This window comes from Rutidosis leptorrhynchoides, chromosome 1, assembly GCF_046630445.1.
Source record: "Rutidosis leptorrhynchoides isolate AG116_Rl617_1_P2 chromosome 1, CSIRO_AGI_Rlap_v1, whole genome shotgun sequence".
Classification (NCBI taxonomy): domain Eukaryota; kingdom Viridiplantae; phylum Streptophyta; class Magnoliopsida; order Asterales; family Asteraceae; genus Rutidosis; species Rutidosis leptorrhynchoides.
Window position 1 is genome coordinate 162,835,208 of NC_092333.1, and position 72,089 is coordinate 162,907,296.

A 72,089-nucleotide genomic window follows, 5' to 3' on the forward strand; every position below is an offset into this window, starting at 1 on the left:
GATCCTATGAATAAATTTTATGCAAACATACCTGCTTACGTAATTTGAGTCGTATATTAGATATACTTGAAAAGGAGAATGTTGAATTGCAACTTAAGTGTAAATCTTTAGAACAAATGCTTGCTTTGTGTGATAAATTACCTCTACTTCCTAAGAAAGAATGTACTTATGCTTTTAAGGAAGGAGAAGTGATAGTTTTTGCTGAGGAATTATGTCTTGAGATTAAAAGCTTAAAACAAAAGATAATTCAACTGAAACAGGCTAACACATTTAAGCAACCATCTGCCGTTGAAACCAATGTGTCTGAATGTGTTGGTGGGATTACTAAGAAGGGGAAAGGGTTAACAACATCTAAAGATGCTAAACCCATTACTATTCTTAAAAATCCTCTACGTTCTCAATTTGGTAACCGTATTTCAAAAGTTGTACCTTCAACGCAATTTTGTTGCTCAGAAAGTTCATTCTCATAATGGTTCTGTGTCAATCAAAAAGATTCCTATGATTCCAATGTCAATTAAATCAAAAGAGAGTCTTTTAAATAAATTAGTCAAGTCTAAACAACACACAAGTCCTAAACCTGGTTTGAGTGAGTATGATGCAAAGGAACGTAAAATCAAATTGGAAATTTTGCAAAATCAATCATCTCTTGTGTCAACTGAAAAGTTTGGACGTCTAACTAACAGAGGTGTTTTCCGTGTCACAGGTCATAATTCAAACTTGACTTACAAGTCTGTATGGGTTCCTAAGTCAACGACTAAGAAAGTAGTAAACAAACTAAAGAAATCTGCTAGTCGACCTAGGAAGTCATCACATGTATTTCAATTTTCTTCTGTGAACAAAACATCTGCATGGAATAAGTTGTGTGTTAAGACTTCTGATAATGATGTAAAACTTGATATTGCGTATGATGCTTCATGTAACGTGGTTTTAAATGATGTTTTATTGTCTAAATTGCATGATGATATACGTGATTATCTCATTGTTGATCTAAAGTTTATTGTTGGTACTAACCGTAGAGGACCCAAGAAACTTTGGGTACCTAAACTCTAGGAAATTAACGTTTACAGGGTTTCGACGTTTGTGTTTGGTATATCGATTCCGGTTGCTCTCGACACATGACGGGCGATAAATCCCTGCTTGTCAATTTCGTTGACAAATTCCTAGGAATGGTTACATTCGAAAACGATGAGATTGCAGCGATAACAGGATATGGAGATTATGTGAAAAATGGCATAACGATCAAACGGGTCTGATATGTTTAGGGTTTGGAGTGCAGTTTGTTTAGTGTCAGTCAATTTTGTGACGGAAATCTCAAAGTTCTATTTGAGCGTCATCAATGCTCGGTGCAATCCACCAATGGAAATGATCACCTTGTTGGTAAACGTTGTGCTTCACTATATACTATTGACCTCAATGATGCACCATCACATGGAAACATGTGTTTGGCTACCCGTTCGACAAAAGAAAATTCATGGTTATTGCATCACCGGATGTCACACCTGAATTACAAGGGTATTAATCAGCTGGTCTCCAAAGACTTAGTTGATGGTATTCCTAGCTTTCAGTATGATAAGCATCATGTGTGTCCATCATGTGCGATGGGTAAGCTGAAACGGACCAATCATCCACTTAAGCAAAACCCAAGTACTTCATCGTCTTTGCAATTATTGCATATGGACTTATGTGGACTGATGTTATGGGAGGTGTATATGAAATAGCTTTATTTTTACTAGGAAATACTATTAAATACGGTACAATTTTACACAAGATATTTATTTATTTATAGAATGGATATACCTAAACCTTGCTACAACACTTATAGGCAGTGTACCTAATTGTACAGTAGTGTAGTTTTTAGTAAGTCCGGTTCGTTCCACAGGGAATCTTTTAAACAAAGCTTCACGCTATATTAGTTTTAATTTATAAAAATACAAATATATATAAGTAATATTATTATTATAAAAGGGGGTTTTTACCGTTTAATGACCGGTTTGTCGATTTTAAAACTTTAGTCGCAGTTAAAACCTAATGTAAAAATATTAAATAAATAAAAGACTTAATTTAAAGCGTAAAATAAATAACGATAATGAAATTGCGATAAATAAAAGTGCGATAAAATAAACTTGCGATAATTAAAGAGTACGATAATTAAAAGTGCAATTAAATACAATGACAATAAATAAAAGTGCGATAATTAAAAGTGCAATTAAATATGAAAATAAAGAAATTATACTTATTTAAACTTCCGTAATCATGATGTTTGACGTGTTGATTTTAGTTTATTCCCATGGGTTAATTGTTCTTTGTCCCGGATTATTTAATATGTCCGTCTGGGTTTTGTCCATAACAGTCCATCAGTCATAAATATAAAGTGCGAGTGTCCTCGTCAAATTATCCTTATACCCGAAGTCAAATATTCCAACTAATTGGGGACTTAAACTGTAACAAGGTTTTAATACTTTGTTTAATAATTACACCAGGATATCGACTGCGTGTAACCCAAGGTTTTAATACTTTGTTAACAATTCCGCCAAGTGTCCTTGTACATAATTTCACCCTTGTTTTAATAAATCTATTAACTATTAATCCATTCCCGTGTCCGGTTAAATGAACAATTATTCATACATATAAATATCCCGCCCATCGTGTCCGATTGAGTGTATATGGTTATTTATAGGTACGTCCAATTATAAATCTTTATATTAAAATTAACAAACTATCATTTAGTTAAACAAATATAAAGCCCATTAATAGCCCATAGTCTAATTTCCACAAGTGTCGTTCTTTTGTCCAAACTCCAATTATGGTACAAAGCCCAATTACCCAATTTTAGTATTTAACCCAACATCATGATTACTTCGTTTTAAATAAGCATAATAATAACTTAGCTACGAGACATTAAATTAAAAAGGTTGAACATAACTTACAATGATTAAAAATAGCGTAGCGTTACACGGACAGAATTTCGACTTACACCCTTACAATATTCGCTAACATACTCTTATTATTAGAAATTAAAATTAAAATTAAAATTAAAATTAATATATATATATATATATATATATATATATATATATATATATATATATATATATATATATATATATATATATATATATATATATATCTTACGTATGAATGAAGAAGAAAAAGATGTGTAAAAATCGGCCGAATGTTCGGCCTTTTATAGGCCCACGTAATACTGTTTGACCTCCGCGAGTGCGGAGGTTTTTGTCTTCAAAGCTCCGCGACTGCGGAGCCCCTGATTCTGGCTAACATTAGTTTGGCTCCTAGCTTGCCGACGGATTTTATTATATAAATATAATATAAATATATAATTTATATAATTAATTATATATTATATTATATTTATATACATAATTAATTTGCAACTTTCGGTCCGTTGCGTCGTACGTTGAAAGTTGGTTCATGTCTCGGTTTTGGATTTTCGAACGTCCTTTAGTATAATTTAATATCTTGTACTTTGCGTTTTGCGGCTTGTACTCTTGTCATTTTTAGGCGTTCCTCATCAACAATTTGAACCTCTTTGCTTGTACATTGTACTTTTTAGCTTTTTGGTCGTTTGCGTCTTCAATTTGTCGAATCTGACTTTTGTCTTCACCTTTTAATATTTAAACGAATATTCCTTGTAAATAGGACAACTGCAACTAAAAGCTTGTCTTTCTTGAGGGATAATGCTATGAAATATATGTTCGTTTTTAGCATTATCAAATATTCCCACACTTGAGCGTTGCTTGTCCTCAAGCAATATAGTTTTGAAATATACTAGAATCACTTCTTTATTCTTCACACTTTGTACATCAGTGATTTCTATACGGCGGTATGAACAATGGTAGTAACATTATGGTTTACAGTCCCACATGACTATAAAAATTTAGATCCATAAGGAAATTGGATCTTTATGAAAACATTTGATCTTTTGAAAATTAAATCTAGCTTTTACCCTAGATAAGTTTTCCGGAATAACCCTTCACCGGTGTTTGCAAATTCTTTTTGTGGGTTTGGTGGGTTTCATATTTGAAATTTTTAGCTCAAAACTTGCGGTTTTGTGTCACCTGAAAGGACCCGTTCATATACATTATAAACGATTCACAATCGTTGATTACATTGCGAGGTATTTGACCTCTATATGATACATTTTACAAACATTGCATTCGTTTTTAAAAGACAAACTTTCTTTACATCAAAAATTGACAGGCATGCATACCATTTCATAATATCCACTATCCAACTATAAATTGATTTAATAATAATCTTTGATGAACTCAATGACTCGAATGCAACGTTCTTCGAAATATGCTATGAAAGACTCCAAGTAATATCTTTAAAATGAGCAAATGCACAGCGGAAGATTTCTTTAACACCTGAGAATAAACATGCTTTAAAGTGTCAACCAAAAGGTTGGTGAGTTCATTAGTTTATCATAATCATTTATTTCCATAATTTTAATAGACCACAAGAATTTCATTTCCAGTTCTCATAAATATACGTCCCATGCATAGAGACAAAAATAATCATTCATATGGTGAACACCTGGTAACCGACATTAACTAGATACATATAAGAATATCCCCTATCATTCCGGGATCCTCCTTCGGACATGATATAAATTTCGAAGTACTAAAGCATCCGGTACTTTGGATGGGGTTTGTTAGGCCCAATAGATCTATCTTTAGGATTCGCGTCAATTAGGGTGTCTGTTCCCTAATTCTTAGATTACCAGACTTTAATAAAAAGGGGCATATTCAATTTCGATCATTCAACCATACAATGTAGTTTCAATTACTTGTGTCTATTTCGTAAAACAGTTATAAAAACAGCGCATGTATTCTCAGTCCCAAAAATATATATTGCGAAAGCATTTAAAAAGGGATTAATGAAACTCACCATACTGTATTTCGTAGTAAAAATACATATAACGTCATTGAACAAGTGCAAGGTTGGCCTCGGATTCACGAATCTAAATTAATTATATATAATTATGTGTTGGTCAATATTTGTCTAACAAATTAGATCAAGTCATAGTGTACCACAATCCTAATGCTCGAGACTAATATGCAAAAGTCAACAAAAGTAAATTTGACTCAAAATAATTTCCAAAAATCTATACATGATTAATATATAGTTTAAATATCGTCATTTTATATTTTTAAATATTTTTAAAAGATTTATTAGAGTAATAATATAATTTATTTATTAATAAATAAAATTTTATATTTAATTTATGTAATAAAATATACTTTTATATATATTAAGTAATAAAATTTATTGGGTTCATTTAATATCATAAAGATAATATGATAGGTATTATTAAAGTAAGTTATTACACGTATCACATATTTATTTGATAAAATAATATCTATAATGATAGTAAGTAAAAGTTGTATTATTTTGTAATAATAATTATTATTATAAAAATTTCAATATTTATAATTACTAAGATGACATTATGATAAAACGATAATTCTAATTATGATAACTTTAATATTTACGATAATTTTTAATATTATCTTTAAAATAATAATTCTATTTAAAATAATAATAATAATGATATTTTATAGTAACAATGACATTTCTATTAAAATGATAATTTTAGTTAAAATGATAGTTTTAATACTAACGATACTTTTAATAATAATAGTAATGATAAAAATAATAAGAACGATAATTTTATCTAAATCAATATCTTATAATATTTTAATTTCATCATGATACTCTTACTCATTATTTCATAATCGTTTCGTTTAATAGCTTTTAATCGTCTTTTATATCGTGTTCATAATAATGATAATAATAGTAATAAAAATAATTAGGTGTTTCAAATATTTGATTTAATTACACTAATATTAATAATGATAGTTACTATAACATTATTAACGATAATACTAATAATTATCTTAATGATAATATAGTAATAATAATAATAACAATAACAATAACCATTTTTAAATAATGATATATATATATTAATAATGATAATAATAATAATAATACTACTAATAATAATAATAATAATAATAATAATAATAATAATAATAATAATAATAATAATAATAATAATAATAATTGGATAATAATAATAATACTAATTATAACTTTAACGATAATAACGATAATAATAATAAAAATATAACAATTTTTAATGATAAATCCATTTTATTGATAAAGATAATAATAATGATAATAATAAGATAAAACTAGAACGACGATAAAAACGACGATAATAATAATCATTTTTAATAAAAATATCGAAAATTCAATTGATTATAACTTCTAATCCGTTCATCGAAACCATTCGATATCTAAAGGAAAAGTTCTTAATTTTTCGCTAGCTTTCCAAGGACATGCATATCTTATACCTTATCTCAACCGCAAGTGTAACTAATTCAAGATTTAACCTAATCTGTCTAAGGGCAATATCAAAAGTACAAGCATGCATAATCCTAAATACTCGAGCACTAGTCAGGGATACACTATTAGTATGTAAAAGTTAAATTATGAGTACTCACGTATCAATATTGAGATTCAATATTGCAGGAAAGGTACGTAGACGCAACGGAAATGATAAACACTATATTGACCTCATGAGCATACCCATGAACCATACTCAATCACCTCCATAGCTATAACCCATAATTTCCTTAATCCTATCCTACTTGAAAAACAATTTCGAAATCACTCGGACAGCACTCCGTCGTAATATTTTATGTATACTAATAATATCTTGAAATAATACGGAGTAAATATATATATGTAAATCGATTGAGAGAGTTTAGAGAAAAATATTTTCAAGTTTCTATGAAATAATGAAACCTATTGAATTCTATTTATAATAGATTTTTGAATTATTAAAGTGAATTATTAAAGTATGAATTATTAAAGTGAATTATTAAAGTATGAATTATTAAAGTGAATTATTAAAGTGAATTATTAAAGTATGAATTATTAAAGTGAATTATTAAAGTATGAATTATTAAAGTGAATTATTAAAGTTAAAGTAAAGTAAAGGTAAAGTTAAAGTATAGTAAAAGTATATAACTATGTACGTATAATACGCGTACAAATATATATAATATTAATTTAAATCGTTATATATATTTAATAAAATAAAATATAAATATCGTTATCTTTATCATACTAGTTAAGTAATGAGTTTTCAAAAGTGGTTCTAGATATTTATAAAAGTTATATACGTTTTAATAATAAAGTTCTTTTTAAACTTAAAACGTTTTTGTACGTTTGAAACTAAATAGATCAATCGAGTCTTTATGAGATTCAATCTTCCACTATCCTTTGTCTAGTTCTCAATGATTGACAATTTGTTCTTATTTATAAATCACTTTACCATTTTCCGAATATTGTTAAAATGCAAAGATTTCTCAAATCAACGTGGGCCTTTCAACAGAGACTTGTAATCATAATTCAAAATATCTGATAATTCAATCATTTGATCTTATCTTCTAATTCCATTGATAAACATTTTGAAACAGATACAATCATATAAAGTATTTATTCTAATATTTTGTTTACGTTTTAAGTTATAATATATATACACATATACATATATAATCATATTCGTTTAATGGTTCGTGAATCGTTGGAACTTGGTCGAGGTTGAATGAATGTATGAACATAGTTTAAAATTCTTGAAATTTAACTTAACAAATATTGCTTATCATGTCGGAAACATATAAAGATTAAAGTTTAAATTTGGTTGGAAATTTCCGGGTTGTCACAGTACCTACCCGTTAAAGAAATTTCGTCCCGAAATTTGAGTGGAAGGGTCGTGAATGATAATAAGTATGTTTTCATGATGCATACGGGCTGAAAATTAGAGTTTTATCATCAGCGAATAATTTGGATAAACAATCCATTTATATGAAGAGTACGAATGAAGCTAACATAGAAGAGTGAAATGAGTAAGTGTAGATTCATCTTATCATTTGACGTAGATATGATTGATTCCCATATTTCAAGGGATTTGAAGAAAATCTTCTTAATAAGATTTGACTCTCCGGTAATCAAGGGAATTAGGATCCGCTTTAAATGCGATCGTCCATTTTAATTGTTTTGTCAGAGATTTTCTTATAAATTCACCTCCTTCGTTTCCTTACAACTCACACCTTCTGTTGATGCATTTTATGCAAGTCCCTAGACATCTACCCACGTCCATTGCAGGTACAACAGTTTACAGGCCATCATGATTGCTCTTTATTATCCTATCCGTGTTTGTATGTGGTTACAGGAACTGCAGGAACGAGATTTAGATGTTTGACTATGTTAGACTTAGTCAGACATACAAGTGAAGCCTCACTAGTACGGCTGACAGGCTCATACGCACGGTTGATACTGAGCTAAGTCACAATTACAACCTAAATGAGAAGACACGAGTGAGTGATCACCCGTACGGCTGATGAAGCCAACTCGTACGTGTGATGAATGAATCGTATGGGTGAGTCAACAGTAGGGGTATATAAAGTCTTATATTCTTCATTTTAGGTTAAGCCTCTCATTTGTTACACACACTCAGATCTAGTGAGCTCCTCCGATTCTCTCTCGGTCCAAATCACCCAGGTGGTGAATAATAGCTCTAGGTGTTGATCTAATCACACTTGATTTAGTTGTGGTTTAACTAAATTAATCAAAAAAAAACTTAACCTATTCACTAGAGGGTTTGATTCACTTATTCCGCCATTGTGTGAGTTAAATCTGTTGATTTCTAAGTTCCTAGTCATGTTTCATCACCTTCTATTCTTTCCCCCTCAACTCATATTTTAAAGTATTCATCAATATGCTCCATCCAGTTCTGATTCTCGATATACTTCTAACTTTCATATCGATCATTCTTCTTTTTCATCTACCGCCGGAAGAATCTATTTACTTCTACTATACTCTTGGGTTTATAGTATTTCTAGTTCTCCCGTGTCTTTATATTGCTATATGCATCGATATATATGGTTTATAATTTCTGGTTTGTCGTTGGGATTTATATGTTCCCTTATATTTCAAAGTCTCTGCTTCTGTCTTCTATAATCATTATCATTCACAGTTAATGCTCTCTTTTATTTGCTGCAATTTATACCCCAATTTCTATTTCGGAGTTCTGTCCTTTCGTTTCTTCTTCTTGCGATTAAGCACCGCTTGTAATGGTCCAGAATTCACAGATATGAATTTCGGAATGAACATTGTTAATATTCTAGGAAGGAAATTGTGATGGCACGATCTTGACTTGTCAAATTACTAGAATACCTTGGAAAAGGCCGAATCATCAAGAAATATTTTCTTCATATTTTAGAGGTTAAATAGAATACAAGAGTCGTATAACATGGCACATGATGATGTTATGATCTGTGAATCATCACGTTCCATTTAGAAACTCAGCATGACTTACTGTAATATAATCACATTGATCAAGTGTCATTATATTATACTAATTCATGCTTCAGTTCCCAACATTACTTCAAAATATTCCTATTTTAAACTTGAATGTTTCAGAATTTAGAAACTAAAATAGTTTCTTTTATGATGTAATACAGATAGCGCGAAGAGGTAAATGATTTCAAATAAGAAAAATTAAGAAAATATCTTCAGAAATATGGAGGATATTTATAATGAAAGATATGATGATATTTTAGAATTTCTAATATCAAAGGATGATGAAGAATATTGTCCGCAGGGGTTTAGAGTCGGGAGTAAGGTATTCGTTAATGACTTCAGCAGGTACTGAATCATTTGGATCCTTTGAAGTCAGGTTCAGTCTTTGTAATTTGTCCACGGCCTCCTTCCTATTTTGCTCAATCCGTTTTCCAGTTCCAAAACTTCTCTTTTTCTGCGCTTTGCCATCACACTTCATCATTATAATCCAGATTTTACCGTTTAAAGTCGTTTATAGTTTTTGCTGCTTCATCAGCATTTTTTTTTTTCCATTTTCGGAGAACCAATTCGTAGTTCGGAGTATTTTTCAGAAACTTCACATTCAAATTAAGTCCAGAAGATAGACGTTATATATACACATATAACTGTTGGCGTAGACATCCTGCGAGATTTCAAAATACTGATTGCTAATTCCCAATGATTCGTATGGCAATTCTCATTACAAGATGCGAATGAGTAAATGATGGGGTTTCAATGAATAATTATAATGACTTTTTAGAGAGGCTAAAGTCAAAGGGTAATGAAGTTGTTGGTACATCTGCTAATAATGTGGTGGAATGTAAAAGGTTCCCTAGTAACGATGGTGTATATCTCAAGGTTATAATAAGGTTAGTCTGACTGAAAAGTCGAAGTTGACTTGCTGGAGCTGTGACAAAACTGGCTACTTTGAATAGGAGTCGCAAAGTTATTTTTACTAATAAATGCCAAAGAATCTGACGCGGATACGTTGTTTAAACTTTTACTTTGGTTTCAAGAGTTTTTCGGGTACATAACTGTGGGTAACATGTGGTTGGATCATCATCTCGATTGCTCATCATTCGAATTGTCTTCAGAAATTTTCGAAGGGTTTGAACACAGATTGTAATCGTTAACATACATTTGATGTTTTAACACAGTTTTGAAGTTAAAATATAGCTTGTGAAAGATGTAAGGATCTAAGAGTGATGATTTTGGTCATATCTCAAGTTGAATTTTGAGATTTCAAAATCAGAATATGTAATTAAATTTTTGAATGAGTATGGTTGTTTTGATTTCTATAAAAGAATGTATATTGTTGTGAAAGTAGGGAGTATAATGGATGATTTGCTGAATCAGATTCGAAGAATGTAACATATTAATTGTGAATTTATATATCTCTCAGGTATTACCTACACGTTAAAAAAATTTCACAATTAATATTTTGTTTAAAAGAATTTTATTACAGTCTTTATGAAAATATATTTATGTATATTTTCTTCAGATGTAACATAGATTTAATGAGTTAATGTTAAATTAAACTCATTTGATTTACGGTTGAAACTAGAATTGAATAATCCCTAAAGGCTTTAAAAAGTACATAACTTTTACGCAGTATTTCTTTAATGACATTGAAATTATGAATCAATACTTCGTTATTTGTTGATGTATGATGTTCGGTTCGTGGAATTCTTGTGAATTTCGCAAAGTACGAATGATGTTATCTGAAAAGTTTCGGGTACATCGATGATGAAAGTGTAAAATCAAATATATACTTGATTTATTATGAATTGAAATTTGTTGAATTGCGACAGAGATTGTAGTTAACGCTGGTTAAGTTGCGGTCGAAGAACGTACATTATTGTATATTTGTAATATGAATTAACCGAGTAGTTAAGATTCACACACAATAGCTTAGCACGGAAAGATTTATTTCAAAATATATATATATATATATATATATATATATATATATATATATATATATATATATATATATATATATATATATATATATATATAATATACATATATATATATATATATATATAATATACATATAATTTCTTCAGAGGGAATGAGTTAATTCTTCATAACTCGTTGATACAATATACACGTTATTGATCCGTAATGATGTCCACAGTGATTCTTGAACTGACGGAGTTTGTGATGTTATCGGTGTTGTTGATTCGGATGTTGACTGTACTGACGATGCTGGTAACGCTGACGGTACTGTTGATGCTGTTGGTAAAGCAAGTTTAGCTTGTTAATCACACACCATTTTTGTCAGGGTTTCTACTCTTCCTTCTATCATTTTGGTTCGCTTAACTGATTTATGGTTAGGACTAGATTAGATAATCTCTAAGACTTTAGAGATTACATAATCGCCGCGAAATGTTTCTCAAATGAAGTTATGAATTAATACTTCATCAGTTATTGTTGTTGGTACTCCTTGGTATCTATGGTGCGTATGACGTTGATGCTCGTGGGACAGATTGTGAAGTTGAGGTTTACGACACGGTTGTGGTTGGAGGTGGTAATGGTACTGTTGGCATTGATGATGGTGGTACTGGTTATGCTGCTGCTGGTGTTTGTAATCTCTGCACCACATTCTCCAAAGCCACTACCCGAGCGCGAAGTTCGTTGACTTCTTCTATTATTCCAGGATGATTGTCGGTCGGAACGAGCGGATAAATAAAATATAGAATTTGATGTAGTATATAATCGTGACGAGATACCCTGGAAATGAGAGAGAAAATGGTGTCTCGAACAGGTTCGCCGGTAAGTGCTTCAGGTTCTTCGCCAAGAGGGCAATGTGGTGGATGGAAAGGATCGCCTTCTTCTTGTTTCCAATGATTGAGGAGGCTACGAACCCATCCCCAATTCATCCAGAATAGGTGATGACTGATTGGTTGATCCATTCCGGTCACACTGCTTTCGGAGCTTGAGTGAGATTCCATTTCGGAATCCGAGTGACTTGAACTGACGACAAATTCCATTTCGTACGATTGGATAAAGGATTTTCGATATAAAATGATTTTTCGGCTATCGGGTGGTATTCTATTTACATAGGATATCTATATATAGAGATCAAAAGATTTCATAGATTACGGATGAATTTGCGGGATATGTCAGGCAAAGTTTAAAGTAACAGATACGATAAGATATGATTTAGCAGATACGCTAAGATATGAATTTTGTCTATACACTACTCATGCAATTAATGTAGCAAGACGTGTCTAGACTAATAATGATAAGTAGGTAATTTCCTATGGATGATAAGCAGATAATTTCCGACTAGAAATGATAAGCAAAACTTTTGACATGCAGACACGGTCGAAGTCCAGACTCACTAATGCATCCTAACGACTTATCAGTTAGACACACTAATGCAGACCTGGTTCGCTAAGACCACCGCTCTGATACCAACTGAAAGGACCCGTTCATATACATTATAAACGATTCACAATCGTTGATTACATTGCGAGGTATTTGACCTCTATATGATACATTTTACAAACATTGCATTCGTTTTTAAAAGACAAACTTTCTTTACATCGAAAATTGACAGGCATGCATACCATTTCATAATATCCACTATCCAACTATAAATTGATTTAATAATAATCTTTGATGAACTCAATGACTCGAATGCAACGTTCTTCGAAATATGCTATGAAAGACTCCAAGTAATATCTTTAAAATGAGCAAATGCACAGCGGAAGATTTCTTTAACACCTGAGAATAAACATGCTTTAAAGTGTCAACCAAAAGGTTGGTGAGTTCATTAGTTTATCATAATCATTTATTTCCATCATTTTAATAGACCACAAGAATTTCATTTCCAGTTCTCATAAATATACGTCCCATGCATAGAGACAAAAATAATCATTCATATGGTGAACACCTGGTAACCGACATTAACTAGATACATATAATAATATCCCCTATCATTCCGGGATCCTCCTTCGGACATGATATAAATTTCGAAGTACTAAAGCATCCGGTACTTTGGATGGGGTTTGTTAGGCCCAATAGATCTATCTTTAGGATTCGCGTCAATTAGGGTGTCTGTTCCCTAATTCTTAGATTACCAGACTTTAATAAAAAGGGGCATATTCAATTTCGATCATTCAACCATACAATGTAGTTTCAATTACTTGTGTCTATTTCGTAAAACAGTTATAAAAACAGCGCATGTATTCTCAGTCCCAAAAATATATATTGCGAAAGCATTTAAAAAGGGATTAATGAAACTCACCATACTGTATTTCGTAGTAAAAATACATATAACGTCATTGAACAAGTGCAAGGTTGGCCTCGGATTCACGAATCTAAATTAATTATATATAATTATGTGTTGGTCAATATTTGTCTAACAAATTAGATCAAGTCATAGTGTACCACAATCCTAATGCTCGAGACTAATATGCAAAAGTCAACAAAAGTAAATTTGACTCAAAATAATTTCCAAAAATCTATACATGATTAATATATAGTTTAAATATCGTCATTTTATATTTTTAAATATTTTTAAAAGATTTATTAGAGTAATAATATAATTTATTTATTAATAAATAAAATTTTATATTTAATTTATGTAATAAAATATACTTTTATATATATTAAGTAATAAAATTTATAGGGTTCATTTAATATCATAAAGATAATATGATAGGTATTATTAAAGTAAGTTATTACACGTATCACATATTTATTTGATAAAATAATATCTATAATGATAGTAAGTAAAAGTTGTATTATTTTGTAATAATAATTATTATTATAAAAATTTCAATATTTATAATTACTAAGATGACATTATGATAAAACGATAATTCTAATTATGATAACTTTAATATTTACGATAATTTTTAATATTATCTTTAAAATAATAATTCTATTTAAAATAATAATAATAATGATATTTTATAGTAACAATGACATTTCTATTAAAATGATAATTTTAGTTAAAATGATAGTTTTAATACTAACGATACTTTTAATAATAATAGTAATGATAAAAATAATAAGAACGATAATTTTATCTAAATCAATATCTTATAATATTTTAATTTCATCATGATACTCTTACTCATTATTTCATAATCGTTTCGTTTAATAGCTTTTAATCGTCTTTTATATCGTGTTCATAATAATGATAATAATAGTAATAAAAATAATTAGGTGTTTCAAATATTTGTTTTAATTACACTAATATTAATAATGATAGTTACTATAACATTATTAACGATAATACTAATAATTATCTTAATGATAATATAGTAATAATAATAATAACAATAACAATAACCATTTTTAAATAATGATATATATATATTAATAATGATAATAATAATAATAATACTACTAATAATAATAATAATAATAATAATAATAATAATAATAATAATAATAATAATAATAATAATAATAATAATAATAATAATAATTGGATAATAATAATAATACTAATTATAACTTTAACGATAATAACGATAATAATAATAAAAAAAAGAACAATTTTTAATGATAAATCCATTTTATTGATAAAGATAATAATAATGATAATAATAAGATAAAACTATAACGACGATAAAAACGACGATAATAATAATCATTTTTAATAAAAATATCAAAAATTCAATTGATTATAACTTCTAATCCGTTCATCGAAACCATTCGATATCTAAAGGAAAAGTTCTTAATTTTTCGCTAGCTTTCCAAGGACATGCATATCTTATACCTTATCTCAACCGCAAGTGTAACTAATTCAAGATTTAACCTAATCTGTCTAAGGGCAATATCAAAAGTACAAGCATGCATAATCCTAAATACTCGAGCACTAGTCAGGGATACACTATTAGTATGTAAAAGTTAAATTATGAGTACTCACGTATCAATATTGAGATTCAATATTGCAGGAAAGGTACGTAGACGCAACGGAAATGATAAACACTATATTGACCTCATGAGCATACCCATGAACCATACTCAATCACCTCCATAGCTATAACCCATAATTTCCTTAATCCTATCCTACTTGAAAAACAATTTCGAAATCACTCGGACAGCACTCCGTCGTAATATTTTATGTATACTAATAATATCTTGAAATAATACGGAGTAAATATATATATGTAAATCGATTGAGAGAGTTTAGAGAAAAATATTTTCAAGTTTCTATGAAATAATGAAACCTATTGAATTCTATTTATAATAGATTTTTGAATTATTAAAGTGAATTATTAAAGTATGAATTATTAAAGTGAATTATTAAAGTATGAATTATTAAAGTGAATTATTAAAGTGAATTATTAAAGTATGAATTATTAAAGTGAATTATTAAAGTATGAATTATTAAAGTGAATTATTAAAGTTAAACTAAAGTAAAGGTAAAGTTAAAGTATAGTAAAAGTATAAAACTATGTACGTATAATACGCGTACAAATATATATAATATTAATTTAAATCGTTATATATATTTAATAAAATAAAATATAAATATCGTTATCTTTATCATACTAGTTAAGTAATGAGTTTTCAAAAGTGGTTCTAGATATTTATAAAAGTTATATACGTTTTAATAATAAAGTTCTTTTTAAACTGAAAATGTTTTTGTACGTTTGAAACTAAATAGATCAATCGAGTCTTTATGAGATTCAATCTTCCACTATCCTTTGTCTAGTTCTCAATGATTGACAATTTGTTCTTATTTATAAATCACTTTACCATTTTCCGAATATTGTTAAAATGCAAAGATTTCTCAAATCAACGTGGGCCTTTCAACAGAGACTTGTAATCATAATTCAAAATATCTGATAATTCAATCATTTGATCTTATCTTCTAATTCCATTGATAAGCATTTTGAAACAGATACAATCATATAAAGTATTTATTCTAATATTTTGTTTACGTTTTAAGTTATAATATATATACACATATACATATATAATCATATTCGTTTAATGGTTCGTGAATCGTTGGAACTTGGTCGAGGTTGAATGAATGTATGAACATAGTTTAAAATTCTTGAAATTTAACTTAACAAATATTGCTTATCATGTCGGAAACATATAAAGATTAAAGTTTAAATTTGGTTGGAAATTTCCGGGTTGTCACATCACCCACTTGCTAACCTTGTATTGGGAAAGCAACACATCTAGTATACTTGTTCCGTATATTACCTTTCGGTAAACTACCGTCCGGTTGTAAAGGAAAGCGTTCAACAAGCAACTGTTAAGGCAATGTCCCCTGACATGCTTTTAATTATGGTCTATAACGTATCGGATGCAATTACTATCCTTTGTAGGAGCAATAGTAAAGCTCACCCTTATAATTTTTCGGTCTGGCACAAGGTCCTGTCTTTGACCATGCTATGCAACCACCGTTCTTACGATTGACACCCGATTTGGTTCAGGTAACCTAATGAATTCCAGGTGAATTCTCAGGATTTTACGTTCAATGGTAATGAACGCATTGAATATGGGTTTTCAGAAAACAAATCGGTTTGTAATTTTGATCAAAATATTTTCTCGTTCAGCTCGAGTTTAGATATCATTGAATTCCATGAGTTTGAATTCTCAATCTTTAAGGTTAATCTCTAGGATTGAGTAATATCAGTCTTAAAAGCTGATTTTTGATCTTTAAGGAGATTATCCTTTCTGGGGATTTGATTCATTAGTCTTATCCAGCTAATTTGCACTGCGTCCTCCCCATTTTACAAGACAGATCCTCTCATGGTTAGGATAAGTCTGACCACTTGGCGACCCTGTTTGATGCTGAGGTCCGTGGATTTCCTGCTGATTTTAGAGATGACTTTTCTAGATTTTTTGTCAACCTACAGCTGGTCTGGATGACAACTTCATGACCTAAATCAAGAAGCGCGTTTCTTTTTCGGAAGACTTTACTTCCTTTTAACGATGGAATTGATTCATCGTGTAGATCCATCTTTCTTACAGTAATCGGGTAAAACTATTTAGTTTAGTCTAAAGCAAAAGTATCTTCAATTATTTGTTACAGAAATATGTGACATATGTTTAAAATAACTTGGTAAATTTTCTCACACTTGGCTTTTATTTTCTTTTATTTGCCTTTTTATTGTCCTCTATTCCATTTTAAATGAATTCTAACATTTTGGTTTGTTTCTCAATTTATGTCCTTTCCGAGGTAACAATAATTTCGGTGTTAACACCTAGTTTTATCGTTCATAAATATGTATAAACATGGTTTGAGTTCATTTAATTGAAAATTTTGAAAATTTTTACTAGAAGTGGGTAGTCAGTATATAAGACTAGGGTTGTTCTTTGTTATCAGAGAGCACTAGATTCTAATACAACTACTACGTTACTAGTATTTTTAATGATAACCAAGTGTTTAAGTTAAAAATTTTAACAATCCGAAAGAATTTAACCCCTTCCCACACTTAAGATCTTGCAATGCCCTCATTTGCAAGAAATCAGTAACAATTTAAATTATTGAGGGTGATTAGCGTAGAAAAATGATTAAATTTTACCAAAGTTTCCAAAATATTGGCATTTGTTTGCTGAATGATAAATGGTGCATATCATTTGTTCATTCCGTCTGTTGGTACATCACATTTGTTTTTCGTTTTGTCGTCAAAATTAATAGCTTTTGCTGAACTTAATGTCAGTCTTTGAAAATGCGCTGTTTTACCCTGTTTTGTACATGAGATAAAGTTAGAAAATTTTTTGAAGTTGGTTTTTCACACCACATTCAAAAATTATTAAAATCTAATAAAGTTAGAAAATTATAAAAGCTATTATAATAATAAAATAAGAAATAAGAAATAAGAAAATTAAGAATTAGTAACATTACAATAAAATAAACAAAAATAGAAAATTACAGATGAGGAGAATGGTTCCAGTATGGGTCCCAAGCGTATCCATAGATGCTGTAAAATGCTTGGGCCGGGTCATATGTAGGATATGGTGGTCGGCTCTCTAAAGTCCAAGGAGCAAATTCGGGCATAACGGTAGGAATGTAGTCTCTACCTACGTGTGTACAATGACTTATGATTTGGCTTTGATGATACTGCTAATCTTGAAATGCTTTTTGTCTAGCCATTTCATACTCGTGTCGAGCCATAAAAATTTGCATTTCCGTCATTGGATTACCCCCTCCCGGTTGACCTTGCTGTTGATCTCTCTCAACCTGTGGATGCCTGCCATCTTAACGTGCGGCCGCATTGTTTCGTTTCATTAAGACCTTAGCACCATGATAAACACGCAAATCTATTCTATCGCGGGTTTCTGGTTCTGCCATTAATATTCTCCCCCGACTTCTATCCACACCGAGATATTCAGCAATTAAAGTAATAAATATATCACCTCCTATTATTCTACTACGCCTCATACCCCTAACCATAGTCAATAAATAATAACCCACACAAAAAGGTATACTTACAGCGCTATGTGGGTCTCGAATACACATGTGGTAAAACAAATCCTGTTCATTTACCTTTTCCTTATTCTTACCTCGTTGTGTAATCGAATTGGCTAAAAACCTATGGATTACTCTTAATTCAGCTCTATCAATATCAAGATAAGAGTATAATCCTCCTGGAATCGGCGATGGCTAGTCATCCTACTCCATACGTCATTTGTATCAAAATTCTCATCCACCCTCCTACCATAAACTATTAACCTCTGGCAATCATAAGATGCTAGCTCCTCGGGCGTATATATACCTAAAGCCCGAGCCATGTCTAGTAAGGACATATGGCGCATCTTCCCTCCTAATAAAAATCTATGAAAACTACGATCGGTTAAAGTATCTACCCGATCATTTATTTCAATAGTACATAATAACTCTATACACCATTCTCTATACACAGGTCTACGCATGTTGAATAAACTTACCCAATCACTAAAAGTAGAATTACCATACCTTTGAGTAAGTAATTCCCTGATTGGCTTGGCCAATTCCACTACCTCTAATGGTGCCCAATCTATAACTCTGGGTACCTCAACATTATTAGACACAAGGTTGTGCAGGTTCTTTTGATATTTTGGATAGTCTATCCAATATCTATCAAATCTCAAATTCGGATGTAAATCTGCCTCATGAATGTTTGAATATGAAACAATTGGGTGAGGCATATCTTGTCGGTATTGGTTATTAATTTTCTGTTGATTTGCATCTTTCGGAGGAGCATTGCGAGCCTGGGATGAAGATTCACCCCTTTCAGTCTGCAAAATAAACACAATTTTTTTTTTGTGCATCCAAATATGCATTAGTTTTAGCAAAATCATAAATCTAAACAATTACAATGACATGTTTAATCCATATTAAACTCTATACACATTTTCAAAATATTAACAATTCTACATTTTTACAAATATACTTTTACAAAAATGTATACAAAGTTTCTTCGCATTTAACTTCTAAAACATGTCAAAAATAATCATTATAACAATTAAACAAGTTCCTCATGGCATTCATATCAATTAAATCAAGTTAATGCAAATTTGGTTCAAAAAGTCCACTTTAATCTTCATAAATCATGTTTAGGATCAAAGTTTTGATCATTTAGCAACCTAAACATGTTACACTACTCAATTTAGCATAAACTAACAACAAAATGCGGCCATAACCTGTTTATATCAAAAAGCCCAAATTTTGCTCAAGAACACAAACTCTAGATTATTCAAAAATTGAAGTTCAAAGCTTCTAATCATGTTAAATAGCATCAATCTAGGTTATACAAGCATAATACACAAACAATTGAAGCATTATTACATTAGAAAGCATTAAAATCGAATTAGGCATAAAATTGTTCAAGAACACTAAAAATTCAGATTAAATGGTATTTAGATGTAGAAATTTACCGATTTCCTTGAGTAATTCCTTGATAATAGTCTCCTCATTGTGATTTTATGAAAGATTTGATGAAAAATGGTGAAAAATCACGAATTTGGGCGATTTTTTTGTGTGTTTTTTCGCAGAAAAATGGGTGTGAGTGTGCAAACTGGTCTGTTCGACCAGTTATATTTTTTTCTGGATTTTTGATGCTCCGCGAGTGCGGTGGTGGGAACCCACAAAGCACCGCGAGTCGCGGCGATATTTTTTTTTTTTATATAAAACCTTATAACTTTATAAAACATAAAATTAATTTAAAAATTAAAATTTTTTTTCTTTTTAGGATGAGGGCGTTTCGGATCGATGTCCTAGTCCGTCCCTCGACAAAAATTTTAAAATTTGTCATTTTTAAGCGCGGTTTTAAAAGCAAAGATTTTTGGGTTTTTTTTAATGTTTTTGGCATACTTTAATTCAATAAGATTAAAAATAATGATAATAAAAGTTCTCGTCCCTCCCTCGGGTAAAGCAATTTCGGTTCAACGACCTAGTCTTCAACTTACGACGAATTTTAAAAATCATATTTTTAACTTAGCGAAATAAAGTAAATTTTTGTTTTTAAATTCACACCAAACTTAAATTTAAAATGCATAAAATTAAAAATTCACACCAAACTTAAATTATATTTTTGTTTTCATACAAATTTATATTAAAAATATTAATTTTTCAAATATTTACAATTTTAAATATATATTAATTTTTTAACAAGTTTACAATATTATTTTAATATTAATTTTAAAAACAAAGTAAAAATAAAATTAAAAATCTTTTTGGTCTTTTATCCCACTTTAATCAATCAAATATTATCAAAAACATAAGCCCCTCTTTTCGGTAAAGTAATTTCGGTTTCATAACCTAATTTAACTCATGACGAATTTTTTAAATATTTTGGGTTGATTGATTAAAGATATTTATACCTTAAGAATAAACGGTAAATTTCGCAGTGATGTAATAAATTTTTGTATGATATCAATAATTTCGGTCGCAAGACCTAATTTTATCGAATACCAATTTAATACTTTATAGCGAACAAATTAGCGTTTATTATCAAAAGGTTAAAAATAAAAATAAAAATAAAAATGAAAACTGTACAAACTTACCTGTGAAAGAGATTTCTTAGTGATATGCTCTAGCCCACTCATAAGATAGTCGGAGTAATTAGTTTTCCATAGCTACATAGGCGTAACCTCGAGCATTTATCGATTTTTCTTCTAAGCATATGAACGGTCCATCTCTGCATAAAGTAACAAATTCGGTGTTTGAATAGGTTTGATTATTTGAACATTTACCTTCGTGTGACCATTTTCCGCATTTGTGACATCTTTCAAGGTGTTGTGCTCTTCTTTTCGCTGCGAATTTTGATTTTCCTTTACCAAATTGTAACTTATTATTTTCGCATCTAGATTCTTTTCTTACTTCGTCCAATTTGCCTCTGATTAATGATACTATTTCACTTGGAAGGGTGTCATTATTACATTTAGTAATCAAAGCGTGTAGCATTAGACCATGGTTTAATTCACAGGAAGTCTTCATTTCGTAAAACCTAAAAAAATAAAAATTTAGAATGGGGGGAGAAGACTAGTTCTTTAGGGTCTGCTAGGGAAAGACCATTCGGGTTCTATTTTCGAGAACTACACGAAAATAGAAAATCTAACTCTAACAGAAATACATATTATCCTTAAAAGACTTGATTCTCCCCACACTTAGTTAGCTGTGGTGTTGTAATTGTGATTAACTTCGTTGTCAACTTCCATCGGACTATCTATGTAATGTTTAACTCTGTGACCATTAACTTTAAATTCAATCCCATTTGAATTTATTAATTCTACTGTTCCGTATGGGAAACTCTTTTGACTATGAATGGTCCAGACCATCTTGATTTCAATTTTCCAGGAAATAGCTTGAATCGTGAATTGAAAAGAAGAACTCTATCTCCTTCTTTAAATTCTTTTGAACTTCTGAATCTTTTATCATGCCATTTCTTCGTTCTTTCCTTATAGATTAGCGAATTTTCGTATGCTTCTTGTCTTAATTCTTCTAATTCGTTTAGTTGACTTAATCGTAGACGTCCAGCTTCATGTAAATCAAGATTACATGTCTTCAAAGCCCAAAATGCTTTGTGTTCAATTTCTACTGGAAGATGACATGCTTTTCCCTAAACGAGTTTAAAAGGTATGGTTCCAATTGGAGTTTTGTAGGCTATTCTAGAAGCCCAGAGTGTATCCTCCAATTTAATGGACCATTCCTTCGGATTTGATCCTACGGTTTTCTCTAGAATACGTTTTAATGCTCGGTTGGTATTTTCAACTTGTGCACTTGTCTGTGGATGATAAGCAGTGGAGATTTTATGAGTTACTCCATATCTTTTAAGAACTTTCTCAAGTTGATTATTACAAAAATGAGTACCCCGATCACTTATTAAAGCTTTCGGTGTTCCAAACCTAGTAAAAAGGCGTTTTAAAAAGTTGACTACAACTCGTGCATCGTTAGTTGGGAGAGCTTGTGCTTCCGCCCATTTAGATACATAATCAATGGCTACGAGAATATAGAGATTATTATGAGATTTTGGAAATGGACCCATAAAGTCAATACCCCAAATGTCAAATACTTCACATACTTGAATGACATTTTGTGGCATTTCATCACGTTGACTTATTTTTCTGTCCCTTTGACAAGCATCACAGGATTTGCAAAGAAGGTGTGCGTCTTTGTAAATTGTAGGCCAATAGAATCCAGTATCGTAAACTTTTCTTGCTGTTAGTTGAGGCCCATAATGCCCTCCTGTTGGTCCTGTGTGACAATGGTTTAAGATTTTACTAGCTTCATCTCCGAATACACATCGGCGTATTATTCCATCTGAACAACTTTTAAATAAATGTGGATCTTCCCAGAAATATTGTTTTATATCACTAAAGAATTTCTTTCGTTTTTGGTACGACAATCCTTTTTCAAGGAATCCACATACTAAATAGTTTGCATAGTCTGCAAACCATGAAATTTCATTATAATCTATCTTCAATAGATATTCATCAGGAAAGTTGTCTTGTATGGCCGATTCATTTAGAACTTCTAATTCGGGATTTTCAAGACGAGAAAGATGATCAGCGGCGAGATTTTCTGCTCCCTTTTTATCTCGGATTTCAATATCAAACTCTAGTAAGAGTAAGATCCAATGGATTAATCTTGGTTGAGCATCTTGTTTTGAAAATAGGTATCTAAGAGCAGAATGGTCGGTATAGACCACCGTTTTAGCTAGAACGAGATATGAACGAAATTTGTCAAAAGCAAAGACAATAGCAAAGAGTTATTTTTCAGTAGTTGTGTAATTTGTTTGTGCTCCTTGTAACGTCTTACTAGCATAATATATAGGTTGAAATCGTTTTTCAATCCTTTGTCCTAAAACGGCTCCCATTGCAAAATCACTTGCATCGCACATAAGTTCAAATGGTAGATTCCAATTTGGAGTTATCATAATCGGCGCATTAGTGAGTTTTTCTTTAAGAATATTAAAAGATTTGATACATTCATCTGAAAAGATGAATGGAGCATCCTTTTCTAGGAGTTTATTCATAGGAGTGGCAATTTTAGAAAAATCTTTTATGAAACGTCGGTAAAAACCGGCATGCCCTAGAAAACTCCTAACTCCTCTAACATTTGTCGGATGTGGAAGTTTAGCAATTACATCTACTTTAGCTCTATCCACTTCAATTCCTTCCTTTGAAATTTTATGTCCAAGAACGATGCCTTCTTTAACCATGAAATGGCATTTCTCCCAATTAAGTACTAGATTTGATTGTTCGCATCTAATAAGCATTCGTTCAAGATTAACTAGACATGATTCAAAAGTATCACCGAAGACTGAAAAGTCATCCATGAAAACTTCCATGCATTCTTCTATCATGTCGTGAAAAATCGCCATCATGCACCTTTGAAAGGTTGCAGGGGCGTTGCAAAGTCCAAATGGCATCGTTTGTAAGCAAAAGTACCATAAGGGCACGTGAACGTGGTTTTTTCTTGGTCCTCGGGTGCTATTGGAATCTGAAAATATCCAGAAAAACCATCAAGAAAACAATAGTAACTGTTTTCGGCTAATCTTTCCAACATTTAATCAATGAAAGGTAAGGGAAAGTGATCTTTTCTGGTGGTGTCATTTAATTTTCTATAATCAATACATACACGCCATCCTGTTACAGTCCTAGTCGGAATAAGCTCATTTTTCTCATTTGTGATGACAGTTATGCCACCCTTCTGAGGCACGCATTGAACTGGGCTTACCCATGGACTATCAGAAATTGGATAAATTAAACCTGCATCTAGCAGTTTAATAATTTCTTTCTTAACAACATCTTGCATATTAGGATTTAATCTTCGTTGGTGTTGCACATACATTTTATGACCTTCTTCCATAAGGATTTTATGTGTGCAATACGAAGGACTTATTCCTTTAATATCATGAATCTTCCATGCAATAGCTGGTTTATGAGCTTTTAGCACAGAAATGAGTTGAGATTTTTCATTTTCAGTAAGAGAAGACGATATTATTACAGGTAATTCAGATTCACCATGTAAATAAGCATATTCCAAATGGTTTGGAAGTGGCTTTAACTCTAATTTCGGTGGTTCCTCTATCGATGATTTATATCGATATCTGTCTTCTTCTTTTAGCATTTGAATTTCTTCTGTTGTTGGTTCATATCCATTAGCCATAAGTATAGCTAACATTTCAGTTTCATCAATTGGTTCAGTTCCTTCTCCTAAAGAACATTCTCCTGTTCCTTGTAATTCTGGAAATTCTTCTAACAATTCTGCATGTGATTCTATAGTTTGAATATAATAGCATGTATCATCTGCAGATTGCGGTTGTTGCATTGCTCTATCAACTGAAAAGGTAACACTCTCGTCCTCTATACTTAGGGTTAGTTTCTTACCAAACACGTCTATCATTGCTTTAGCCGTGTTTAAAAATGGTCTTCCTAATATGAGAGGAACTTGAGAATCTTCTTCCATGTCCAGAACAACAAAATCTACTGGAAATACTAAAGTACCAACTTTAACTAGCATGTTCTCCATTATCCCTCTAGGATATTTTACTGATCTATTGGCTAGTTGTATGCTTATTCGTGTTGGTTTCAATTCTCCAAGGTCTAGTTTAGTATATAGTGAATACGGCATTAAATTTATACTAGCACCTAAGTCTGCCAATGCTTCTATTGAACTAAGACTACCCAGAAAATATGGAATTGTGAAACTTCCTGGATCAGATAGTTTTTCTGGTATCTTATTCAACAGCACTGCTGAACAATTAGCATTCATAGTAACAGCCGAGAGTTCTTCCATTTTCTTTCTATTCGTGATTAGATCTTTCAGAAATTTAGCATATCTAGGCATTCCTGAAATCACATCAATGAAAGGAAGATTTACATTTATCTGTTTAAACATATCCAAGAATTTGGATTGCTCGGCTTCAAGTCTCTCTTTTCACATTTTACTTGGGTAAGGAAGTGGTGGTTGGTATGGTTTAACATAAGGTTTTTCCTTAACTTTGTTATCTTCATTAACCTTTTCAACTACCGGTTCTTTTTCCTTATCTTGTTCAGGTTGTGGTTCTTGTGGAGTAGGAATAGCTTCATCAGAAATTACAGGTATTTCAGGTGGTTTAAGTGTAATACCACTTCTTGTGGTAATGGCTTTAGCTGTTTCATTCCGGGGGTTAGCATTTGTATCACTAGGTAAACTTCCTGGTTTTCTTTCACCTATTAACCTTGCTAGGTTACTTACTTCTTGTTCCAGATTTTGAATAGAAGCTTGTTGATTTTTAAATGCTTGAGCATTTTGTTCATTGGTTTGTTTCTGAGATGTGAAAAAATGCGTTTGAGATTCAACTAGCTTCGTCATCATATCTTCTAAATTCGGCTTTTTATCATCGGTTTGTGGTGGTTTGTTTTGAAAATTAGATCTTTGCTGATTGTAAGTATTATTGGATACTTGTTAATTACTAGGACCTTGTTGGTTGTTGTATGGAACATTTCGATTATAATTCTGGTTTTGGTTGTAATCGGTCTTGGCGGTTGATAATTATTCTGATAATTATTTCCAGGCCTTTGGTTTAGATATGAAACATTCTCTCTTTGTTCCATTGTTAGTTCAATACTGAGACAATCTTTTGTTAAATGTGGTCCTCCACACTGCTCACAACTAATTCGTATTGAGTGAATATCCTTAGTCATCTTTTCCATTCGTCTCTCGACAGCATCTATCTTTGCGAAAATAGAATCTAAGTCATGGCTAGAATCGGCTCTAGCTGCTTTAGATGATCTAACGATATCTTTTTCTTGGTGCCACTCATGTGAGTGGGAAGCAGTGTTATCAATAATCTTATAAGCGTCAGTTTCTGTTTTCTTCATAATGGAACCACCAGTTGCTATATCGATGTCTTTCCTTGTAGTGATGTCGCATCCTTGGTAGAATATTTGTACTATTTGACAAGTGTCTAAACCATGTTGAGGACATCCTCTCAATAACTTTCCAAATCTGGTCCACGCCTCATATAGAGTTTCATTTGGCTTTTGTGTGAATGTAACAATTTCTCCTTGAAGTCTCACGGTTTTAGATGCCGGAAAGAATTGTTTATGAAAATTTTCAACTAAAACGTCCCATGTATCAATCGCCCCTTCAGGTAACAATTCCAACCAATCTTTGGCTTCTCCCTTTAAAGTCCAGGGAAATAACATGAGATATATCTGTTCATCCTCCACTTCTCTTATTTTAAATAGTGTGCAGATCCTATTAAAGGTACGAAGATGTTCATTTGGATCTTCCTTCGGCGCACCACTAAATTGCCATTGATTAATTACCATGTGTAGAATTTGTCCTTTGATTTCATAATTTGGCGCATTAATGTCTGGATGAGTAATTGCGTGACCTTGGCCAGTGCGTTTAGCTCTCATTCGGTCTTCCATACTTAAAGGTTCCAGATTTTCCATGATTGAATTTGTTGAATCTGAATCACTAGAGGATTCTAATTTAATGGTTCGTTCCTCAACAATCTCTGTTTGAATGATTGGTGGTTCCGGAGGAAATATTAATGGTTCAGGATCTATAAATCGTCCTTGAATATTCTCCGGATTCTCAATTGTGAGGTCGGGTTCAAAAAATGGATTATCGGAAATTTGAATTGGAGTACTTGGTTGACTGGATGACGATTCTAAAGAAAAATCAACGGCGACAATATTTGCTAGTTGTCTTGATCGAGTTACAGGTGGTGAACGTACAAAAGGTGGTGAACGTTTTGCTCGGTGCATTCACTGAATATCTTATTAGTTTTTAAAAAAAAAAGAAAAATTATATAAGTTATCCAATTTATAGACTTTTCTGATTTTGCCCACGTTTCGAATAGCCAAAAGATGCAGCAGAGGGGCAGGATTCGTGAAATGTCCCGTTCTTATTGATTAAAAACGTTCCATATTAATTGATTTCGTTGCGAGGTTTTGACCTCTATATGAGACGTTTTTCAAAGACTGCATTCATTTTAAAACAAACCATAACCTTTATTTCATCAATAAAGGTTTAAAAAGCTTTACGTAGATTTACAAATAATGATAATCTAAAATATCCTTTTTACACACGACCATTACATAATGGTTTACAATACAAATATGTTACAACAAAATAAGTTTCTTGAATGCAGTTTTTACACAATATCATACAAGCATAGACTCCAAATCTCGTCCTTATTTAAGTATGCGACAGCGGAAGCTCTTAATAATCACCTGAGAATAAACATGCTTAAAACGTCAACAAAAATGTTGGTGAGTTATAGGTTTAACCTATATATATCAAATCATAATAATAGACCACAAGATTTCATATTTCAATACACATCCCATACATAGAGATAAAAATCATTCATATGGTGAACACCTGGTAACCGACATTAACAAGATGCATATATAAGAATATCCCCATCATTCCGGGACACCCTTCGGATATGATATAAATTTCAAAGTACTAAAGCATCCGGTACTTTGGATGGGGTTTGTTAGGCCCAATAGATCTATCTTTAGGATTCGCGTCAATTAGGGTGTATGTTCCCTAATTCTTAGATTACCAGACTTAATAAAAAGGGGCATATTCGATTTTGATAATTCAACCATAGAATGTAGTTTCACGTACTTGTGTCTATTTTGTAAATCATTTATAAAACCTGCATGTATTCTCATCTCAAAAATATTAGATTTTAAAAGTGGGACTATAACTCACTTTCACAGATTTTTACTTCGTCGGGAAGTAAGACTTGGCCACTGGTTGATTCACGAACCTATAATAATATATACATATATCAAAGTATGTTCAAAATATATTTACAACACTTTTAATATATTTTGATGTTTTAAGTTTATTAAGTCAGCTGTCCTCGTTAGTAACCTACAACTAGTTGTCCACAGTTAGATGTACAGAAATAAATCGATAAATATTATCTTGAATCAATCCACGACCCAGTGTATACGTATCTCAGTATTGATCACAACTCAAACTATATATATTTTGAAATCAACCTCAACCCTGTATAGCTAACTCCAACATTCACATATAGAGTGTCTATGGTTGTTCCGAAATATATATAGATGTGTCGACATGATAGGTGAAACATTGTATACGTGTCTATGGTATCTCAAGATTACATAATATACAATACAAGTTGATTAAGTTATGGTTGGAATAGATTTGTTACCAATTTTCACGTAGCTAAAATGAGAAAAATTATTGAAACTTGTTTTACCCATAACTTCTTCATTTTAAATCCGTTTTGAGTGAATCAAATTGCTATGGTTTCATATTGAACTCTATTTTATGAATCTAAACAGAAAATGTATAGGTTTATAGTCAGAAAAATAAGTTACAAGTCATTTTTGTAAAGGTAGTCATTTCAGTCGAAAGAACGACGTCTAGATGACCATTTTAGAAAACATACTTCCACTTTGAGTTTAACCATAATTTTTGGATATAGTTTCATGTTCAAAATAAAAATAATTTTCCCAGAATAACAACTTTTAAATCAAAGTTTATCATAGTTTTTAATTAACTAACCCAAAACAGCCCGCGGTGTTACTACGACGGCGTAAATCCGATTTTACGGTGTTTTTCGTGTTTCCAGGTTTTAAATCATTAAGTTAGCATATCATATAGATATAGAACATGTGTTTAGTTGATTTTAAAAGTCAAGTTAGAAGGATTAACTTTTATTTGCGAACAAGTTTAGAATTAACTAAACTATGTTCTAGTGATTACAAGTTTAAACCTTCGAATAAGATAGCTTTATATGTATGAATCGAATGATGTTATGAACATCATTACTACCTCAAGTTCCTTGGATAAACCTACTGGAAATGAGAAAAATAGATCTAGCTTTAAAGGATCCTTAGATGGCTTGAAAGTTCTTGAAGCAGAATCATGACACGAAAACAATTTCAAGTAAGATTTCCACTCGAAATAAGATTGTTATAGTTATAGAAATTGAATTAAAGTTTGAATATGATTATTACCTTGTATTAGAAAGATAACCTACTGTAAGTAACAAAGGTTTCTTGATCTTGGATGATTACTTGGAATGGATTTAGAAAACTTGGAAGTAAACTTGCAATCTTGGAAGTATTCTTGATTTTATGAAACTAGAACTTTTGGAATTTATGAAGAACACTTAGAACTTGAAGATAGAACTTGATAGAGATCAATTATATGAAAAAAATTGAAGAATGAAAGTGTTTGTAGGTGTTTTTGGTCATTGGTGTATGGATTAGATATAAAGGATATGTAATTTTGTTTTCATGTAAATAAGTCATGAATGATTACTCATATTTTTCTAATTTTATGAGATATTTCATGCTAGTTGCCAAATGATGGTTCCCACATGTGTTAGGTGACTCACATGTGCTGCTAAGAGCTGATCATTGGAGTGTATATACCAATAGTACATACATCTAAAAGCTGTGTATTGTACGAGTACGAATACGGGTGCATACGAGTAGAATTGTTGATGAAACTGAACGAGGATGTAATTGTAAGCATTTTTGCTAAGTAGAAGTATTTTGATAAGTCTCTTGAAGTCTTTAAAAATTGTATGAATACATATTAAAACACTACATGTATATACATTTTAACTGAGTCGTTAAGTCATCGTTAGTCGTTACATGTAAATGTTGCTTTGAAACCTTTAGGTTAACGATCTTGTTGAATGTTGTTAACCCATTGTTTATTATAACAAATGAGATGTTAAATTGTTATATTATCATGATATTATGATATATAATATCTCTTATTATGATATATATACAGTTAAATGTCGTTACAATGATAATCGTTACATATATGTCTCGTTTCGAAATCATTAAGTTAGTAGTCTTATTTTTACATATGTATTTCATTGTTAATACACTTAATAATATATTTACTTATCATTTAACATAATTAACCAAGTGTATCAATATCTTAATATGATTCATATGTACCTAGTAAGACGTTGTTATAACGATAATCGTTATATATATCGTTTTCGAGTTTCTTAAATTAATAGTCTCATTTTTATGTATATAACTCATTGTTAAAATACCTAATGAGATACATACTTATAATAAAATCATGTTAATTATATATATAACCATATATATGTCATTGTATAGTTTTTACAAGTTTTAACGTTCGTGAATCACCGGTCAACTTGGGTGGTCAATTGTCTATATGAAACCTATTTCAATTAATCAAGTCTTAACAAGTTTGATTGCTTAACATGTTGGAAACACTTAATCATGTAAATAACAATTTCATTTAATATATATATAAACATGGAAAAGTTAGGGTCACTACAGTACCTACCCGTTAAATAAATTTCGTCCCTAAATTTTAAGCAGTTGGAGGTGTTGACGTATCTTCTGGAAATAAATGCGGATATTTCTTCTTCATCTGATCTTCACGCTCCCAGGTGAACTCGGGTCCTCTACGAGCATTCCATCGAACCTTAACAATCGGTATCTTGTTTTGTTTAAGTCTCTTAACCTCACGATCCATTATTTCGACGGGTTCTTCAATGAATTGAAGTTTTTCATTGATTTGGATTTCGTCCAACGGAATAGTGAGATCTTCTTTAGCAAAACATTTCTTCAAATTTGAGACGTGGAAAGTGTTATGTACAGCCGTGAGTTGTTGAGGTAGCTCCAGTAGGTAAGCTACTGGTCCGACACGATCTATAATCTTGAATGGTCCAATGTACCTTGGATTTAGTTTCCCCCGTTTACCAAATCGAACAACGCCTTTCCAAGGTGAAACCTTAAGCATGACCATTTCTCCAATTTCAAACTCTATATCTTTTCTTTTACTGTCCGCGTAGCTCTTTTGTCGACTCTGGGCGGTTTTCAATCTTTGTTGAATTCGGATGATTTTCTCGGTAGTTTCTTGTATTATCTCCGGACCCGTAATCTGTCTATCCCCCACTTCACTCCAACAAATCGGAGAACTGCACTTTCTACCATAAAGTGCTTCAAACGGTGCCATCTCAATGCTTGAATGGTAGCTGTTGTTGTAGGAAAATTCTGCTAACGGTAGATGTCGATCCCAACTGTTTCCGAAATCAATAACACAAGCTCGTAGCATGTCTTCAAGCATTTGTATCGTCCTTTCGCTCTACCCATCAGTTTGTGGATGATAGGCAGTACTCATGTCTAGACGAGTTCCCAATGCTTGCTGTAATGTCTGCCAGAATCTTGAAATAAATCTGCCATCCCTATCAGAGATAATAGAGATTGGTATTCCATGTCTGGAGACGACTTCCTTCAAATACAGTCGTGCTAACTTCTCCATCTTGTCATCTTCTCTTATTGGCAGGAAGTGTGCTGACTTGGTGAGACGATCAACTATTACCCAAATAGTATCATAACCACTTGCAGTCCTTGGCAATTTAGTAATGAAATCCATGGTAATGTTTTCCCATTTCCATTCCGGGATTTCAGGTTGTTGTAGTAGACCTGATGGTTTCTGATGTTCAGCTTTGACCTTAGAACACGTCAAACATTCTCCTACATATTTAGCAATATCGGCTTTCATACCTGGCCACCAAAAATGTTTCTTAAGATCCTTGTACATCTTCCCCGTTCCAGGATGTATTGAGTATCTGGTTTTATGAGCTTCTCTAAGTACCATTTCTCTCATATCTTCAAATTTTGGTACCCAAATTCTTTCAGCCCTATACCGGGTTCCGTCTTCCCGAATATTAAGATGCTTCTCCGATCCTTTGGGTATTTCATCCTTTAAATTTCCCTCTTTTAAAACTCCTTGTTGCGCCTCCTTTATTTGAGTAGTAAGGTTAGTGTGAATCATTATATTCATAGATTTTACTCGAATGGGTTCTCTGTCCTTTCTGCTCAAGGCGTCGGCTACCACATTTGCCTTCCCCGGGTGGTAACGAATCTCAAAGTCGTAATCATTCAATAATTCAATCCACCTACGCTGCCTCATATTTAGTTGTTTCTGATTAAATATGTGTTGAAGACTTTTGTGGTTGGTATATATAATAATTTTGACCCCATATAAGTAGTGCCTCCAAGTCTTTAATGCAAAAACAACCGCGCCTAATTCCAAATCATGCGTCGTATAATTTTGTTCGTGAATCTTCAATTGTCTAGACGCATAAGCAATCACCTTCGTTCGTTGCATTAATACACAACTGAGACCTTGCTTTGATGCGTCACAATAAATCACAAAATCATCATTCCCTTCAGGCAATGATAATATAGGTGCCGTAGTTAGCTTTTTCTTCAATAACTGAAACGCTTTCTCTTGTTCATCATTCCATTCAAATTTCTTCCCTTTATGCGTTAATGCAGTCAAGGGTTTTGCTATTCTGGAAAAGTCTTGGATGAACCTTCTATAGTAACCAGCTAGTCCTAAAAACTGGCGTATGTGTTTCGAAGTTTTCAGGGTTTCCCACTTTTCAACAGTTTCTATCTTTGCCGGATCCACCTTAATACCTTCTTTGTTCACTATGTGACCAAGGAATTGAACTTCTTCCAACCAAAATGCACACTTTGAAAACTTAGCGTACAATTCTTCCTTCCTCAATACTTCTAACACCTTTCTCAAATGTTCACCGTGTTCTTGGTCATTCTTTGAGTAAATAAGTATGTCATCAATGAAAACAATGACAAACTTGTCAAGGTATGGTCCACACACTCGGTTCATAAGGTCCATGAACACAGCTGGTGCATTAGTTAAACCAAACGGCATGACCATAAACTCGTAATGACTGTAACGTGTTATGAAAGCAGTCTTTGGAATATCATCTTCTTTCACCCGCATTTGATGATACCCGGAACGTAAGTCAATCTTTGAATAAACAGACGAGCCTTGTAGTTGATCAAATAAGTCGTCGATTCTCGGTAGTGGGTAGCGGTTCTTGATGGTAAGTTTATTCAACTGTCGGTAGTCGATACACAACCTGAATGTACCATCTTTCTTCTTGACAAACAAAACAGGAGCTCCCCACGGTGATGTGCTTGGTCGAATGAAACCACGCTCTATAAGTTCTTATAATTGGCTTTGCAGTTCTTTCATCTCGCTGGGTGCGAGTCTGTAAGGAGCACGAGCTATTGGTGCAGCTCCTGGTACAAGATCTATTTGAAATTCAATGGATCGATGTGGGGGTAATCCTGGTAATTCTTTCGGAAATACATCGGGAAATTCTTTTGCAATGGGAACATCATTGATGCTCTTTTCTTCAGTTTTTACTTTCTTGACGTGTGCTAGAACAGCATAGCAACCTTTTCTTATTAGTTTTTGTGCCTTCAAATTACTAATAAGATGTAGCTTCGTGTTGCCCTTTTCTCCGTACACCATTAAGGGTTTTCCTTTTTCTCGTATAATGCGAATTGCATTTTTGTAACAAACGATCTCTGCTTTCACTTCTTTCAACCAGTCCATACCGATTATCACATCAAAACTCCCTAACTCTACTGGTATCAAATCAATCTTAAATGTTTCGCTAACCAGTTTAATTTCTCAATTCTGACATATATTATCTGCTGAAATTAATTTACCATTTGCTAATTCGAGTAAAAATTTACTATCCAAAGGCATCAATGGACAACTTAATTTAGCACAAAAATCTCTACTCATATAGCTTCTATCCGCACCAGAATCAAATAAAACGTAAGCAGATTTATTGTCAATAAGAAACGTACCCGTAACAAGCTCCGGGTCTTCCTGTGCCTCTGCCAAATTAATATTGAAAACTCTTCCGCGGCCTTGTCCATTCGTGTTCTCTTGGTTCGGGCAATTTCTAATAATGTGGCCTGGTTTTCCATATTTATAACAAACTACATTGGCATAACTTGCTCTGACACTACTTGCTCCGCCATTACTCGTTCCGACACCATTTGTTCCTTTCGTTCTATTAACCCCTGGTCCGTAGACCTCACACTTCGCCGTGCTATGACCATTTCTTTTACACTTGTTGCAAAATTTGGTGCAGAACCCCGAGTGATACTTTTCACACCTTTAGCATAGCTGCTTCTGATTGTTGTTGTTGTTGCGGTTATTATTGTTGTTGGGATGATTGTTGTAGTTGTTGTTGTTGTTGTTGTTGTTGTTGTTGTTGGGCCGTTTGTTGTAGTTGCGATTGATGTTGCGATTGTTGGGATAATTGTTGCGATTATTGTTGTAATTGCTGTTGTTGTTGTATTGGTGATTCTTATCACCATTTTCCTCCCACTTTCTTTTGACTTGCTTCACATTGGCCTCTTCAGCAGTCTGTTCTTTAATTCTTTCTTCAATCTGGTTCACTAGTTTGTGAGCCATTCTATATGCCTGTTGTATGGAGGCGGGCTCGTGTGAACTTATATCTTCTTGGATTCTTTCCGGTAATCCTTTCACAAACGCGTCGATCTTCTCTTCCTCATCTTCGAATGCTCCCGGACACAATAGGCACAATTCTGTGAATCATCTTTCGTACGTGGTAATATCAAATACTTGGGTTCGTAACCCTCTAAGTTCTGTCTTGAGCTTATTGACCTCGGTTCTGGGACGGTATTTCTCGTTCATCAAGTGCTTGAATGTTGACCACGGTAGTGCGTACGCATCGTCTTGTCCCACTTGCTCTAGATAGGTATTCCACCATGTTAACGCAGAACCTGTGAAGGTATGCGTAGCGTACTTCACTTTGTCCTCTTCAGTACACTTACTTATGGCAAACACCGATTCGACCTTCTCGGTGCACCGTTTCAATCCGATCGGTCCTTCGGTTCCATCAAATTCTAAAGGTTTGCAGGCAGTGAATTCTTTGTAGGTGCATCCTACACGATTTCCTGTACTGCTAGATCCAAGGTTATTGTTGGTATGTAGTGCAGCCTGTACTGCGGCTATGTTTGAAGCTAGAAAAGTACGGAATTCCTCTTCATTCATATTCACGGTGTGTCGAGTAGTCGGTGCCATTTCCTTCAAAATAGTCAAATGGAACAAGTTAATCATACAGAATATTAAGAGTAGTTAATAGTATTTCGTAGCATAATATGAACTCATTTATAAAAGCTTTTTCTTCATATTAGCGTTTTATAAGTTTAAATTCGGGTAGTACCTACCCGTTAAGTTCATACTTAGTAGCTAATATACAATTCAACTACTACAATTCTATATGAAAAACTGATTATAATAATATTTCGCGTTCAAACTTTTACACAATATTTTACAAACTTACAATACCGCTTATTTTACATATAGCATGAAATATAGCACACAATAAATTTGATACAAGATGGTTGTGAAGATAATTCTAGCTAGTACACAAGTCGTTCAGCAAAGGCAATAAAGACACGTAATTCATACGTCCAGAAACAAGTCATGCATTCTGGTTTTACTAGGATTACTTCCCATCCTTGGTCTTGTGGAACATAACAGTTATGGCAGTTGATAAGACATCGTTTTGTAACGTCGTCAAAGGGACGAGGGTTACGTAATATCCAACAGTCCCGTAACAATCTAAAAACCTCATTTCTTACCCCAATTACCGACTCCGTCACTTGTGGGAACATTTTGTTTAATAGTTGTAGCCCGATGTTCTTGTTCTCACTTTGGTGAGAAGCGAACATTACTAATCCGTAAGCATAACATTCTTCTTTATGTTGCATGTTAGCCGCTTTTTCTAAATTACGAAGTCCAATATTCGGATATATTGAGTCAAAATAATTTCTTAACCCATTGCGTAAAATAGCATTTGGGTTCCCCGCAATATATGCGTCAAAGTAAACACATCGTAACTTATGGATTTCCCAATGTGATATCCCCCATCTTTCGAATGAAAGCCTTTTATAAACCAAGGCATTCTTGGAACGTTCTTCGAATGTCTTACAAACTGATCTCGCCTTAAATAGTTGTGCCGAAGAATTCTGACCGACTCTAGACAAGATTTCATCAATCATGTCTCCGGGTAGGTCTCTTAAAATATTGGGTTGTCTATCCATTTTGTGTTTTTATACTGTAAAATAGACAAGAGTTAGATTCATAAAAAAAAATACTTATTAATACAAACAATTTTTACATATATCATAAAGCATAAGCACACTATATTACATATATTACACCACACGAATACAACTATCTTATTCCGACTCGCTTGTTTCTTCTTCTTCGGGTTTGGTTCGTTTTGCCAAGTTTCTAGGGATATATGATGTTCTCCTAATACGAGCCGTCATTTTCCACATTGGTTTAGAAAAACCTGGTGGTTTAGAGGTTCCCGGGTCATTGTTACAACTTAAGGACTTCGGGGGTTGACGATACATATAAAGTTCATCGGGGTTGGAATTAGATTTCTCTATTTTTATGCCCTTTCCCTTATTATTTTCTTTTGACTTTTTAAATTCAGTTGGGGTAATTTCTATAACATCATCGGAATTCTCGTCGGAATCCGATTCATCGGAGAATTGGTAATCCTCCCAATATTTTGCTTCCTTGGCGGAATCACCATTGACCATAATTAACCTTGGTCGGTTGGTTGAGGATTTTCTTTTACTTAACCGTTTTATTATTTCCCCCACCGGTTCTATTTCTTCATCCGGTTCCGATTCTTCTTCCGGTTCCGATTCTTCTTCCGGTTCCGACTCTTCTTCCGGTTCCTCTTCGGGAACTTGTGAATCAGTCCACGAATCATTCCAATTTACATTTGACTCTTCATTATTATTAGGTGAGTCAATGGGACTTGTTCTAGAGGTAGACATCTATCACATAATATCCAACGCGTTAAGAGATTAATATATCACATAAAATTCACATGTTAAAAATATATAGTTTCCAACAAAATTTGTTAAGCAATCATTTTTCAAGTAAACACGGTCAAAGTCCAGACTCACTAATGCATCCTAACAAACTCGATAAGACACACTAATGCAAAATTCTGGTTCTCTAAGACCAACGCTCGGATACCAACTGAAATGTCCCATTCTTATTGATTAAAAACATTCCATATTAATTGATTTCGTTGCGAGGTTTTGACCTCTATATGAGACGTTTTTCAAAGACCGCATTCATTTTAAAACAAAACATAACCTTTATTTCATCAGTAAAGGTTTAAAAAGCTTTACGTAGATTATCAAATAATGATAATCTAAAATATCCTGTTTACACACGACCATTACATAATGGTTTACAATACAAATATGTTACAACAAAATAAGTTTCTTGAATGCAGTTTTTACACAATATCATACAAGCATGGACTCCAAATCTCGTCCTTATTTAAGTATGCGACAGCGGAAGCTCTTAATAATCACCTGAGAATAAACATGCTTAAAACGTCAACAAAAATGTTGGTGAGTTATAGGTTTAACCTATATATACCAAATCATAATAATAGACCACAAGATTTCATATTTCAATACACATCCCATACATAGAGATAAAAATCATTCATATGGTGAACACCTGGTAACCGACATTAACAAGATGCATATATAAGAATATCCCCATCATTCCGGGACACCCTTCGGATATGATATAAATTTCGAAGTACTAAAGCATTCGGTACTTTGGATGGGGTTTGTTAGGACCAATAGATCTATCATTAGGATTCGCGTCAATTAGGGTGTCTGTTCCCTAATTCTTAGATTACCAGACTTAATAAAAAGGGGCATATTCGATTTCGATAATTCAACCATAGAATGTAGTTTCACGTACTTGTGTCTATTTTGTAAATCATTTATAAAACCTGCATGTATTCTCATCCCAAAAATATTATATTTTAAAAGTGGGACTATAACTCACTTTCACAGATTTTTACTTCGTCGGGAAGTAAGACTTGGCCACTGGTTGATTCACGAACCTATAATAATATATACATATATATCAAAGTATGTTCAAAATATATTTACAACACTTTTAATATATTTTGATGTTTTAAGTTTATTAAGTCAGCTGTCCTTGTTAGTAACCTACAACTAGTTGTCCACAGTTAGATGTACCGAAATAAATCGATAAATATTATCTTGAATCAATCCACGACCCAGTGTATACGTATCTCAGTATTGATCACAACTCAAACTATATATATTTTGGAATCAACCTCAACCCTGTATAGCTAACTCCAACATTCACATATAGAGTGTCTATGGTTGTTCCGAAATATATATAGATATGTCGACATGATAGGTCGAAACATTGTATACGTGTCTATGGTATCTCAAGATTACATAATATACAATATAAGTTGATTAAGTTATGGTTGGAATAGATTTGTTACCAATTTTCACGTAGCTAAAATGAGAAAAATTATCCAATCTTGTTTTACCCATAACTTCTTCATTTTAAATCCGTTTTGAGTGAATTAAATTGCTATGGTTTCATATTGAACTCTATTTTATGAATATTAGAAAACATACTTCCACTTTGAGTTTAACCATAATTTTTGTATATAGTTTCATGTTCATAATAAAAATCATTTTCCCAGAATAACAACTTTTAAATCAAAGTTTATCATAGTTTTTAATTAACTAACCCAAAACAGCCCGCGGTGTTACTACGACGGCGTAAATCCGATTTTACGGTGTTTTTCGTGTTTCCAGGTTTTAAATCATTAAGTTAGCATATCATATAGATATAGAATATGTGTTTAGTTGATTTTAAAAGTCAAGTTAGAAGGATTAACTTTTATTTGCGAACAGGTTTAGAATTAACTAAACTATGTTCTAGTGATTACAAGTTTAAACCTTCGAATAAGATAGGTTTATATGTATGAATCGAATGATGTTATGAACATCATTACTACCTCAAGTTCCTTGGATAAACCTAATGGAAATGAGAAAAATAGATCTAGCTTCAAAGGATACTTGGATGGCTTAAAAGTTCTTGAAGCAGAATCATGACACGAAAACAATTTCAAGTAAGATTTCCACTCGAAATAAGATTGTTATAGTTATAGAAATTGAATTAAAGTTTGAATATGATTATTACCTTGTATTAGAAAGATAACCTACTGTAAGTAACAAAGGTTTCTTGATCTTGGATGATTACTTGGAATGGATTTAGAAAACTTGGAAGTAAACTTGCAATCTTGGAAGTATTCTTGATTTTATGAAACTAGAACTTTTGGAATTTATGAAGAACACTTAGAACATGAAGATAGAACTTGAGAGAGATCAATTAGATGAATAAAATTGAAGAATTAAAGTGTTTGTAGGTGTTTTTGGTCGTTGGTGTATGGATTAGATATAAAGGATATGTAATTTTGTTTTCATGTAAATAAGTCATGAATGATTACTCATATTTTTGTAATTTTATGAGATATTTCATGCTAGTTGCCAAATGATGGTTCCCACATGTGTTAGGTGACTCACATGGGCTGCTAAGAGCTTATCATTGGAGTGTATATACCAATAGTACATACATCTAAAAGCTGTGTATTGTACGAGTACGAATACAGGTGCATACGAGTAGAATTGTTGATGAAACTGAACGAGGATGTAATTGTAAGCATTTTTGCTAAGTAGAAGTATTTTGATAAGTGTATTGAAGTCTTTCAAAAGTGTATGAATACATATTAAAACACTACATGTATATACATTTTAACTGAGTCGTTAAGTCATCGTTAGTCGTTACATGTAAATGTTGCTTTGAAACCTTTAGGTTAACGATCTTGTTGAATGTTGTTAACCCATTGTTTATTATAACAAATGAGATGTTAAATTGTTATATTATCATGATATTATGATATATAATATATCTTAGTATGATATATATACAGTTAAATGTCGTTACAATGATAATCGTTACATATATGTCTCGTTTCGATATCATTAAGTTAGTAGTCTTATTTTTACATATGTATTTCATTGTTAATACACTTAATAATATATTTACTTATCATTTAACATAATTAACCAAGTGTATCAATATCTTAATATGATTCATATGTACCTAGTAAGACGTTGTTATAACGATAATCGTTATATATATCGTTTTCGAGTTTCTTAAATTAATAGTCTCATTTTTATGTATATAACTCATTGTTAAAATACCTAATGAGATACATACTTATAATAAAATCATGTTAACTATATATATAACCATATATATGTCATTGTATAGTTTTTACAAGTTTTAACGTTCGTGAATCACCGGTCAACTTGGGTGGTCAATTGTCTATATGAAACCTATTTCAATTAATCAAGTCTTAACAAGTTTGATTGCTTAACATGTTGGAAACACTTAATCATGTAAATAACAATTTCATTTAATATATATATAAACATGGAAAAGTTAGGGTCACTACAATTCGTTTGGTCTCAATATAATTGAGTACTGTTTGGCTCCAATAACCCAGTCCACGTACAAATCCAACTATTACTACGAACCAGAAAATTTTGATGTCTATCAATTTAACCGCTTAAAATAATTTTTCGTTGAAATTTAAGAAATTTAGATAAGAAATAGAGAAAATTGTAAGTCCTAAAAACTAGAATGTCGAGAAATAAGAAAGAAAAAGAGCGCGTCGAAAAACGTCGAAAAATAAAAGATTGAAAAATAATAGGCGTCGAAAAATAAAAATAAGAAAGTAGCGTGTCGAAACTTAAAAAGGAACTAAAAACTAAGAATTAAAAGTTGCGTCTAAAAATATTAAAGCTTACAAGGAATTCTATATCCCAAATGGCAATATCTTAAAAAGGTACTAAAAACTTAGAACAGCGTCGCAAAATTCTAAAGCACCTAAATCTTAGTCTAAAGAAAAAGCACTTAAGGGGTTTTACGGCAAATCCTAAAAATCTAGAAATAAAAATAACTATGGCAAATACTATGATTTAAAACTAAATACGAGCGAAAAATACAAATATTACGCTAAAACGAATAAATAAAAAAAAGTACAAAATATAAAAATATACTTAAAGTTGTAAAAAGTACAATTTTTATAAAAATATTATTTTTATATTATTTATTTAATAAAACTATTAATTTTATAAATTAATTAAACTAATTATAACTTAATAATACAAATTAAATAAATAACTAAACTAATTAATTAAATAAAACCCTAAAAACTAAATAATTAAATTAATTAAACCCTAATTTCGTATTAATTGCAGTCCTAGGTTGACCTGTCAGATTGACCTCCGCAAGTGCGGTTAGGTCCAGTTCAAAAGCTCCGCGAGGCGCGGAGGGTCAAATTTAGGCTGAAAAGGGGTTCGTTTTTGCACAGGTTCAGTTTTTTTTCTTTTTATTTTTTTTTGTTTTTCTGTTTTATCAAATATATATAAAATATAAATATAACTAAATATTTTTATAAAACAATAAAATACTTATTTTTAAACTCAAAAGTAAAAATACTTTTTTTTAAACTTTATATATTTTTTAACAAACTCTTTTTGTATTTTTATATTTTTATATTTTAAAAAAACTTATATTTTTATACGAAGGACTTAATAAAAACTTTTACAAAATTATATTGTTATTATTATTTTTTTATATCATTAGCGTTGCGCTTTCGGCGTTTAAGTTCCCCGGCAGCGGCGCCAAAAATACTTGATGTTATGCGAGGTGTATATGAAATAGCTTTATTTTTACTAGGAAATACTATTAAATACGATACAATTTTACACAAGATATTTATTTATTTATAGAATGGATATATCTAAACCTTGCTACAACACTTATAGGCAGTGTACCTAATCGTACAGTAGTGTAGTTTTTAGTAAGTCCGGTTCGTTCCACAGGGAATCTTTTAAACAAAGCTTAACGCTATATTAGTTTTAATTTATAAAAATACAAATATATATAAGTAATATTATTATTATAAAAGGGGGTTTTTACCGTTTAATGACCGGTTTGTCGATTTTAAAACTTTAGTCACAGTTAAAACCTAATGTAAAAATATTAAATAAATAAAAGACTTAATTTAAAGCGTAAAATAAATAACGATAATGAAATTGCGATAAATAAAAGTGCGATAAAATAAACTTGCGATAATTAAAGAGTACGATAATTAAAAGTGCAATTAAATAAAATGACAATAAATAAAAGTGCGATAATTAAAAGTGCAATTAAATATGAAAATAAAGAAATTATGCTTATTTAAACTTCCGTAATCATGATGTTTGACGTGTTGATTTTAGTTTATTCCCATGGGTTAATTGTTCTTTGTCCTGGATTATTTAATATGTCCGTCTGGTTTTTGTCCATAACAGTCCATCAGTCATAAATATAAAGTGCGAGTGTCCTCGTCAAATTATCCTTATACCCGAAGTCAAATATTCCAACTAATTGGGGACTTAAACTGTAACAAGGTTTTAATACTTTGTTTAATAATTACACTAGGATATCGACTGCGTGTAACCCAAGGTTTTAATACTTTGTTAACAATTCTGCCAAGTGTCCTTGTACATAATTTCACCCTTGTTTTAATAAATCTATTAACTATTAATCTATTCCCGTGTCCGGTTAAATGAACGATTATTCATACATATAAATATCCCGCCCATCGTGTCCGATTGAGTGTATATGGTTATTTATAGGTACGTCCAATTATAAATCTTTATATTAAAATTAACAAACTATCATTTAGTTAAACAAATATAAAGCCCATTAATAGCCCATAGTTTAATTTTCACAAGTGTCGTTCTTTTGTCCAAACCCCAATTATGGTACAAAGCCCAATTACCCAATTTTAGTATTTAGCCCAACATCATGATTACTTCATTTTAAATAAGCATAATAATAACTTAGCTACGAGACATTAAATTAAAAAGGTTGAACATAACTTACAATGATTAAAAATAGCGTAGCGTTACACGGACAGAATTTTGACTTACACCCTTACAATATTCGCTAACATACCCTTATTATTAGAAATTAAAATTAAAATTAAAATTAAAATATAAATATATATATATATATATATATATATATATATATATATATATATATATATATATATATATATATATATATATATATCTTACGTATGAATGAAGAAGAAAAAGATGTGTAAAAATCGGCCGAATGCTCGGCCTTTTATAGGCCCACGTAATACTGTTTGACCTCCGCGAGTGCGGAGGTTTTTGTCTTCAAAGCTCCGCGAGTGCGGAGCCCCTGATTCCAGCTAACATAAGTTTGGCTCCTAGCTTGCCGACGGATTTTATTATATAAATATAATATAAATATATAATTTATATAATTAATTATATATTATATTATATTTATATACATAATTAATTTGTAACTTTCGGTCCGTTGCGTCGTACGTTGAAAGCTGGTTCATGTCTCGGTTTCGGATTTTCGAACGTCCTTTCGTATGATTTAATATCTTGTACTTTGCATTTTGCGGCTTGTTCTCTTGTCATTTTTAGGCGTTCCTCATCAATAATTTGAACCTCTTTGCTTGTACTTTGTACTTTTTAGCTTTTTGGTCGTTTGCATCTTCAATTTGTCGAATCTGCCTTTTGTCTTCACCTTTTAATATTTAAACGAATATTCCTTGTAAATAGGACAACTGCAACTAAAAGCTTGTCTTTCTTGAGGGATAATGCTATGAAATATATGTTCGTTTTTAGCATTATCATGGACCCATGAGAATTTCTAGCCTCGGTGGCCAGAAACATGTGCTTGTCATTGTAGATGACTATACACGATTTACATGAATTTTTCTTTTAAGGACCAAATCTGAAACCCCCGCCATTATCATTGAGTTCATCAAAAAGACTCAACGCTCCTTTAACAAACATTTTAAAAGCATCCGAACTGATAATGGGATGGAATTTAAGAATGACCTGCTTGATAGTTATTTGAAAGATCAAGGCATTGAACATCAGTTCTCTGCTACACGAACCCCTCAACAGAATGGAGTAGTCAAATGACATAATCGTACGTTGTACGAGGCAGCTCAAACGATGCTTGCCTACTCCAAACTACCTCCAAAAATGTGGGGGGAGGCGATTTCACCTGCATGCTATACCCAACATCGTTGTATTGTTAATAAACGTTTTGACAAAACTCCTTATGTGTTATTATATGGTAGACGCCCGAATGTCAAATATTTTCGTATTTTTGGCTGTATATGCTATGTGCTTAACGATTTTGACAGCCTCAGAAAGTTTTGTGATAACCCGAAAAATTTCCGAATTAAATTTAAACTAAACTTCGACTGTTTCCAACGATTCACGAACAAACGATTATAAAAATATATGTAAATATATATGTGTGTATATATACATCATTTACAATCATTATTATTATTAGTATTAAAATTATTATTATTATTAATAATTATCATTATCATTAATATAATTACTAATATATTATCAATATTATTAGTAATATCACTTTTACTAAAAATTATTAAGATTATTATAAATATCATTATTATTAATACAACTTATTATTAATAATAATATTAGTATTATTAATAGTATTATTAACATGATTATTATCATTATTATTAATAATAATTAAAATTATCATTTTTATTATTAATATTGTCATATCAATATTATTATCATTATTTTTATTATTTAACCATTAATAATAATATTATTATTATTAATATTATTATCATTATTATTAGCATTAGTAATATCATTATTATTATTATTTGCATTATTATTATTATTAATTATTATTATTATTTGTATTATTGATAATGCTAAAAATGAACATATATATCAGAGCATTATCCCTAAATAAAGACAAGCTTTTAGTTGCAATTGTTCTATTTACAAGTGATATTCGTTTAAATAATAAAAGGTGAAGACAAGAGACAGATTCGATGAATTGAAGACGCAAACGACCAAAAAGCTCAAAAGTACAAAGTACAATCAAAGTGGTTCCATTTATTGATAAGAAACGTCTCAAAATTACAAGAGTACAAGACGCAAAACGTAAAGTACAAGATATTAAATTATACGCAAGGACGTTCGAAAATCCGGAACCGGGACCAAAGTCAACTCTCAACGCTCGACGCAACGGACTAAAAATTACAAGTCAACTATGCACATAAATATAATATAATATTTAAATAATTCTTATAATTATTTATATATTATATTTATTTATTAAAACGTCGCCAAGGAAAGAAACAAAAATATGTGAGCTGCTACCAACCCCCATGCGATCGCATGGCCTGGAGACACAAAAGCCATGCGATCGCATGGCCCTGAAATCCAGCCCACAGGCCTGTAAATTCGCAGCTTTGGTTCATCAATCATCCATCTTTTCTGTTTCTTACTCATACGTAAACATATATATATATATATATATATATATATATATATATATATATATATATATATATATATATATATATATATATATATATATATATATATATATATATATATATATATATATATATATATATATATATTATAATTTTAATTTTAATTTTAATTTTAATTCTAATAATAAGGGTATGTTAGCGAATGTTGTAAGGGTGTAAGTCGAAATTCTGTCCGTGTAACGCTACACTATTTTTAATCACTGTAAGTTATGGTTAATGTTATTTTTAATTTAATGTCTCGTAGCTAAGTTATTATTATGCTTATTTAAGATGAAGTAATCATGATGTTGGGCTAAAAATATTAAGATTAGGTAATTGGGCTTTGTACCATAATTGGGGTTTGGACAAAAGAACGACACTTATGAAAATTAGACTATGGGCTATTAATGGGCTTTATATTAACTAAATGATACCTCGTTAATTTAATATATAGACTTATAATTTGACGTATTTATATATAATCACATACGCTTGACTGGGCACGGTGGGCGGGATATCTATAAATACCAATAATTGTTCATTTTACCGGACACGGAACTGGATTAATAGTTAGTAGACTTGTTGAAACAGGGGTGGATTACATTCAAGGGTAATTGGTGTAATTGTTAACAAAGTAGTAAAACCTTGGTTTACACGCAGTCGATAACCTGGTGTATTCATTAAACAAATTATTAAAACCTTGTTACAATTCGAATCCCCAATTAGTTGGAATATTTGACTTCGGGAATAAGAATAATTTGGCGAAGACTTCCGCATTTTATGATTATGACTGATGGACTATTATGGACAAATCCGTATGGACATATTGAATAATCCAGGACAAAGAACAATTAACCCATGGGAATAAACTAAAAATCAACACGTCAAACATCATGATTATGGAAGTTTAAATAAGCATAATTCTTTTATTTCATATTTAATTGCACTTTTAATTATCGCACTTTTATTTATTGTCATTGTATTTAATTGCACTTTTAATTATCGTACTCTTTAATTATCGCAATTTTATTTTATCGCACTTTTATTTATCGCAATTTCATTATCGTTATTTACTTTACGCTTTAAATTAAGTTATATTTATTTTTAATATTTTACATTAGGTTTTAACTGCGACTAAAGTTTTAAAAATCGACAAACCGGTCATTAAACGGTAAAAACCCCCTTTTATAATAATAATATCACTTATATATATATTTGTATTTTTATAAATTTAAAATTAATATAGCGTTAAGCTTGTTTAAGAGTTTCCTGTGGACGAACCGGACTTACTAAAAACTACACTACTGTACGATTAGGTACACTGCCTATAAGTGTTGTAGCAAGGTTTCGGTATATCCATTCTATAAATAAATTAATATCTTGTGTAAAATTGTATTGTATTTAATAGTATTTCGTTGTAAAAATAATACTATTTTATATACACCTCGCATAACATCAAGTATTTTTGGCGCCGCTGCCGGAGAAATTCTTGCTTAAACGCCGGAAGCGCAACGCTATTTAAAAAAAAGGAGTTTTTTTTATTTTTATAAAAATACGCTTTTGTAAAAATATGTTTTAATACAAAAATATAAAAAGAAAAAAAAATATAAATATTTTTAAGAGTTTGTTAAATATAAAACTATAAAGTTTCTTTATTTTTATTTTGTAAAAATATAAGTTTTATTTAATTTATATAAATATATTATATAAATATATAAATCAGAATACAGAAAAAAAGTAATAAAAACACTCGAGGCCCGTTACTGTAGCAGCCCAGAACCTGACCCAAATTCCTTATCCATGCGATCGCATGGATTTTTAACGTGAGGACCATGCGATCGCATGGCCCTGTCTGACACGCCCTAATTGACTAAAAACAGCAATCATTACGTAATTATTATTATTATTATTTAATTAAACCCTAATTAGGTTTTAAGTTATTTAATTATTTAGTTTAGTTTTTATTTAATTTGTATTTTAAGTTTAATAAGTTTTAATAAATTATAAAATTAATAGTTTTATAAAATAAATAATATAAAAATAATATTTTTATAAAATTGTACTTTTTATAACTTTAAGTATATTTTTATATTTTATATCTTTTTATTTGTTTTAGCATAATATTTGTATTTTTCGCTCGTATTTAATTCTAAGATATAGTTTTTGCCATAGTTATTTTTATTTCTAGATTTTTAAGATTTGCCGTAAAATTCCTTAAGTGCTTTTTCTTTATATACTAAGATTTAAGTGCTTTTGAATTTTGTGACGCAGTTTTTAAATTTTAGTACCTTTTTAAGTTATTGCCATTTGGGATATAGTATTTCTCTAAAGCTTTAATATCTTTAGACGTAACTTTTAATTCTTAGTTTTTAATTCCTTTTTAAGTTTCGACGCGCTACTTTCTTATTTTTATTTTTCGACGCCTATTATTTTTTGACCTTTTATTTTTCGACGTTTTTCGACGCGCTCTTTTTCTTTCTTATTTCTCGACGCTCTAGTTTTTAGGACTCAGATTTTTCTATTTCTTATCTAAAATTTCTTTAAATTTAAACGAAAAATTATTTTAAGTGGTTAAATTGATAGACATCAAAATTTTATGGTTCGTAGTAATAGTTGGATTTGTACGTGGACCGGGTTATTGGAGCCAAACAGTACTCAATTATATTGAGACCAAACGAATCCCGCCCCTCTGCTGCATCTTTTGGCTATTCAAAACGTGGGCAAAATCAGAAAAGTCTATTAATTGGATAACTTATATAATTTTTCTTTCTTTTTAAAAACTAATATGATATTCAGTGAATGCACCGAGCAAAACGTTCACCACCTTTTGTACGTTCACCACCTGTAACCAGATCCAGACATCTAGCAAATATTGTCGCCGTTGATTTTTCTTTAGAATCGTCATCCAGTCGACCAAGTACTCCAATTCAAATTTCCAATAATCCATTTTCTGAACCCGACCTCACAATTGAGAATCCGAAGAATATTCAGGGACAATTCATAGATCCTGAACCATTAATCTTTCCTCCGGAACCACCAATCATTCAAACAGAGATTGTTGAGGAACAACCATTAAATCAGAATCCTCTAGTGATTCAGATTCAACAAATTCAATTATGGAAAATCTGGAACCTCTAAGTATGGAAGACCGAATGCGAGCTAAACGCACTGGCCAAGGTCACGCAATTACTCAACCTGACATTAATGCGCCAGATTATGAAATCAAGGGACAAATCCTACATATGGTAACTAATCAATGCCAATTTAGTGGTGCACCGAAGGAAGATCCAAATGAACATCTTCGTACCTTAAATAGGATCTGCACACTATTTAAAATAAGAGAAGTGGAGGATGAACAGATATATCTCATGTTATTTCCCTGGACTTTGAAGGGAGAAGCCAAAGATTGGTTGGAATCGTTACCTGAAGGAGCGATTGATACATGGGACGTTTTAGTTGAAAAATTTCTCAAACGATTCTTTCCGGCATCTAAAGCCGTGAGACATCAAGGAGAAATTGTTACGTTCACACAGAAACCAAATGAAACTCTATTTGAGGCTTGGACAAGATTTGGAAAGTTATTAAGAGGATGTCCGCAACATGGTTTAGACACCTGTCAAATAGTACAAATATTCTACCAAGGATGCGACATCACTACAAGGAAAGACATCGATATAGCAGCTGGTGGTTCTATTATGAAGAAAACCGCAACTGATGCTTATAAAATTATTAATAACACTGCTTCCCACTCACATGAGTGGCACCAAGAAGAAGATATCGTTAGATCATCTAAAGCAGCTAGAACCGATTCTAGCCATGACTTAGATTCCATTTCTTCAAAGATAGATGCTGTCGAGAGATGAATGGAAAAGATGACTAAAGATATCCACTCAATACGAATTAGTTGTGAGCAGTGTGGAGGACCACATTTGACAAAAGATTGTCTCAGTATTGAACTAACAATGGAACAAAGAGAGAATGTTTCATACATAAACCAAAGGCCTGGAAATAATTATCAGAATAATTATCAACCGCCAAGACCGATCTACAATCAAAATCAGAATTATAACCAAAATGTTCCATACAACAACCAACAAGGTCCTAGCAATCAACAAGTATCCAATAATACTTACAACCAGCAAAGACCCGTTTTTCAAAACAAACTACCACAAACCGATGATAAAAAGCCAAATTTAGAAGATATGATGTCGAAGCTAGTTGATTCTCAAACACAATTTTTCACATCTCATAAACAAACCAATGAACAAAATGCTCAAGCATTTAGAAATCAACAAGCTTCTATTCAAAATCTAGAACAAGAAGTAAGCAACCTAGCAAAGGTTAATAGGTGAAAGAAAACTGGGAAGTCTACCAAGTGATACAAATGCTAACCCCCGGAATGAAACAGCTAAAGCCATTACCACAAGAAGTGGTATTACACTTAAACCACCTGAAATACCTGTAATTTCTGATGAAGCTATTCCTACTCCACAAGAACCACAATCTGAGCAAGATAACGAAAAAGAACCGGTAGTTGAAAAGGTTAATGAAGATAACACAATTAAGGCTAAACCTTATGTTAAACTATACCAACCACCACTTCCTTACCCGAGTAAAATGAGAAAAGAGAGACTTGAAGCTGAGCAATCCAAATTCTTGGATATGTTTAAACAGATTAATGTAAATCTTCCTTTCATTGATGTGATTTCAGGAATGCCTAGATATGTTAAATTCTTGAAAGATCTAATCACAAATAGAAAGAAAATGGAAGAACTCTCGGCTGTTACTATGAATGCTAATTGTTCTGCAGTGCTGTTGAATAAGATACCAGAAAAATTATCAGATCCAGGAAGTTTCACAATTCCATGTTTTCTGGGTAGTCTTAGTTCAATAGAAGCATTGGCAGATTTAGGTGCTAGTATAAATTTAATGCCGTATTCACTATATGCTAAACTAGACCTTGGAGAATTGAAACCAACACGAATAAGCATACAACTAGCCGATCGATCAGTAAAATATCCTAGAGGGATAATGGAGAACATGCTAGTTAAAGTTGGTACTTTAGTATTTCCAGTAGATTTTGTTATTTTGGACATGGAAGAAGATTCTCGAGTACCTCTCATATTAGGAAGACCATTCTTAAACACGGCCAAAGCAATAATAGACGTGTTTGGTAAGAAACTGACCCTAAGTATAGAGGACGAGAGTGTTACCTTTTTCAGTTGATAGAGCTATGCAACAACCGCAATCTGCAGATGATACATGTTATTATATTCAAACTATAGAATCACATGCAAAATTGTTAGAAGAATTTCCAGAATTACAAGGAACAGGAGAATGTTCTTTAGGAGAAAGTACTGAACCAATTGATGAAACTGAAATGATAGCTACACTTATGGCTAATGGATATGAACCAACAACAGAAGAAAGTCAAATGCTAAAAGAGGAAGACAGATATCGATACAAATCATCGATAGAAGAACCACCGACATTAGAGTTAAAGCCACTTCCAAACCATTTGAAATATGCTTATTTACATGGTGAATCTGAATTACCTGTAATAATATCATCTTCTCTTACTGAAAATGAAAAATCTCAACTCATTTCTATGTTCAAAGCTCATAAACCAGCTATTGCATGGAAGATTCATGATATTAAAGGAATAAGTCCTTCGTATTGCACACATAAAATCCTTATGAAAGAAGGTCATAAAACGTATGTGCAACGCCAACGAAGACTAAATCCTAATATGCAAGATGTTGTTAAGAAAGAAATTATTAAGATACTTGATGCAGGTTTAATTTATCCAATCTCTGATAGTCCATGGGTAAGCCCAGTTCAATGCGTACCTAAGAAGGGTGGCATGACTGTCATCACAAATGAGAAAAATGAGCTTATTCCTACTAGGACTGTAACAGGATGGCGTGTTTGTATTGATTATAGAAAATTAAATGATGCCACCAGAACAGATCACTTTCCCTTACCTTTCATTGATCAAATGTTGGAAAGATTACCCGGAAATAGTTACTATTGTTTTCTTGATGGTTTTTTCGGATATTTTCAAATTCCAATAGCACCCGAGGATCAAGAGAAAACCACGTTCACGTGCCCTTATGGTACTTTTGCTTACAAACGCATGCCATTTGGACTTTGCAACGCCCCTGCAACCTTTCAAAGGTGCATGATGGCGATTTTTCACGACATGATAGAAGAATGCATGGAAGTTTTCATGGATGACTTTTCAGTCTTCGGTGATACATTTGAATCATGTCTAGTTAATCTTGAACGAATGCTTATTAGATGCGAACAATCAAATCTAGTTCTTAATTGGGAGAAATGCCATTTCATGGTTAAAGAAGTCATCGTTCTTGGTCATAAAATTTCAAAGGAAGGAATTGACGTGGATAGAGCTAAAGTAGATGTAATTGCTAAACTTCCACATCCCACCAATGTTAGAGGAGTTAGGAGTTTTCTAGGATATGTCAGTTTTTACCGACGTTTTATAAAAGATTTTTCTAAAATTGCCACTCCTATGAATAAACTCCTAGAAAAGGATGCTCCATTCATCTTTTCAGATGAATGCATCAAATCTTTTAATATTCTTAAAGAAAAACTCACTAATGCGCCGATTATGATAACTCCAAATTGGAATCTACCGTTTGAACTTATGTGCGATGCAAGTGATTTTGCAATGGGAGCCGTTTTAGGACAAAGGATTGAAAAATGATTTCAACCTATTTATTATGCTAGTAAGACATTACAAGGAGCACAAACGAATTATACAACTACTGAAAAAGAACTCCTTGCTATTGTCTTTGCTTTTGACAAATTTCGTTCATATCTCGTTCTAGCTAAAACGGTGGTCTATACCGACCATTCTGCTCTTAGATACCTATTTTAAAAACAAGATGCCAAGCCACGATTAATCCGTTGGATCTTACTCTTACAAGAGTTCGATATTGAAATCCGAGATAAAAAGGGAGCAGAAAATCTCGCCGCTGATCATCTTTCTCGTCTTGAAAATCCCGAATTAGAAGTTCTAAATGAATCGGCCATACAAGACAACTTTCCTGATGAATATCTATTAAAGATAGATTATAATGAAATTCCATGGTTTGCAGACTATGCAAACTACTTAGTATGTGGATTCCTTGAAAAAGTATTATCGAACCAGAAACGAAAGAAATTCTTTAGTGATATAAAACACTATTTCTGGGAAGATCCACATTTGTTTAAAAGTTGTCCCGATGGAATAATACGCCGAAGTGTATTCGGAGACGAAGCTAGTCAAATCTTAAACCATTGTCACACAGGACCAACAGGAGGGCATTATGGGCCTCAACTTACAGCAAGAAAAATTTACGATGCTGGATTCTATTGGCCTACAATTTTCAAAGACGCACACCTTCTTTGCAAATCCTGTGATGCTTGTCAAAGGGCTGGAAAAATAAGTCAACGTAATGAAATGCCACAAAATGTCATTCAAGTATGTGAAGTATTTGACATTTGGGGTATTGACTTTATGGGTCCATTTCCAAAATCTCATGATAATCTCTACATTCTCGTTGCCATTGATTATGTATCTAAATGGGCGGAAGCACAAGCTTTCCCAACTAACGATGCACGAGTTGTAGTCAACTTTTTAAAACGTCTTTTTGCAAGGTTCGGAACACCGAAAACTTTAATAAGTGATCGGGGTACTCATTTTTGTAATAATCAACTTGAGAAAGTTCTCAAAAGATATGGAGTAACTCATAAAATCTCCACCGCTTATCATCCACAAACAAGTGGACAAGTTGAAAATACCAACCGAGCTTTAAAACGTATTCTAGAGAAAACCGTAGGATCAAATCCGAAGGAATGTTCCATTAAATTGGAGGATGCACTCTGGCTTTTAGAACAACCTACAAAACTCCAATTGGAACCACACCTTTTAAACTCCTTTACGGAAAAGCATGTCATCTTCCAGTAGAAATTGAACAAAAAGCATTTTGGGCTTTGAAGACATGTAATCTTGATTTACATGAAGCCGGACGTCTACGATTAAGTCAACTAAATGAATTAGAAGAATTAAGACATGAAGCATACGAAAATTCGTTAATCTATAAGGAAAGAACGAAGAAATGGCATGATAAAAGAATCAGAAGTTCAAAAGAATTCAAAGAAGGAGACATAGTTCTTCTTTTCAATTCACGATTCAAGCTATTTCCTGGAAAATTGAAATCAAGATGGTCTGGACCATTTATAGTCAAAAGAGTTTTCCCATACGGAACAGTAGAATTAATAAATTCAAATATGATTGAATTTAAAGTTAATGGTCAAAGAGTTAAACATTACATACATGGTCCGATGGAAGTTGACAATGAAGTCAATCATAATTTCACCACCCAAGAAAACCTTCAAAATGAAAACATAAATATGTTATCAACAACATATGAAAAATCAAAATTGGAAAATAGCGAGGATTCAAATTGGAGTGATGAAGAAGAATTCTTATCCAAACCTCCCATTCCAAGAATCGAAGAAAAATGTGAACAAGAAGTTCAAATAGAAGTGAAAGAACTAAGAAAAGAACATTCGAAAAAGGTTTACAAACCAACTCGACTTACTAAAGCAGGAGACCCGGGTGAATTTATCATTTCTTGCTTGCTTAATGATGGTGCTGTATATAATGGACTCGCAGATTTAGGAGCAAGTGCAAATATTATGCCTCTTTCCTTATACAAAAGATTAGGTATGGGTAAATTAAAACCAACCAAAATAGGTGTTCAATCATTTGACCTAACCATTAAACACCCGGTTGGAATAGCAAATAATTTACTTGTTAACGTGGGAAGTTTGACCTTTGTTGCAAACTTCATAGTGATTAATATGGAGGAAAACCTTGATATTCCTCTAATTTTAGGTCGCCCATTTTTAGCAACCACCGAGGCATTCATTGAAGTAAGAGAAGGTAGAATGACACTTAGGGATGGTGATAAATCAATCACCTTTGTGTATCGAAAGTTTAGATCTCCACCAACCAAAACTGTTAGACCAATAAAAACGCATAAGTATGGGGAAGATGAAGAAAAACTTAATGATGATCCGATCACAAAGAACCCCGTTGATGATAAGAAATTAGATGAACCTGTTTTTAACAGTTCAACGAAGAAACTTTATAAACGGATTCACGATGCTAAGATTAAGGGAAACTTTAAGTTATGTAACCAATTAATATCCAATTTATCGCCAAAAAAAAGGCGATGTTAGTTGAATTTGTGAAAGTTACGGAGGAAATCAACAAATGGATTGAAGTAAAAGTCAGAGATATACAAGTTGTTGATGATCCAATTGAAAATAACGTTAATCACAATTTCAACTAAGTGTGGGGAGAATCGAATCTTTTTAGGGTAATATGTATTTCTGTTAGAGTTAGATTTTCTGTTTTCTTGTAGTTCTCGAAAATGAAACCCGAATGGTCTTTCCCTAGCAGACCCTAAAGAACTAGTCTTCTCCCCCCATTCTGAATTTTTATTTTTTTAGGTTTTACGAGATGAAGACTTCCTGTAAATTAAACCATGGTCTAATGCTACACGCTTTGATCACTAAACGTAATAATGACACCCTTCCAAGTGAAATAGTATCATTAATCAGAGGTAAATTAGATGGAGTAAGAAAAGAATCCAGGAACGAAAATAATAAGTTACAGTTTGGTAAAAGAAAAATCAAAATCCGCAGTGAAAAGAAGAGCACGACACCTTGAAAGATGTCACAAATGCGAAAAATGGTCACACGAAGGAAAATGTTCGACGAATCAGACATATTCCAATACTGAATTCGTTACTTTATGCAAAGATGGACCATTCATATGTTTCGAAGAAAAAACGTTGAATGCTCGAGGTTACGCCTATGTAGCTATGGAAAACCAATTAGTCCGACTATCTTATGAGTGGGCTAAAGTAGGTCACTAAGAATTCTATTTCACATGTAAGTATGTACAGTTTTTATTTTTATTTTTATTGCTTTTAACCTTTTGATAATAAACGCTAAATCGTTCGCTATAAAGTATTAAATTGGTATTCAATAAAATTAGGTTTTGCGATCGAAATTATTGATATCATATAAAAATTTACTACATCACTGCGAAATTTACCGTTTATTCTTAAGGTATAAATATCTTTAATCAATCAACCCAAAATATTTCAAAAATTCTTCATGAGTTAAACTAGGTTATGGAATCGAAATTACTTTACCGAAAAGAGAGGCGTATATTTTTGATAATATCTGATTGATTAAAGTGGGATAAAAGACCAAAAAGATTTTTAATTTTATTTTTACTTTGTTTTTAAAATTAATATTAAAAATAATATTGTAAACTTTTTAAATCAATATATTTAAAATTGTAAATATTTGAAAAATTAATATTTTTAATACAAGTTTGTATGTATAAAAACAAAAATATAATAAAAGTTTGGTGTGACTTTTCAATTTTCATAATATGAATTTTTAATTTTTAATTTAAGTTTGGTGTGAATTTAAAAACAAAAATTTACTTTATTTCGTTAAGTTAAAAATTTGATTTTTAAAATTCATCGTGAGTTGAAGACTAGGTCGTTGAACCGAAATTGCTCTACCCAATGGAGGGACGAGAACTTTTATTATCATTATTTTTAATCTTATTGAACTAAAGTATGCCAAAAACATTAAAAAAAAACCCCAAAAATCTTTACTTTTAAAACCGCACTTTGAATTGACAACTTTTAAAATTTTGTCGAGGGACGGACTAGGACATCGATCCGAAAAGCCCTCATAATAAAAAGAAACAAATTTTTAAAATTTTATTAATTATATGTTTTATAAGTTATAAGGTTTTTATATATAAAAAAAAGGAAAATTCACTGTACCCGGACCCCATGCGATCGCATGGGGTTTGCACTACAACCTCATGCGATCGCATGAGGCTGGATATCAGCTCAGAAACAAGTAACCAGCAGGTCTGCTTTCTGCCTCACTCCACACATACACAAACACACGAATATACACACACAAACCTCTCAAAATTCATCATTTGTTCACCAAAATTCATCAAATTTATCGCTACAATCCACTCTAAACATGAATTTGATAAGGAGTTTATCAAAAAGGGTAACAATTTCACCCCTAAATCTCTTTAAATTTAATTTTTAGTGTTCTTGAGCTATATTTTTCATAATTTGATTTTGTTAATTTCTAGTGTAATTAAAGTTAAATTGTTCGTATTTTATGCATGTATAACCTAGATTGATGCTATTTAACATGATTTAAAGCCAAAATCTTCAAATTTTTAAGAAATCTAGGGTTTGTGTTCTTGAGCAATTTGGGGCTTTTTGATATAAACAGGTTATGGCCGATTTTTGTCATGAATTATTGCTAAATTGAGTAGTGTAACATGTTTAGGTAGTTAAATGATCCAAACTTTAATCCTAAACATGATTTTTGAAGATTAAAGTGGACTTTTTAGGTGCAAAATTCATGAACTTGATTAATTTGATATAATTGCCATTTGAGACTTGTTTAATTGTTAGTAAAGGTTGTTTTAACATGTTATTTGAGTTAAATTCTTATGAACTTTGTATACATTTTCATATGTGCTTATTTGAAAAAGTGTAAAATTGTAAAAAAAAAAAAATTCGTGAAAATGTGTATAAGTTTAATTTTGATTGAACATGTTATTGAGATTGTTTTAAGTTGTTATTTTGCTAACTCTAATGCATATTTGGATGAACAAATTTTGTGTTTAATGTGTTTTGTAGAGAGCCGATACTGGAGGTTCATCATCATCATCATCTAGACGACCTGCTCAAGAACCAGAACCCGAACCAGAACAACAACAGGAACAACAACATCAGCCTGATCAACATGTACCTTATTATGATCCGCTACAGTTTTTTAATGAATTCATAGTATTTCCGATGCATCCACCTGTAGAATACCCAACGATTCCTGAACACACGTTGCATCCTAATCTGAGATTCGATAGACGATGGAGAGATTACCCGGCATATCAAAGTAATAAATTCAAATTAATAACGAAAGATGTAGAGGTGCCTAGGGTAATTGATTGGGATCCTTTGGAAAAGGTCCAACTAGCTGACCATGTTAGGGAGCATCTGATTCAAAGGTATGGTAGTTCTTCTTTTACCGATTGAGAACGTCTATTCACCATTCGTAGACCTGTATATAAGGAATGGTGTGTTGAGCTGATGAGTACTATAGCATTAAATGTAGATGTAGATAGATTAGATGATAGAAGTTTTCTTAGGTTTATACTAGGCGGTAGGATGTACAGGATGTCCATGTTGGACATGGCCAGGGCATTACAGATATATACGCCCGCTGAATTACTACTACCCGATTGTATGAATTTGATTTATCGTGGTGAAAGGGTAGATAGGAATTTTGACGCGAACGCCGTTTGGAGGCGTATGTCTGATTATAATATTTTTGGGTGGGGAGGAATACATACCTACTTACATATTAACAGAGCCGAGCTTCGTATAATTCATTGATTTTTGGCTAACTCGATTACACAGAGAGATCACAACAAGGAAAAATTGACCTTACATGATTTTTTTTACCTAAAGTGTATTCGAGACCCAAGAGGCTTTGTTAATATCACTTACTGTGTTGGTTTTTATTTATCTAAGATGGTTGAAGGAATACAGGAAGGGGGGATTATAGGAGGAGGTATTTTTGTTACTCTCATTGGAGAGTATTTAGGTGTAGATAAGAACCAAGGGGGCCCACTTTTGGAATGTAGGGAACAGATTGAGCTTTTAGGATTGAGGGTTTATGCGGGTGCTAAGGTATTGAAGAGTAGACGTAACCAGGCAATACCCTATGTAGGTAGTCATCCGCAGGAAGAAAGAGGATCAGACGAGGAGATGGAGGAAGCGGATGACATTAGGGATGTCATTCAGGAGGCTATGACTGATGTCTACCAGCGTGTAGAGGAGGTAGATATGACAAACGCGGAGAGATTTCTTCGGATGGAGCAGTGGCAAGCCCGGAATGATTACGAGCATTCCAGGCAATGACAGCATGATAGATGGGACTATCATCAGCGTCAGATTATGAGCCGACTGTCACCTCAAGATCACTACGTCCCGACCCGACCCGCTTACTATCCTCCACACCAGCCCGAGATGAGACCACCTTATACACTCTACGACCCTAACCAGGCATACCAGTACACCTATCACCAACCATGGAACCCGGACGATGACATGAACTGGAACCCCTATCCAGATTGATTTAGTTCCGGTTGGTAATTTATATGATTTTTAATTTTTATTATTTCGTTTTATTTATGTTTAAACACATTATATTTTGATACATTAATGTATTGTTTAATATTTTTATTATTTGGTACTAGTATTTCATATTTGATTTGAAAGTGGGATTTTAAGTCACATTTCAAAGTACAATGCTTGTTTATATTTCTATGTATGTATATTGTCAATTGTACACAACAGGGTAAAATAGCACATTTTCAAAGACTGGCATTAAGTTCAGCAAAAGCTACTAATTTTGACGACAAAACGAAAAACAAATATGATGTAACAACAAGACGGAATGAACAAATGATGTGAACCATTTATCATTCAGCAAACAAACGCAAATATGTTTGGAAACCTTGGTAAAATTTAATCATTTTTCTACGCTAATCACCCTCAATAATTTAAATTGTTACTGATTTCTTGCAAATGAGGGCATTGCAAGATCTTAAGTATGCGAAGGGGTTAAATTCTTTCGGATTTTTAAAATTTTAAACTTATACACTTGGTTACCATTAAAAATACTAGTAAAGCAGTAGTTGTATTAGAATCTAGTGCTCTCTGATAATAAAGAACAGCCCTAGTCTTATATACTGACTACCCAATTCTAGTAAAATTTTTCAAAATTTTCAATTAAATGAACTCAAAATAATGTTTATACATATTTATGAACGATAAAACTAGGTGTTAACACCGAAATTATTGTTACCTTGGAAAGGACATAAATTGAGAAACAAACTAAAATGTTAAGAATTCATTTAAAATGGAATAGAGGACAATAAAAAGGCAAATAAAAGAAAATAAAAGCCAAGTGGGGAAAAATTTACCAAGTTATTTAAAACATATATCACATATTTTTGTACAAATAACTGAAGATACTTTTGCTTTGGGCTAATCTAAATAGTTTTACCCAATTTACTGTAATATATTTGAAAGAAAGATGGATCTACACGATGAATCAATTCCATCATTAAAAGGAAGTAAAGTCTTCCGAAAAAGAAACGCGTTTCTTGATTTAGGTCATGAAGTTGTCGTCCAGACCAGCTGTAGGTTGACGAAAAATATAGAAAAGTCATCACTAAAATCAGCAGGAAATTCACGGACCTCAGCATCAAACAGGGTCGCCAAGTGGTCAGACTTATCCTAACCATGAGAGGATCTGTCTTGTAAAATGGGGAGGACGCCGTGCAAATTAGCTGGATAAGACTAATGAATCAGATCTCCAGAAAGGATAATCTCCATAAAAGATCAAAAATCAGCTTTTAAGACTGATATTACTCAATCCTAGAGATTGACTCTTAAAGATTAAGAATTACAAATTCATGGAATTCGATGATATCTAAACTCGAGCTTGAACGAGAAAATATTTTGATCAAAATTACAAACCGATTTGTTTTCTAAAAACCCATTTTTAATGCGTTCATTACCATTGAACGTAAAATCCTAGGAATTCACCTGGAATTCATTAAGGTCACCTGAACCAAATCGGGTGTCAACCGTAAGAACGGTGGTTGCATAGCATGGTTAAAGACAGGACCTTGTGCCAGACCGAAAAATTATAAGGGTGAGCTTTTCTATTGCTCCTACCAAGGATAGTAATTGCATCCGACACGTTATAGACCATAATTAAAAGCATGTCAGGGGACATTGCCTTAACAGTTCCTTGTTCAACGCTTTCCTTTACAACCGGATGGTAGTTTACCGAAAGGTAATATACGGAGTAAGTATACTGGACGTGTTCCTTTCCCAATACAAGGTTAGCAAGTGGGTGACACAAAACCACAAGTTTTGAGCTAAAATTTTCAAATATGAAACCCACCAAACCCACAAAAATAATTTGCAAACACCGGTGAAGGGTTATTCCGGAAAACTTATCTAGGGTAAAAGCTAGATTTAATTTTCAAAAGATCAAATGTTTTCATAAAGTTCCAATTTCCTTAATGGATCTAAATTTTTATAGTCATGTGGGACTGTAAACCACATCGTTACTACCATTGTTTATACCGCCGTATAGAAATCACTGATGTACAAAGTGTGAAGAATAAAGAAGTGATTCTAGTATTTTTATTTCAAGACTATATTGCTTGAGGACAAGCAACGCTCAAGTGTGGGAATATTTGATAATGCTAAAAACGAACATATATTTCATAGCATTATCCCTAAAGAAAGACAAGCTTTTAGTTGCAATTGTTCTATTTACAAGTGATATTCGTTTAAATAATAAAAGGTGAAGACAAAAGACAGATTTGACGAATTGAAGACGCAAACGACCAAAAAGCTCAAAAGTACAAAGTACAATCAAAGTGGTTCCAATTATTGATAAGAAACATCTCAAAATTACAAGAGTACAAGACGCAAAACGCAAAGTACAAGATATTAAATTATACGCAAGGACGTTCGAAAAACTGGAACCGGAACCAAAGTCAACTCTCAACGCTCGACGCAATGGACTAAAAATTACAAGTCGACTATGCACATAAATATAATATAATATTTAAATAATTCTTATAATTATTTATATATTATATTTATTTATTAAAACGTCGACAAGCAAAGAAACAAAAATATGTGAGCTGCTACCTACCCCATGCGATCGCATGGCCTAGAGACACAAAAGCCATGCGATCGCATGGCCCTGAAATCCGGCCCACAGGCCTATAAATTCGTAGCTTTGGTTCATCATACATCCATCTTTTCTTCTTCTTACTCATACGTAAACATATATATATATATATATATATATATATATATATATATATATATATATATATATATATATATATATATATATATATATATATATATATATATATATATATATATATATATATATATATATATATATCATAATTTTAATTTTAATTTTAATTTTAATTCTAATAATAAGGGTATGCTAGCGAATGTTGTAAGGGTGTAAGTCGAAATTCTGTCCGTGTAACGCTACGCTATTTTTAATCACTGTAAGTTATGGTTAATGTTATTTTTAATTTAATGTCTCGTAGCTAAGTTATTATTATGCTTATTTAAGATGAAGTAATTATGATGTTGGGCTAAAAATATTAAGATTGGGTAATTGAGATTTGTACCATAATTTGGGGTTTGGACAAAAGAACGACACTTGTGGAAATTAGACTATGGGCTATTAATGGGCTTTATATTAACTAAATGATACCTCGTTAATTTAATATATAGACTTATAATTTAACGTATTTATATATAACCACATACGCTTGACTGGGCACGGTGGGCGGGATATCTATAAATACCAATAATTGTTCATTTTACCAGACACGGAACTGGATTAATAGTTAGTAGACTTGTTGAAACAGTGGTGGATTACATTCAAGGGTAATTGGTGTAATTGTTAACAAAGTAGTAAAACCTTGGTTTACACGCAGTCGATAACCTGGTGTATTCATTAAACAAAGTATTAAAACCTTGTTACAATTCGAATCCCCAATTAGTTGGAATATTTGACTTCGGGAATAAGAATAATTTGGCGAAGACTTCCTCATTTTATGATTATGACTGATGGACTATTATGGACAAATCCGTATGGACATATTGAATAATCCAGGATAAAGAACAATTAACCCATGAGAATAAACTAAAAATCAACACGTCAAACATCATGATTATGGAAGTTTAAATAAGCATAATTCTTTTATTTCATATTTAATTGCACTTTTAATTATCGCACTTTTATTTCTTGTCATTGTATTTAATTGCACTTTTAATTATCGTACTCTTTAATTATCACAATTTTATTTATCGCAATTTCATTATCGTTATTTACTTTACGCTTTAAATTAAGTTATATTTATTTTTAATATTTTACATTAGGTTTTAACTGCGACTAAAGTTTTAAAAATCGACAAACCGGTCATTAAACGGTAAAAACCCCCTTTTATAATAATAATATCACTTATATATATATATATATATATATATATATATATATATATATATATATATATATATATATATATTTGTATTTTTATAAATTTAAAACTAATATAGCGTTAAGCTTGTTTAAGAGTTCCCTGTGGACGAACCGGACTTACTAAAAACTACACCACTGTACGATTAGGTACATTGCCTATAAATGTTGTAGCAAGGTTTAGGTATATTCATTCTATAAATAAATAAATATCTTGTGAAAAATTGTATCGTATTTAATAGTATTTCGTTGTAAAAATAATACTATTTTATATACACCTCGCATAACATCAATTATTATTATTAATATGTTTATTAATTATTAATATTAAATAAAAATAAAAAAAAGAAAGTGGCAGATACCTAAATTAGGCTGTCAGCATTAAAATTTTATATAAATTTTTTAAAAATCATGGTCTGCTTGTATTTTTTTTAGCTAATCCTATCAGCCTTTATATTTTTTATTTTCTTGCTTTTATTTTTTTTTATTCAATCGTGATATTTTTCTTAATCCTCTACTGGTTTTAATTTTTTCTTCTGATTGAATCCATAATGCGTTATATATAAACAGTCAATTAATCATTCAATTTGATATTATAAATTCGCTACTGCATTTCAAATCAAAACAGAAAAAAAGGCTCGAACACTCTGTTCTTGACCAAAATTTTCAACAGCCCGATTTCAAATCACTTTCAAAATCTAATACTGCAATTGTGTTAGGAATTGTCTAGTTAATCTATCTGAAAAGTTTGAACCTTCAATTCGTTATATTGAATTCGAATTTGCGAGTTAAAGTTTTAAAATAAAAAGTCAACCGATTGTTTTTATGATCAAATTCATGTTCGTGTTTAGGTTTCTGATTCAATTAAGGATTTAGAAAGTTTCTATAAGTGATTGACTACCTAATTCATGTTGAAATCGAGGCTCAAACTGTCTCAAAATCGAAATTGGGTTTGGAGCTCATCCATGTCTTCACGTATTGCTGCTACAGCCGTTATAATTTTTTTTTCTCCTTCTTGCTATCGATCAATACATCCCACCTCCTATTGTTTCTACTTCGTTTGTAAATTCTAAACTAATTTCGTATTCATTGTTATGATTAATTTGTGTCTGGTTGATCAAAGTATGAAGAAGAAGATGGAAACAGAAATGGTTTATATTATTTTGGGATGGGATCTAAAGTAGAAAAACAGCAATTGGTCGATGGTTAGGAGTGTGTTCGGGTATTCAACAGGTCACGGTTTGAGCCCGGGCAAAGGCGTTTATTTTTTTAAAGCCCTTTTTCTTGAGGTAGTAATTCTTATTATTATTATTATTATTATTATTATTATTATTATTATTATTATTATTATTATTATTATTATTATTATTATTATTATTATTATTATTATTATTATTATTATTATTATTATTATTATTATTATTAATATTATTATTATTATTATTATTATTATTATTATTATTATTATTATTATTATTATTATTATTATTATTATTATTAATATTATTGCTATTATTACTAGTATTATTATTTATGGTTATTATTATTATTATTATTCTAATTATTATCCTAATTATTATTAATATTAGTATTATCATGACTTGAATAAGTATTATTATTATTATAAGTATTATTATTAATATCATTAAGATTATTAGTATTATTATTAAAACTATCATTATTATTATCATTATTACTATCATTGATACAAGATATTATTATTATCTTTAATATAAATATTATTATCATTGTTATTATTATTAACATTATCATTATTATTATGAGTATCATTATTAATGAACTATTATTAAAATTATTATCATTAATAGTGAAATGGTTATTTTTATAGTTATTATTATTATTATTGGTATTATTATTGATATCAGTAATACTAAAAGTATCATTACTTTTAAATCTATCAATTTATTTAGTATTATCATTATGAATATTATTATTATTATTATTATTATTATTATTATAACAAAATGATACAACTCTTTATTCATTATCATTATTAATATTATCAAATAAATATTTATATATAGAATATATATAAAAGTATATATATATAGAAATATATAACAACTGAAATAATAAATAAACTTATTCGATTACGAGTATATGTGTTAATATATAATTGATATAGGTTCGTGAATCAGAGTTCAACTTTGCACTTGTTCAGTGCCGCTCATATGCATAATTACTACAAACTATCGTATCGTATCGTGAGTTTTCATAGCTCCCTTTTTATATATTTTTGGGCTGAGAATACATGCGCAACTTTTATAACTGTTTTATACGTTAGACACAACTATTAAACTGTGCTATATCTGGCTATGTCCTGCAAGTCCCCACTATGATATTTTTAATTGCTTTTACATAACGCATTCTTAATTATTGGGGGTAGGCCTATCGAGAGTAACGTCCCTGATATGCCACTAACGGACGATTTTATTTTGTGCGGTGTCGTTAGGTCGCACGATGCCCGATTCGGTAGCACACAACGTCTTCGTTTATTATATTATGCGGGGCTAAAATTTACTTTTAGTTTCTAAGGTGTAGAAGGTGTAAGTTAACCTAGTATCATTTTTTTATGCTGATTAACGAATTGAAGATCAAGTGGATAATTGTCTTTTAGTTAAATTTCTTGGATAAAAGATAGTAGTTGATTTTAGCTAAAGGTCCTAAATGCGGAAAAATAAATAAAGTGGAAGGATATTCGGAGTATGCAGATCAGGGAAATGTTGACCCAGATATCAGTATTGGGTTAGGGAAATGTAATTATGCTTATGTTAAGACTGTGCTTGGAATGATGTAGATCTGGTTGGATGAGCCAATTATACAGACCTACTTATCTCTGAACTCTCGGAGTTCTCTTTGAGTAGTGAGAAGTATGTCACTTGGTAGTATAACTGAAGTGTAACAATACTTTGAAGGTTATCCTCAGTAGAGTACTAGGTTTATTAGTGAGTTAAGCTCTAATCCTAACCCTCGTTATCAGTTTAGGTAACTGAATAACAATGTGCCGTGTTGAATGAACACTGATCACAAACGGAAGGAGTCCGTCGATTTAAGTTGGCAAAACTTTAAATGAAAACTAACAACCATTCCATCATACTAATGAGATCACAACAAATCAAACATTATACAGCATTACAGTCAATATACTGATAGTAAAGCAGATAGAAACCTAATGAGTACCTAAACAGTTGATATGACTAAGACATAGGGCAATAATCAGACAAGAACATGCAATAGGCTTGGGTCATACAGTAAAGGCACTAACTAGATCTTAACAGCTCCTAAGAGGTCTCTTCGGAATAGTCAATAGGCATACTAGGTCATTCATGTCTCAATTCCTAGGTTCCGTGTCCTAAAAGTGCATTAGATGCCTCTCGGGAACTCCGGCCATACCGAGTTCATAGAATCTTCAGATACAGTATAACCAGGGGTCTTAATCCTATGAAGTAGCTAAATTCATATAGGTGGACAAGTCATGATCACAACCTAAGTTGGTCAATCCTTAAGATGCTAGCATACAAATCTATCAGACTTCCTAGTTCAGTATTATAACAGTAATCTTACTAAATTAACATAATTACGCTAACCCAAACTTCTATCATGGCAACATATAGATAAATTAAGCTATCATGGCAATATCGGAACACATTATTAAACATAAAATGTAAGAATACATGTTTAATATAAAAGACAAGTGTTTCAGATAAAAACCTGAAAAGGCCGAACAAATCTGCCCGAGATCGCAGGGACTAGACGGGATATCCTCCGGAAAATAAAAGCTAAGCTAGCTACTACTAAAACTAACAAAAAGATTGAAAATATAAATTGAATTGCAAGTTGAGTGTGTTTTGGAATGGATGGAGAAGGCCCTTTAAATAGACTAGGTTTTTGCCAAAATACGGCTGGCAGACCGTATGGCAGCCCGTCTGGTGGCTCGTATTTGGCAGGCTGTTTGACTAGCAGCCCGTTTCTTGCAGGCCGTACTCCATACTGGCAGCCCGTATGGCAGCACGTATGGCAGGCCGTATCTGGTCTAGTCAGCCTTGATTCACTGGATCGTAACTTGATTTTTTGTCTTTCACCGTTTTTGCTCTAGAATCTTCGTTTTAGCTCCGTTTTGCTTGATTCTTTTTCAATCGCCTTTGTAATTACTTAATCTACAAAATCAACTGAAAAAGCGATAATTTTGCCGACAAAGTTTTAATCTTTATTGTTTTAGGGCTTAATTTAGGGGGTAAAAAGGTGACTTTTTGCCCGATATCAAATACCCCACACTTAGGTTTGCTTGTCCTCAAGTAAGAAAGCGGGAATATAAAGATCTTTCTAATAGATTCTCCCTTGCCCTACCCGTAGATCTTTTTATTATGCCTTCATCAGAAGTCGGCACATCTTTTGAAAGTATTGGAAAAAGTTTCGAGCTTCGATGATTTGGTCGCTAGATTTCAATTGCGTCCATAGTGGAAAAGGCGTACTTTCTAACTCTCGGATGTAGAGTATACATGATCAGGCTCCTCACTGACGGATCACTCATATCACTCAAGTGTTTAGGGTGTCCTATTCTAATTGTGTTGTAGTTCATAAGCCAGTCGTGTAACAGTTCTCGTCATAGGCTTGGTAAAGCATCGATATCTCCACCGGTTAAGTAAGGACGACACTGATCTTCTTCCTAAGTATTCTTTCAAGAGGAAGACGGGTTATAGGGTTTGGTTGGAAATTTATGAATTTGGTGAAAGAGATCCAGATCTCTTGATTCGAGAGAATCGATAGACTTTGATTCTTCAGAGTATCCATTTTGAATAGATAATGGCTGAGAATTCCGTAAAGGTTTTCTTCGGAAGAGGCGGATTTTTCTAAGACTTTGTCTAGAATTTTCTTTTGCTCTTCCAGCATTCTTCTTCACGGCATCTTCTCGAGTTTCTTTTTTCCTTAGAGACTTTGCTTCTTAGAGACTTTGCTCTTTCATAACCATTTTTTTTTGGCAATACCCTTTCTTCATAACTTTTATCTTTCGTTCCTGGTGCCCAGAGAGGAAGTGATAATCCACTGAAAATAGGTCTTTGACCTATCAAAAACAATCAGGGGTTCGGAATCTTTCAACTAGTGCTTTTGAAGCGAATTTGATCGATCTATCTCTTCATTAATCTCTGGATCTTTCGATGAATGGAAAGGGGAGTGAATGTGAATGGTGTATTTTGGGAGTGAATTTGGGGGTGAATATTTTTGATTCATCAACTCTTTATGTGAGTTGGTCGGTTTAAATTACTTGGAGTGGAAACGGAAATGGAGGGCTTTTTGTCTTCTCTATTCAGAATGATTTCGGAAGGAGTATCGCACCTGCACCACGTATGGCGCTCACTAACCATTGGTCTTCAAACGTATGTCTGAACCAAGTTCTAACTTGAACCGTACACCGACACACTCATCAATTGAAATAACAAAGTACTGCAGATTTGATGGGTCATACAGATACTTTGGGTCCAATATTCCTCACTTTTTAGAGTAGGGGTCGTGCTTGATCATGCGTAGCCTTTTACATATTTTCTTAAAAGAAATCTTTTGACACACATCATAAGTTTCAGCTTAATCGTTCCGTTCTAATAAATGTTCCGAAAACTGATTTCTAGCAATTTTATTAGATCTTTTGGGCAAAAACAAAGTAAGAATTTTTCAAAATTACCCAATATCCATTGCTTAATTACTTTTTGGACAAAAGAATTTTTTAAAACCTGGCGTTTTATGGTTACTTGACTTTAAAACTTCAAACCTTACCCATTACCCCACACTTAGAAGAACATTGTCCCTAATGTTCTCTAGAAATAATATTTTGATACTATATAAATTAAGGACATTGACTTCTAAAATTCTAAGTTAATTGCGGGGGTTACCCCACACTTAGAGATTTTAGTGCGTTATAATTGAAATAGGTTTGAGGAAGGATTACTTCCCTATGGTTGTGTTACTTTCCTATTGACGGGCCTTCCTACGGTCAATCTCCTACATACCAGTCTCTTTTGATAATATTTCTGCCTGAGGAACAAAAAGAGAAAGGCAGCATTTCCACTATATATAATTTTTCAGTACAATGCTTCAAAATGATAAAAAATAAGATAAAGATAAAGTAGTCTATGGGATACTATCCTGGTCAATGCGCTGAGTCAGCTCTGCGAAGTATCTGAAGATCTCATCATCCTCTAGGTTCGGCAAGTACTCGAGAGGTTGCCCTATATCCAACTCAGGGCCAAGTAAAGAATTTCGACATAAGTCTGTCGGCATCTCCAGGTGAGATAAGCTCGGGAAAGGCTCCTCGTCAGGTATGCTCCCAGTGATCTCAAATGCCTGGGCCATTGGTGGCTCCACTGAAATAGGAATAGTGACTAGGTGACAACCCTCTGGTAACTCAGTGACTGGAACTGGCTCGGTGACTGGAGCAGGCGGCGTGATGGGAATAGGAGTAGCATGTGCAGGCATAGCAGCTGAGGCAACTGAGTGAACTGAGGCCGGTGTGGAGCGCCTGGGTGTAGCTCGTCGTGTTGACTGAACACGGTGCGCTAGCCTAAATGAAGATGGACCCAGAGTACTGCGTGACATCCCCTTACACTGGAGGTGTGCTCTCAGAGCTCTGTAGAGTCTCTGCTGATCTCTTAGTAGTGCCCATGCAACATCAGGGTCACTCAAAGTAGCTCCGTAATGTATTACTATCTTTGGCTCATGCGTATCTAGCAACTGTGTGTGCTCGGCTGGTCTCCTGGCTAAACGTCTAGATCGTCGGACGGGAGGAGCTGGTGGTGCTGTGCCGATATCCTCTTCAACACTCTCTAATATCAAACACCTTGGGCCTAATTGCCCTGTTGATGGTCTGTTCTGATCAGCACTGCTTTCGGAAGAGTACACTACAGGAGTTCTCTTCCTGTGAACGGGAATGTAAGCTGAAGCTCCTGAACTTGGCATTTTGCCTGAACACATTCAACAAACTTGTAAGCACTAAATGCAAGTATGGCACTTAGTTGTTAGTACACAGAGGTAATATCTTAAGACTGAAAATAATAAAAAATAAAAATAAGTAATAAAAAGGATAAGCAAGGGGTGCCTCCCAAGAGCGCTTTATTTATCAAGTCGTTACAGCTCGACTTTTCCTTGTCGTATCTTCAAAATGGATCAAAGGAGAAGAGATGCCCCTCCTTATCGTGGTCTTCTTGATAAGCTTTCAACCAGTGACCATTGACGTTGAAGTTACCAGTAGGTCCTTCCAATTCCACGGCTTCGTGTGGAAAAGCATGTACAACTTTGTATGGGCCACTCCATCTTGATCTAAATTTTCTCGCGAACTTCTTGAACCGAGAATTGAAGAGAAGAACTTTATCTCCAGGGGAGAACTTTGTAGGGATCAATTTTGCATCATGCGTAAGCTTTGTTCGTTCCTTGTAAATGTATGACGTTTCATATGCTTGGTCTCTCAATTCGTCGAGTTCATTCATTTGCATTTTCCTATGTCTTCCGGTAACTGAGGGATCAAGGTTGCAGGTCTTCAGCGCCCAAAGAGCTTTGTATTCGAGTTCTAGCGAAAGGTGACAAGCTTTTCCATAGATCATACGGTAGGGTGTAGTTCCTAGAGGATTCTTGTAGGCAGTCCGGAATGCCCACAGAGCATCATCTAGCTTCTCGGCCCATTTATTTCCATGATGGCCGACAGTTCGTTCCAAGATTCTTTTGAGTGCTCTGTTCGTGACCTCTGCTTGTCCGTTGGTCTGCGGCTGATAGGCAGTGGACATCTTGTGAGTAACTCCGTATTGTTACATCACCTTCATAAACTGAGTATTACAAAAGTGTGTACCTCTATCACTTATTATCGCACGGGGAGCTCCAAATCTGTAGAATAGTCTCTTCAATAAATTTGTGACGACTTTGGCATCATTAGTCGGAAATGCTTGAGCTTCGACCCATCTGGAGACGTAATCTACTGCTACGAGGACATATTCTTTCCCGTTAGACTTTGGGAATGGGCCCATAAAGTCTAATCCTCATATATCGAAGATCTCGCAAGCTTGGATATTAGTCCGAGGCATCTCGTTTTTAATAGAGATAATGTCTTGCCTTTGGAATGCGTCGTAATGCTTCACAAGCTCTTGCGCATCTCGAAATATAGACGGCCAATAAAATCCTAATTCGTAGACTTTTCTCGCAGTTAAATTTGCTCCATGATGACCTCCAGTTGGTCCATGGTGACATTTGTGAAGAATCTCTGCTACTTGCTTTTCATCTACACACCTCCTGATTATCTGATCAGGGCAAATTCTAAACAAGTAGGGATCTTCCCAGTAGTAGTACTTGGCATCCCTGAAGAACTTCCTTCTTCGGGAGGTACTCATTCCCTTTTGTACTACTCCGGCAACTAAGTAGTTGGCCATGTCGGTATACCAAGGAGTGTAAGTAAACTGTGATCCTATGTGAGTTTGTCCTAAACTCATAAGCTGTTCTTCCGGAAATTTATCTCTGATATCTTGTTCAGCAAGTTTTTCCATCATTGGGTTCTCCAAATAACTAAGATGATCTGCTGTGACATTCTCAGCTCCTTTCTTGTCTTTAATCTCAATGTCGAATTCTTGAAGGAGTAATATCCATCGTAGGAGTCTTGGTTTTGCGTCTTGCTTTGTGAATAGATATTTGAGGGCTGAATGATCTGTATAGATTGTAGTCTTAGACAGGATGAAATAGGAACGAAATTTGTCGAAGATGAATACTACGGCTAGCAGCTCCTTCTCCGTGGTAGTGTAA